The 72,089-nt window shown below is 38.0% G+C and overlaps 1 protein-coding gene across 1 annotated transcript; it reads left to right on the forward strand.

The window, feature by feature from the left end:
- Window positions 1-5,510: 5,510 nt before the first annotated feature.
- NDUFS4 (NADH:ubiquinone oxidoreductase subunit S4) lies at window positions 5,511-53,683 on the forward strand. Its single transcript, XM_074569952.1, has 5 exons — window positions 5,511-6,050; window positions 26,339-26,417; window positions 44,636-44,808; window positions 49,039-49,112; window positions 53,475-53,683. The coding sequence occupies exons 1-5, from the start codon at window positions 5,965-5,967 to the stop codon at window positions 53,576-53,578; spliced, it is 516 nt and encodes a 171-aa protein (XP_074426053.1). The 5' UTR covers window positions 5,511-5,964; the 3' UTR covers window positions 53,579-53,683.
- The last annotated feature ends 18,406 nt before the right edge of the window (window positions 53,684-72,089 follow it).

Here is a 72,089-nt window from a genome sequence, read left to right on the forward strand (position 1 = left end):
CTGTTTTCATGTTTGCTGTTTTTGTAAGGAATCAAAGTCCTTTAGATATAAATATTTGGAAAAAAAAGTCATTACTTTTCAGTAATATATCAAGAAATATTTCCTAGTTTTGAATGAAAGGGAAATAGAATTCAGAAAAATGGTACTTCTGCTGCACTACTTATTATTTAATGATACAGTGTGTTCAGCAGTATTATAGAATGATAATTTCATACATTTTTAAGTTTAAGGTTTTTTATCCTAAATCCTATGTATTATTTCACAAAGCTCCTAAATTCTCAACATGTGAATTTAGGGTTCAAAAACTATCCAAAATGTCAGATTCAAATTTCTAGAGAGGAGCCTTTTAATTTTTGCAGCATGAATTGGAAGACCAAGCACCGGCCAGAGACATACTCTGTCAAGGCTGGAGAGAAACATTTCCAGAAGTCTTATTTTTCCAGGACCTCTGGAAAAGCTAAGAATGAACAATGACTATCACTAGGATTATTGATCAAGGAGTGTCTGACCTGGACAGCTAAAAGGACTAGAATTTCTAAGAATTGCTCTCCTTTTATTATTCTAAGACTTTCCCACTAACAAATACTCAGGCACACCCAGGATCTTTCAAAAATCATATGAGAAAGCAGATGGCTATAAAAATTCAAAGACTAAAATCTGCTTTACCTCCAGTTTAAAAAAAAAAAAAAAAGAAGTAGAAATTACCCTACAGATGTTAATAATTGTCTGGGGTGGGAGTTGGGGAAGGGGGAGGCTGGCTTCTAAGTAAACAATGCAAAAAAAGACAAAGAGGTCCCTGCTGATGTAAAACAATAAAAGCAGTTTTCTCAGCAGTGTCAGCTTAGCAAGCCTGAGGGTCTGTATTTTAAACCCCAGTGGCCTGACGTCACTCACCCTGATGGTGTGTGTGAAGGAAGCTATCTCTCCACGATGACCGACCTGAAAAGTGTTTTCAAAGCCCAGTGGGCTAATGTCACTCACACCGACGGTGGATGGTGGGATCTCTCAGGGTGGCAGCCTGGGGGAAGTGAGCTGCAACACCAGCAGCCGACCATCACTCACTCTGATGGCAGGGGGTCAGCTGGGATTCTTTGGTGGCCTCCCGGGCAATAGTTAAAAAGAAGATTTTGGTTCACATGTCAATGTCTAGCTTGAAAGCACGGAGTATAAAAAGTGATTTTTTTTTTTTTTTAATTGTGGTTCACCAGTGGCAGCAGTGCAGCCAGGAAGGGGAGTTTCCATGTGAGGCTGTTTGACTGCATATGAAGCTTACAATGGGGCTGGCTCTGCCTGGTTTTAATTTTTTTCTCCCATATGAGCTGAGATGTTTTATTCCCCCATACCAAAGCAGGGGGGGGGAAGAAGAAGGGGGAGGGGGGCGGGGAAATTAAATCCAGACAGCTCCAACTGCACTTTAAATTTCATATGCAATCAAACAGACTTTGAGAATATTGTCAGCTTCCTTACCAACCTGCCTGCCATATAGAGAATGTAAATAAATACTAAAATCCCAAAACATCATGTTCTTATGCTAACTCATCTTTTAATGCAGAAAATGACATTTGGGACAAATTCTCCCACTAAATTTATCCTGACACCTAAAGCATGGTAAGGTTTGCAAAGGACTTTATAAGAGGAATAGTCTTTGTCCCACTGCAAATACTGAAAAAAACTGCAAGCATAACTGCAGCTGATATTTCATCACGCAAAAGAAATTATTTTGGACAGAACGGAGCCAAAGAGTCACCACTTAGAGAGTAAGCTCTTACAAAGACAAAATTTTCCAACTAAAAATGACTATTTTAAAAACTAAGTTCCAGTCCTATAAGTTAATTAATGTGAACTACTTAGTGCATGTTAAGCTGGCGTGCTTACGTGTCTGAAGGGTCAGAATCTGAGAGTTATCCAACACTGAAATCATAGCTTCTGCATGTAAATGCAATACAACCAACAAACAAAATGGAACTGGGAATACATGCAGCTATAGCCAGTATAATCAGTTTGCTTCTATGTTGTACCCCATTTCTACCAGTTCTTTGCTGCATTAGAGTGTCAAGATCTTTGAGACTGATGCTATTGTTTCCTACTTAGTTCCTCTGTGCCACCCACAAGAAAACAAACCAATTCAAAGCAACAATACGTTAAGGAATAGCTCTAGAAATCTGCTTGTCACTGCTAACTGTGGCTTATTTCAGACTATGAAATTATTTGTACCAGAAATTATTTGCTTGGGCATGGAGTAGAGCTGTGCAATCTCAGTCTCGCAGGAAAAAAGTAAAAGGTTAAATTTTCCTCTCCAATTCTCACAACGTGTGCAGCTCACATATGTGAAGAGAAAATGTGACTCTAACTCTGCATAGTTAAGCTAATAAGCTTTCTCATAGAGTGAGACAATAGGAACTGTGAGCATACTGTACAGCACAATAAGTGCTGGCACATGAACTGTTTCAGTCTTGAGGGACAGTGTTTCACAGTATATCAGTGACAGAAGACCAGCTTGCAGCCAGAATTATGAATGAAAAGTTTTAGTCGTCATGAAAGTATGGATTTAGAACGATTATTCTGCAGTCACCTCAAAAATTGATGCACTGAATTATTTTGGGGAATACAGCATTTAACACTTCATTTTCTAAGACTGTTCCACACACAAATTCATCAGTTTAACCTAAGGCATGATGATTTTAAAAGGTGTTGTATTATATGCGTGAATACATTTACACAAATCTAAGCCAATCAGATAAAACGGTATACATTCAACTTAAACCTGTGTGGGAGTATTTTACAGGTCTACTTTTAAACCTGGGGAAATGGTGGGGGACAGAAAAATTCATCTCTCTCCCTTTGTCAAGCACCAGACTGCAAGGGGCTGTTGGTGCATATTAATTTCACAGTAAACTGTGTACTTGGAATTGCCACACATGCTGTCTCTGGAGAGTTATGGTTATTTGTCTTGAAATAGTCTCTCATGTGTTTGTGACTACTATACAATAATACTTCAGCAACAAATGCTATGGTTACATTTATATTAGTAAATAAACAGTCCAAGGACCCTTTTGTACCCCTCATGCAGCTCAGCTTACGTGGCACAGCTCACATCCGTGGAGCTAAACTCTTTCCCCTCTCCTCCCCTGCTCCAAAAAAACAATCCAAAACCCAGAATGGCCTCATCCACACGGCCTATTAGGAACAGTCCCAGGCCCCCACTAGTTCCCAGGCTGTGCTCAGACATTGTTTGGGACGGTGCTAATTGGCCAGGACCAAAACGGTTCCAGGGACTGTGCTAGCAATTAGCAGCACGTTCACTTGTGCACATGCTTAAGCCCATCAGTTGCTGTGATCTAGCACAAGATGGTCCTGACACTGCAGCTGCCAAAGGCAGCTCCTGAATTTGGCAACCTCCTTTGACAGGTTCAGTTAATAAGGTGGCAGCTCCAAAGTCCAGCTGCCGTGCGCTACCAATGTCCTTTCTCCACCCAAAGAAGAGGTACCAGGGAGATCAGGAGTTCAAAGAACCAAGACAAGTTAAGCACAGGAGCTTTCACATGCTGCCTAAACCACTGGCTCCATCTCTGATGGTGAACGAAGACACCACAAAGATCCTCAAAGCTGGATCTACCCCAAAGGTCTTTGGCTGAGCTAAGATGATCTGCCAGCTGATACAAAGTAGAGAGACTCAAACAACCTGCCTCAGTTTACAACGGAGCCCTCAAGGGCAACTGGCCTCACCAAACCACTGGTGCCTCTGAACAGCTGTAAGATCTTCCTCTGCTTCCAGAAATGACAGGACGTTTCTTCTAGCTGAAGCACCACAAAAGGGACAAGCTTACATTAGCTGAAGTAAATCTGAGTTGGTGTGGATGCCTCCCCTACCCTACCATCGCTCATGCACTGGAAAATTATTTCGGAAGAGAGAGAGAAAAATTCATTAATTTCCTGAGATGCAGATTATTCTTACTGTGTCTATCTGCATGTGACTGAAAGCTCAGTGTGAGAGGTAACATGCATTATTAGGCTGAAAACTGATACCGTTGGGAAAAAAAAATCACAAAAATCTTTGGGGAACAGAGTTTTTCAAGTATTTCTCTCAAAATCCCTGAAGAAAAACTGCAAATTCAACAGTTTGGGGTATTTTCCCACCTGCATTTAACAAAAGATATCACGTCCCCATATTAGCAATTTCAATCATTGTTACAAAATTACTCCTGCTGTCTGTCTTACTGTATCTGACTTTGAACACACTTACTAATGATTTTAAGAAATTAATTTTAAATACTCCTATCTGTAAAACCACCAAATTTGTAAATCACTGTCCTTACTCTTTATGATGCTGCCCAGAAAGATTTTTCACTTTTCTTCTTCAGTGTTGTTGTTTTGAAAGGGAAAAACAGTATACATTTTAATTTCCTCACAATTTGGAAATATTTGATGGGAAGAAAGCATATTTGAGAGTGGAAAGTTCTAATAGGATGATTTACAATAGAAAGCATTTTGCAATCTTTGCCTAATAAACAGACTATGAAATAATGCCTCTAGGTCTGACATTTAATTAGGACTATTTAATACAAGGGTGTTGCTTGCCTGTTCTCATTGAAAATTAATGCTCTGTTGATTTGATAACTGCAGAAAACATTCAATGAAAGTTTGTTTAACTTTTCATTAGAATTATTCCCCTTATTCTTCCATCTTCCATTTGGGGCAGGAAAATGCTGAATTTACTTGCTTGCAAAAAATTTTTGTATCTGACCCTGTCAAACTGTGCTGTCAATATCGAGAACAAGGCCAATTTCTCCTGGAGGAAAGCAGACACACTTAGTCAATCCCAACTTCTCCTCCCATAGGAATTTCATCACTTTTTTGTTAAACAATTTCTAAATTATTTTTTTTTTAGTAAAATTGAAGCCGAAACTTTAGGTTTTTTTTTCAAAATGTCAACAGATTTTTAATATAAAAATAATTAGAATACTTTTAAGAATACTGCTCTTCCCTCTCCCTCCAAAGTAAAAGTTTTCAGTCTTTCACAGTATCACAGATCGTACGGTAACACAGTGCTTCTGCACCACACATTTTTGGAAACTTTGTGTCGTTTGAGATTTTGGCACTGAACATGACTGTGTTTGATTCTTGATTTATAGCCATCTTTAACCACAAACGCAACACCACAATGCTTCCAGGGCATAAATACTGTTATTTACTTCCCTTTTACAGTTAATGTATTGAAAATACGTCTCTGTTTTCAGAGAACAGTGGTCTTACCAGTCTTCCTTGCTTGAATATAGGAAATAAGGCTGCAATCGGTTTAAAAACAGAACTCCTGAAAGTACCATGGTATGTTAAAGACAAGCTAGTCTTACTGAACCAAGAATATGGATCCATTTTAGGTAGCAAAACTAAGAAATACGTTAAAAAAAAGGTGCAACATGTATCGAAGTGTTGATGTCTTTGCACCGTTTTGTCTGCAAAGCGTAATGGGAAAAGAAGGAGGCCAAAACCACCCGTTCCCCAGCTCCTGTACTGGAGCAGGAGGGACGCAAGCGCTCGGGACACGGGAGCCCGGAAGCCGCCCTGCCCGCCCTGCCTCGCTGGCCCGCCCGGGAGACACACACAGGGCCCGGAGGCCTGCACCATCCCTGCCGGGGGCTCGTTCCCCGCCATCGAGAAGATGGCGACAGACCCAAGCTGCTAGACGACGTTTCTGGGCCGAACACGTAACTGGGGGCAAGGGACGCCAGCGCCCCAAACGCGGACAAGGTTCCTCCACGGGGAATCAGGCCTGGCGACCGGGTGCCGGCAGCCCCCACCCCGTCCCTTCTCCCCTTCCCCAGCCCTCCCTCCATCACACCCCGTCCGCCTCCCTGCCCGCCCCGCCCGCTCCCTCTTTCCGCTCTCGCCTTCGCGTTTCCTGTCTGGGCGGAGGAGGTTTGGCCCTGCGACGCCGCCGTCTCCCAGCGAGCTGTAGCGAGCGTCATGGCGGCGGCTCTCTCAATGTCAGCGGCTCTGAGGCACCTTGTCGCCAGGAGCGGCGCCGCCGCGGCCCGCCTGTCTTCGGCCAGGTAACGGGCACCGCGGGGCGCTCCGTCGGCCGGCACTGCCGCAGCCCGGGGCCCGCCGCTGGCGGTGGCCCGCAGGGGCGGACGCGCTGCCGAGTCTGACCCGGGCCTAGCGCTTCGCCGCGGCCGCCTCGGGCGCTAGGCCGGGAGGGGCCGCGCAGGACCCCGCCGCGAGTGGGGGGCGGCCGGGCTGGCAGCGGGAGCCTGGCCGGGGCCTTTCTCCGGGTCAGAGGGTGTATGTACGTGTCCGCCCTTGCTGTCTTCCTCGCTGTGACCGCCGGCTCGGTGTCCTTGAGGCGCCCGGAGGTCGGGAGCTGGTCGGAACGACAGAGGAGCCCCGCCGTGGGGAGGGCGATGGCTCCTTCCCCCGCCAGCACGGTGTTCCCAGAGGTTTGCACTCCTTTGCCCTATTCTGTAGCCTGCAGCTTATCCTCTCTCTCCCCTCCCCAAGATATGTTACATTTTTCAGGGGTTGTGTAGCTGCTCTTTCACTCATTCCTCGAAATAATGCTGGAAATGGCTTTATAATTTTTGGTGGCACTTTGCTATTTGTTTCTTTAATGTAGAGACCTGTATTGAAAGTCCAGTTGAACCTCTGTGTTGAACCTCTAGTTGAAGATGCGTGCATGTGTTTACCTTTGTGCATGTCACGGGACTTAGGTTTTTGTAAGACTCTTTTCTAGTCAGGAGAAAAAAAATACTGTTCAGTGTCATTAACTATGATTTGAAGTGTTTCCTTTTCCATGCTACTTAAATCTTCACATATAAACATATATACAAGATAGTTTCAGTAATTTTTAAAAATCTGTGGGGTCTTAATACATATACATATATATATATATATTTATAAATACATACAGAAAGCTATATATATACACATACAGAGAGAAGGAAGGACTGCAGCCATATTACTTTTTTCCACTTTTTGCGCTCTGACTGTCACATTGGTTACTGCTGCTTCCTCTCTCTTAAAATGGTATCTGTTTTACAGAGCTGAAGAGTAGGCTTAGGAATCTGTGAATATGAATTTAGGAATTCCTCTATGGTAATGCAGAAACTGACTGTTTGTTTGGCAGCTGATTTCTGCTCTTCTTTTAGTCCTCTGTGGTTGACAGAACTGTTTGTTATCTGCGCCATGTGGTAAATTGGATCAGTCAACTGATCCAGGTTAAAAATAATGTTGGTTGTTTGTTTTAAAGTTTTAACAATCTACCTTTTAAGCAGTTATTCCAGAACAAATAGCAGGATGTGGCGGGATGGGAATGAACAGCATGGAAACATGAGGTAGGGACTCTTAAGTTGGCATTTTTTCAAGGTAATTTCTTCTTGAAATAGTGCCTTAAGTTCCTTCCCTGCCACAGAGGGAGACTGAAAAATTAGCGTCCCTTAATATTCTCAGTAAGAGAGAGGTTGAAGATATTTGCCTGAGGGCGACTGGAACTTAGGCTTCACATTCTGTAGGAGAGTGGCCTGATCATAAGTCTGCAAGTTTCTTGGAGAAGAGGCAGGGAAGAACACTATGAGTCTCACTTATGTAAAGTTCTCCTTATCTTTGCAATTATTGTATATTGGAAGAGTGAGAATAAAATTTTCGTTGGAACAAGGAAAAGATGTTTCAGAATAAGATAGCTTTGGCAGTATGAAGGGACAGTTAAGGCTGTTATTCATTGCATAGTTTTTGTAAAGTAATTAATGATTTCCTTGATGTAGTAGGCACTGAAACTTACATCCTTCCTCTTCTCAGTTACTGTTTTATATGAAAAATATTGTTAAGCAGCCTCTGCAGTGTCCGTGCTTGGAAGGGAGAATCAAGGTACATTATTATGGGAAAGGATTCAGGATTCTAAATTTTAAATTCAAGGTGTCTTCCTGCAGCTCATAGTGAGATAATAAAATTAGATAGAGGGAGATGGGAGAAGGTGTATCTTTTGCTTCTGCACTTTCTGTTGCTTCTTGAAAGCAGCTGTTTGGTTTGTTTTCTTTTGTGGATGCCTTTCTTTATATGTAATCCTTTGTATTTTGCCAGAAATCTAGATGACTCCAATATCATAAATTTCAGTAGACGGGTAGATGCCTCAAAGCTTGGCAGTATACAAGTGCCGTTTCTAGCTTCAGTATATCACATCTCATTTTGTAAAAACAGGATAAAGGAACTTTCTTATGTCATAGAATTGTGAATGGTCTTATCATGCAAACCCCTTAAGCTTATTTTCCAGTTATATTAATCAGCAACTATCCATAAACCTACTTTTTGAGAAGCGGTATCTTGCAGCATATCTTGTAATTGGATATATAGATCCTGCAGTACTGGTTTCCTTTCAGAAAAGTATTTTGACAGATACAGTTTGGTCCAAGTAGCTTATTTGTTACAACAAATTCAGAGTATATTTAAAGTCTTTGTCTATCTAAAATTATTTTTGGAGTAATCTGTGTATTTGTCAATCTGTAGAAAGAGTGTACTGTACCAATGTGCTAGATGGGTGTTTTAAAGTAAATATAGGTGTTAGATTACTAATAATAAAAGCTAACACTGTTCTTAGGAGATCACTGAAGAAGATGCTGGAATTGTCAACTGTGAGGGCATTTGAATGATTCTTCCATCACTTCAGCACAACACTTTTGTTTACTCAGAGTAAGGTGTGGTCAAGTTTGGTACAGCTTGGTTAAATTACAATTTCATGTTATTTACCTAAGTCAGGTTATGGGAGTAATACAGCTTATTATTTGAGCACTGTAGGATTAAAGCTAAAACCTTCAAGCAGCAGTTTTATTTGCAGTGTTTTTTGCAGATTTTTGCATATGAAACTTTTTATCGTTTTCCAGGTTTTAGAAGTTCAATTACAGAATAATAAAGCTGCCCTCTGATTTTGAAAACAATTCCCAAGATCACTTTCCCATAGTCACAGTAGAGATTCTATTCTGATTTCCATGAGTTGCATTTGGTTCTTACAAATATTATGACACCCTCTAACACAAAGGTTGAATTTATCAGTACGTGTTTAAGCCCTTCAAAATATGCATGCCCAAGCTGCTTGATGATTCTGAACTCTTTACTGGTAATGCAAGTAAGTAAGTGTTTGGTCTGAAGTTAAGAGAACATGCAGTAACATATATCATTATCTCATATCTTTATGAAGTTCTTCGTGCCTAGTTTAAATCACTGAAGCAGTGGTTACTGAGTCTATCATTATTCTGTCTGGTGATGAGCCTAATAGCCCATCAGCAGGTGGCTTGAGCTGATGTAGAAAGTGGAAGTGCCTCCTTTGCTTAGATCACAGTTTTGAAGCTTTCATGGTGTAAGATCTGTCAAGGTTTCAGGAGCCTGAAGTTACGTTGAACATGGTCTTCTGGGTTTGACCTCTTCAGGAGCAAACCTGTTTGTATGTCTTACCTAATTACTTCAAATATTACCTTTTGGTTATCTGCAGCCAAAATTTGAGTAAGGGGTATAATTTAAATAATACAGTTACATTTCTTTAAGTTTCATATGAATTGGAGGAGAGCAGAGGAGGGATTCTTAAATGTATTTGTCTTGGGAAAGACTGCAGTGTCTCCTTGCATTAGAAAATACGGGTAGGTGGAGCTGGAAAAGAAAACTTCAAACAAATTTCTACTGAACTGGAAATCAACTCTGTGTTCCAAAACCACTCGGTATTTCAGGGAGTCCCTTTATTTCACAAGGTATTGCAGTCAAGATACAAAGATACTAATTTCTGTTGCGGAAGCAGTGTATTTTGTGTGTGCAGGTGTAATACCTGGGCACACAGTCACTACGTTTCATGATAATGGATTGTTCTTGTCACTTTTCAGTGATAGGTTATGGTTCTTAAAAATGTATTATCTTCCTGTTGTAATTCTGTTGTAAAGACTGTGAGCATGATAGCAAATGTTTTTCTAGTTCAGCATAAATGGATACCTGAGGTTATGAAAGCAAAGTATTATGGACGTTTGTGTAGTAGAAAGCCTGTTACTCAATTCAGGCTATATGATCAAGAGAATGAGGAAATCTGGGATGCCATTTAAATCTTATTTTTCAGTTATTTTATATGTAGGCAAGATTCCCCCTCAACAAAAAGAGGGGCAAGCCATTTTTGTGGGAAATTCAAGGTACTTACAAAATATAGAAGAAACCTGTTTTATTTTGTCTTGCTCTTTAAAGATAACCAGATTACTATTTTGTGTTATTGTTTGTTTTGTTGGGTTTTTTTCCATTTTTCAAAATAATGTTGGCTTTTTTGTTGCATGTCCCTACTAAGCCGTATGTTAGAATAGGGTTTAGTAAACTTCCCAGATCTAGATCTGGGTAGACCAGAGCTACACAAAGATGTACAAAGCTCTGACTGCGTCTCATTAACAGAAGCACTATTTAGCCGATGTTAGTGCTAGCCAGGGTGACATTTTTGTCAAGTTTGGAATAAGTGCCATGATGAAGCAGTTGTATTACTTGTTATTTCATCCAGCTGTAATGCGTGTCTGCCACTTACTCTTGTATACTGCGTAGGATGATCTATGTGTGGTGGTGTCAGGTTCAGACACTTTAGAAGCTTTGGTCTTCACTAACAAAAAAGAATAGTTCTGCAGCATTTAACTTCATCAGAATGTATTCCAATGGCTAACTGCATCTGCAAACAGTACCTGGAATAAATTCTAAGATAACACTGTGAGAAAAGTTTTTTGAGGTCTTGCATTTGCCGTATCAGTGATGTTTATACATAGTTTAATTTTGGTTATTCATAGGGGAAAAAGACCTTTAAAAATGTATACATGACCTGAATTTTACAATTTTGTCTTGAATATCTATTTTCTTTTTAATGCATATCAGAGAAAGTACAGTGAATCAGACTATCTTACAACACAATAGTACAACTGTAAACTGAAACGCAGAGTAAAATGACAGGGAGTTTTTTTGGTCATAAGATTGTGGTGATGTGGAAGTTTGGAGCAGACTCAAGGTGATAGATGTGGAGAGACAAGTGGACGTAGCGAGGGGAGAAAAAGGTGAAAAACACTACAGTTTGTACGCTTAATGAGTGTAAGTTTAAAAACAAGACTCCAGGCAGCAGCAAGTGTTCGTCTGATCTTGCAGACAGCCTGAAGCAGTAGTTTGGGAGAAGTAGTTGTTCCATATATCTAAGTGTATAATTAATTTAAAACCGTTCCCTTTGACTCTGTCCACACTCTTCAAATAATGATTTTGTGGATAAGAGAGGGTCTAGGAGCCAAATCTTGCATATTAACTGTGACTGAAGGCATCATCAGTTGTTATTATTTATAGTCACACGTCCTTTGATGATGATCTGCTGTCTGGCTCTTGTGAAGGAAAGCCCTTGTTCCCCATCAGTTTTGCATGCTTTGGGGAGAGAGGAGATTTCTGACAACTAGAATGAGTTTACTCTTTTTGTAGTACTTCACGTAGGATCTCAAAGTTGCTAATCCATTGCTACTTGCTTCTGTTCTGTAAGAGTTGACAGGACAGCAACATACCATCTGACTCAAGACTGGTGTTTTATCTGTGGATACGTTCCTTTACTACGAGGTCAGAGAAGCTCTGGTGAACCAGAACAGTGTTTTAGATTTCCTGCTTTTGCCTTCTCTGTTTGGCATCATGGTAAGCAGGGTGTAGGAGTGCTCCCTGTTTCCTTTAAAATGGAGCGAGGAAGCTTTGGAAAGCCCTCATGGAGGAACGAAGATGTTGGATGTAATGAAACATTAGAGCAGTAGGACGTTACTGTCAAAGTGAACACTTCTGTCGCAGATTAGAGAAATGAAAAAGTGAAAAACACCATGCATCGTGTAGTTTAGCCTTATTCTAAAGCACAGCTTGTCTCCTAGTAAGCTAAGATCAAGATCATTCTTGTTCTTAAAGTTGTATGTTGTTCCCATAACGTTCAAGTACTTTCAGTATTGGTCTAGCTAAGGAAGAGGATGGGTAGAAAGACATGAAAGTAAGAGGGAGAGAAGGAGAAAAGAGATTGGGAGAGCCAAAGTTTGAGAATGGGAGAGATGCGTTGTTCTGGAAATGGCTGTTTTTCTAACTGAATTATGGAGAAGTAAGTAGCATATGTTATGACAGCAAAATGTTCCTGATGAGGCTTCTTAAATTGCTGTTCATTATTGGGCGTATAACTTGGAGTCACTTAGAATCATAGAATAGTTTGTGTTGGAAGGGACCTTTTAAAGTCATCTAGTCCAACCCCTCTACAATGAGGAGTTGGACTAGATGATCTGGTAGATCTTAAACTAGATCAGGCTGTTTAGAGCCCCATCCAGCCTGACCTTGAATGTTTCCAGGGATGGGGCATCTGCCACCTCTCCCGGTGACCCGGGCGCGTGTTTCACCACCCTGATTGTAAAAAATTTCTTCCTTATGTCTAGTCTGATTCTACCCTTATTTTAGTTACATTTCATTCCTTCACTTTTGGAACTAGGAACCCAAAGAGGGAGGAATGACAGCTTTCTGAGCAAGAAAAAGATTAATAGAGACAAGCAGACATTCATTTAAAGTATGTTCGTGTTGAAAGATCACTAATAAATTAGCAGTGTACTTGCTTCTGCACTAGAACAGCTAAAAGCTTTTCTTACTAGCTCTGTGGCAACTAGTTATTGTGGGCTCAGAACTGCAGCTCTGGCGGATCTTTAAAAAAAGCATTATTACATGCTAGAATAACTTCTTCCCTAAATCTACAGATCTGAGAACATAATAATTTTCTCTCTACTTTGAGGGTTTGAAGAGGAGTGGAGATATGAATAAAAACCCCAAACCCAAAGCTTTGGAGAGTAGAGGTGAAGTTTGTTGGCACTAGTGTTATAAAACAGAAGGATGTAATACTTTCCTCCAGGGACTAAATAATTTTAAATAGGTTCTGACACTGCATTTGAAAATGACACTTAACTTTGTTTTCAAAATATAACCCCAAACTTTTTTTTTTTTACGGAAAAGGCTTTCCTGTTGTTATTTCTTTATATCAGTGTATTTGTGGAACTTGTTACAATTACTTCAAGCATGTTTTTTTATCAAATAAATGAAGAAATTGATAGAAAGATTATTAAATGTCATATGGATATATGAAGAAGGGGAATTCAAATGCCAGCTGTCAATAAATAGAATTTCAAATCTATGTTAACAAAATAATAAAACTTGCTTTAGTTCCAGTGGTTTAATATATACTGTTCATCAGGTTTAACTCATACTGGAAGAATACTACTTTTGGGATTACAGAAATGGTCTTGATGTTGCCTTAATGTAGGTTTGAGCATTATGACTCAATTAACCTTGTTATTCCATTAGACATCTCAACTTGATGCAATATTTATATATGATTGGAAAAACCCAGGAGACAGGTGCGTTGGGTTGTATTTCTGACTGATAGGAACTGTCACTTTCAAAGCTGTTCTTTACTAAAGCAGCCACTATCAAAATGCACCAGTGAGATTCAGAAGTTAAGTTCCAGAACGCCAAGTAACTTGAGAATTTGATATCAATGACATGCTGCTTTCGCCTTTCACTCACAACTAGATACAAGCAAAATCAATATCTGATCCTTTTTTTTGGGGGGGTGGAAGGAAATAAATGCAAATCAGATCAACAGTAGGAAATATCAGACCAATGTATAGCCCTCAGTGTATTAGACCAATGTAATTGGTCTTCCCTGTGGCACTGTGGGAAATTTCACCTATTGTTAAAACATGTTGATCAACAGTGAGGATGGAAACACTAATTACAGTTAATATGGTTGATATTTTTAACTTTTATCTGCGTTCTCAATTTTGAATGTTGCTTTTACGGACATCTTTGTATAACTTATTCTGTGGGCAATCATAATACTTAGTATGGTCAATATACTTAGGAAGGAAGCTTGAATCTACTCACATAGTTTAAAAGAACCCCAAGTTTAGAAAAAAATCTTCTTTTATACTAATAGTTTCAATAAATTTGTATAATCCTTAAAAGCTTATTGTTTAATATGTTTTATGCTTGTACATATGTACGTGTTTTAGTTCGCATGACAATACAGTGGATTTTGATAAGCTTTTTAAATTATTTTGTAAGAATTTGATTCTGAGTGTGTTACAGAGTATACCTCCAAACTGTTTTAAGATCACATCCTTTATTGTTTCTAATAAAAGACATTGTTAAACTAGCAGAAGGCAAGCTGAACAGTTAACGTTACCTTTTTTATAATGTGTATTTCCCTGTTTCCTAAGAAGTGAATGGCATATTTCTGTCTGAGTTTCAAAGTGCAGTTGTTCTCTCCTGGCAGCATAACGATATGTTTAGATACCATTTTGTTAACAAGCCACTTTCTAGCTGCAGTAATTTCTGTCTGTCTTAATCTTCCCTTGACCTGTGACTGATGTTGAGGAAGCAAATTAACTCAACTAGACAGACTGTAGGCAGCTCCAGAATGTGTGTGGGCAAACAATTCTTGCATCTGCTTATTCTTGGAGGGTTAGCACTCCACGAACACTGTTTCATAAACAGCTTCTATTCGTTATTTTTTTAAAAATCAGATTTGATGTATTTTATATAAAATGTTTGAAGACCTGCCTTTTATGAATGTATAGTCTATATGTAAATACTTTTTCTGATGTTATCATTTGCTATCAGTATAGGGAAGTAGTGTTGTGCTAAATGTCAGTGATGCCACTTGTATTAAAGTCCAAACCAAACTTATGTTGCAGAGGATAACTGTTTATTTTTTCGTCTTTTCTAAGTATTTCATTAGTTTTAAGTAAAGTATTTTATGGATATTGCATCTGATGTCACTAGCGTTCAGAAGTACCATCTTTCATTATAAAACCAGAGACATATTTTGTGTCTTACTACTTTCAGTAAAACCACTGTATTTTAAAGGAAGGCAAAAAATACAGAGCTCTTCACGGAGTAGCTTTGACTGTTCCATCATGTATTCACGGAGTATTTTTATATGCTGCGTAAGTTATCTGAAGGGAAATTCTGCAGTAGTGATGTTTTGTCATATGTCAGTGTTGATTGTGGCCACCAGAGACAAATATTCTGAATGTTGTTGTCTGAACTGGAATTCAAGAATAAGGTTTGCATTTGAAGCACTGGTTTTGCCTTAAGGGTTTATTCCACTTTAGAAAAGCGTGAGCAATAGCAAGGCTAGCATTCTCCTTTCAGAGAGCTAATAGCTGCTCAGATAGTCAGAATATGAAAAGAGACTAGCAAAGGGAAAGAGCAGTTCCAGTGGAGGAGTCCCTGTATGAGTACGAGAGAACACACAAATAGGGTAGCTGATGTGGTTATTTTTATTCTCAAAGGTGAGTTCTCTGAAAATGCTTGTAAGGTGTGTTTACACTAATAAATAGTGGCAAATGGAAAGAAAATGAAGTAGGATAATTATGGAACAACAGCGCACTGAAGCTTTCTTTTAAAGTGGACTTCATTTAAGTAGCTTGTCATTTTCCTTATATTCTCCTTGTAACACACAATACTTTATCCTTCATCAGTTGAAGAAATGTTGTCCTAAGACTGCAGATGCTGATACAGAACTCTCTAGAAGAAAGGACTTTTTTTTTTTTTTTCTAAACTAGTGCCATGTAACTGTTAGTTGCGCTTGCATGTAGAGTAGCAGTTAAAAGTTCTGATGTGATAATTTTTTTAAAACTTCTGCTGGAGACACTTGCAGGGGTTGCTTACATTGCAGCCAACCATTTGTTTTAAACTAAAGACAGATGTCTATTGTAGAAGCTAATTAATAGCATTGGTACCCACAACAAACAACCTATGTGGTTAGTATCTTTTCAAAAATAGATAAGTTTTAAAATTGGTCATTGTAGAGAGACTACATAAAAATTAAGTCCTGTGCTTTGGTTGCAAAGTAATGAGGCTGAATAACAAGTGCAAATATATTGCATACACTGGAAAAAAATGAATTTGGTAGGAATTACTGACTAGCAAAATGTCAGGGAGCAGCAAGAGCTGGCTGCTCCTGAAGGTAGGTCAAGCTGGAAGCTGAAGGTGATCCCAACAGTGATATTGCCCTCGCTGACCAGAGCACAGTCCCACAGCATCTGTACTTGAGGAGACCTGGGTGCTGGTAATAGGGTCCATTAACAGTCCCAGACATGGCGAAGTCATGAGCTAGTCCAAGGTCTGTCCAGGGCGTCCAATCAGAAGCAAAAGGAACCAGAGACAGGTTTGGAGATAAGCTGCAACGTGTGTCAGAAGTCCAGCCAGGCAACAGTGTCTGAACAGGACTGCAGTGATACTACCGCTTGGGCGAGGGGTCTAGCCAGGCACAGAGACAGGAGCCAGGCCCAGGGCTGGAGGTGGGTACGCTTAATGATGTCGCTCAGGCAAGGGCTGAAGACCCAGAGCTGATCTTAAATGGAGCTCCAGGGCCACTGGCAGGGGCAGTTGATGGAGACCCTAAGTGAGGCTGGTCACAGCCATTAAGACCTTTTAGTGCCCTTAGGGTCCTGATGTATGCTCTGAACAGAGGTTGTCTTCAGACTGTTAATATTAGAGGACAAGCTGACTTGAAAACTCAAATTATATTCTTGCACGTAAGGTAGAACCATTGGTGTACCTTCTCTGCAAGTAACTCAGTAGGCAAAGATACATTGAAATAACATGGGAGTTGTTCCATTCGGAGGTATGTGAAAAGGAAGTTGGAAATAACGTCAACAAGGGAACGATATGGACAGGCAGAAGAGGTGAAAAATAGGTTGTCCTTTGGTTAAGGTGTGTGATATAATGGAGAGTACTTAGGGTACCTGATAACTGTAGAATGGCAACAGTTCAAAGAGGACTTGAGGATAAAAGCTTGGTGTCAGGAAGGAAATTGATGAGTAAGGTGTCTGAGACAAGGCTAAATTGACAAAGCAAGGGTGAAATAAATTCATACACCATAGTACCAGCTAGGTTATCCCATTTTCATGTAGAATAAGAGCATAAAGTTCTGAAAAGTGACCTGCTTCTGTGTGTCACATTCCATTTGTTAGGCATTTGGTTGTCTGTGTCTTTTACGAAGTACTACAAAGATAAATAAATAGATAGCTCTTAAATACATTTTTTCATAGCTGCCCAACAGCTGAGGCTTACTAGCCAAGTCGCTTCACTGACTTTCATGAACCGTTATAAACCAAGATGTAGTTTTACAGTAACACTTCAAAGGATTCTTTTTTGTACTATAGCTTAGTTCAGTAGTTTACAGTTCAAATGTTTGAGGGCATTAAATAAGAAAGAAGTTGCCTTTATTTATATGCGATGTTTTACAGACCCTGCTGTTACCTTAGATTATTGGAGTAAGTGTTACTTAAGCCTCTAAGTGCACTCAAACAGAAAGGCAAAATCAAGAGGAAAGTATAGGGATGAAATACAGGACCGTACTATGCCATAAACCAGTTTGCAAAGACAGAGGAATCTTTACTCATTTTTTGTTTAATTTTACATGATTCAAAGGCTCTTGTTCAAACTGCGTAAACTTCCCTAAGACAGAGGTGGGTTGTGGAACGTTAGTTTCATTCCTCACAGTTTTGGAATTGAACCCTTTGACTTTTGTTGTTCTTACTATAAAGGGAGCACAGTTTTTAGTTATTGTCTAGTTGTATGAATGCCTGAATGTGTATGTGTGGGGAGAAGTTTGACATTTAGAAAGCACAAACAGAGCAAATATGTCACCTGTGTATTTTGTCTTTACTCCCTACATAACTTTTACCTTTTCCTTTTTGTTAGACTTTCTAACTAGATAACGTGAAATTCAGTTGATAGTTGATATGGGCTCTGCAGCTTTTCTAGTATTATTTGCCTTTTGGCGGACTTGCTTACAAGAGGTTTCCACTGGTCCATGGTGTACCTACTGTTCTCAGATTGTGATCTGAGGTTAATTTCTAAGATTAGGTCTTCAGGTTTGGAAAGTATTGTGTAATGGAACTGCTCATCAGCAACTGTACAGGTGGCAGTAGTTCAGAGCTTCTGTCACCTGACAGCAGTTGGATGTTTTATAAATTATGTATTCTATGGCTGTAAAAGCAGTATACCAGATCTCCTTTCATAACGAGTTTTATGATTTCTACTAAAAAAATACTTAAATAATTTTGGGTCACTTTATTCTTAATATGTTGGTCTATTTGCTGCAGTCCCGGAGAGGCCACTGGCATACTTTTGAACTACATGCATATGGGGGTCTAGAAGCACTAGCATGACTTTGTTTCTGAAGTTTAGCTGCAAATAATGACTGAGTTTATGTCCAAGAAGATCGGGAAACAGTCTGGTATCAGCCTGGGATTTGTAGAGAACTGTTTCAGGATGTGCAGCCCTCACTTGTCAGTGTGCTGACTTGAATGCAGGCTAGCTCTGGATTTTTGCCTGAGCTATTCCTCAGCTCAAGCTGTTTTCATTGTGTGTGTGCTTAAGTCATGCATGCACCCACCTAATTAATGCTCCTGTAAAGCATAGCAGTCAGAAGCATGGTGGAGACACCCGTGTACCTCTGCAGGAGAAAGTTGAGCATGCCAGTGCTTACTGTCTGGCTGTTTCGGAGCCTTCTGAAGGGTTGTGCTGATCTTTCTTATGTGCCTTACTTACTCACTACTTATGTGAGTAGTGTCAGCTCAATTATCTGGCTAGAGAATAGCTCAAATGGGCCTGTTTGAGTCAAGGACAGTGCAGGCTTGGCACTAGGTCAGAGCTAACCTTCCTCATTCCTTGTTGACCCTGAGAGCACTCTTTAAATGTGGGAAACTGATGATGGGCAACTCAAGCCATCTTTTAACAGAGCTGACTTTTGTCTTGAGGACTTAATGGGAGTGCCAGGAATGGCTATAGCACTCTGGTCCTGCAGCAGTTCTGGAAGGTCTACAGCTGTGTTTGCATAGCGCTCTGGTTCAGCTGGTATCTTGGTTGTCTGTAGATACATCAATTGCATTTCCCTATCTGTGGGATAATTAAAGTAGAACCTAAAAAAACCTAGAATTTGATTGTTTTCTACTTAACAAAGTATTTACTACTTGAAAATTTAACTCATTTAATATTTCTAAAGGGAGGTGAACTTAGTGTTTAGTTTTGAAGATGAACACTAAGTTACAAGCTACAAGTCAAATGCTTAAAGTTATTTCCCTGTTTATTCAGTATATTTATACGACCATAGCTTCTTTTCATAATGCAGATTTGCCTAACAGAAAAGCCCTGTTTTCCAAACACACACATGGAAAAAAAAAAATATATACATTTTGCATATGAACTTTTTAGCAAGTAGAAGCAATGTTTATGTATTTCATAGACTCATAGAATGGTTTAGATTGTAAGGGACCTTAAAGATCATTTAGTTCCAATGCCTGTGCCGTGGGCAGGGACACCTTCCATAGACCAGGTTGCTCAGATCCTCGTCCAGCCTGGTCTTGAACACTTCCAGGGATGGGGCATTCCCAGCTTTCCTGGGCAGCTTTCTCCAGTACTTCACCACCCTCAGAGTGAAAAATTTCTTCCTGATGTCTAATCCAAACCTACCCTCTTTCAGTTTGAAGCCATTACCTCTTGTCCTGTCACTACATGCCCTTGTAAAAGGTCCCTCTCCAGCTTTCTTGTAGGCCCCCCTTCAGATACTGGAAGGCTGCTATGAGGTCTCCCTGGAGCCTTCTCTTCTCCAGGCTGAACAACCCCAACTCTCTCAGCCTGTCCTCATAGCATAGGTTCTCCAGCCCTCTGATCATCTTTGTGGCCCTCCTGGAGACCCGTTCCAACCGTTCCATGTCCTTCTTATGTTGGGGGTTCCAGAGCCGGATGCAATACTCCAGGTGGGGTCTTGCGAGAGCAGAGCAGAGGGGCAGAATCACCTCCCTTGACCTGCTGGCCACGCTTCTTTTGATGCAGCCCAGAATGCGGTTGGCTTTCTGGGCTGCAAGCACACATTGCTGGCTCATGTTGAGCTTCTCATCCGTCAGCACCTCCAAGTCCTTCTCCTCAGGGCAGCTCTCAGTCCATTCTCCACTCAGCCTGTATTGTGCTTGGGATTGCCCTGACCTATGTGTAGCACCTTGCACTTGGCCTTGTTGAACTTCATGAGGTTCGCACATTTCTATTTCAGTTTTGATCGTCATTGCCACTTATTACAGAAATTCCAGTAGTTTAGATTAAATAAATTGGTATTCCTTTCATCCATTCAGAAACATAATTTACTGTGTTTATAAGTTAATAACATTTTGTAAGCAAAGGAAAAATTATGATGTGCCAATATTGTCTGAGAATGTAACTATTTATAAATAGGGAACTTGCTTTTCCTCCAAACCCCAAAGTTACTCATGCAGTTCATACTACAAAATAAAACTACATGGTCTCCACAGGCAGTGTTTGGCATTATATTCCATATTTTGTTTATGTTGTGATGTAATAAGAATAGTAAATTCTATCCTGGTAAAATAAAATACCATTGACTCTGTTAAGTCTTTATCGCTTTAATGACAATAATGAGTCTAATACCAAGGAAGTATTATCCCACTCTATTTAAGTTCATCTCTCACAAGTACAGCTTCACAATCTGTCTTTATAAAAATGGATTATATTGAAGCTGAATACTGTGATCTGTACAGTATTTGACATCGTGTAACAGGCAATCATTACCGTCTATTTTATATGAGAGAACATTATACTAATTTGGTTTTAGTCTACTTAATTGTAGTGTGTGACTAGGTTGAATGCTGTGCAAGTTCTGAGCTGGCAGTGTTTCCATGTTCTTTTTGTTCAGAATTTAATGTCTTTCTGGTGGCTGTATGCTGTGAAGCTTATATTATTCCTGATAAATGCCATAACATTAAAATGGTTGTTTTTCTAAGAATTAGGTATCTGTTCAATGTATTGAATGGTTCTTCACGGCTTTGGCTTCTGCATATATGTATATTCACACCTACTGGTGCCCTGGCATTCAGTATCAGAGTACTTAAAATACCATTTAGACTTACTTCTTAATGATTGCCTTTATTTTTCAAGAGGCACATGAGTTTTTCTTCAAGACTTCATTCCATCTTTATCTGTTTTGATGTGATTACCTGTGCTGCGATATCTGGCTTTCTTTAACATATCTCCCAACAGTTGACCAAAAGGGGGTGCTAATGGATCAAACAGTTAGATGTGTTGTGTACAGAGGTTAAGGAGCTTTTTTTTGTGCAATGAGTTAAGTCTCAGCTACTGAATTAGGTCAGGTAAATGCAAGTTTTCGCATCAGGGTGCTGTGTAACATGCCGGTCACAGCATTGCTCTTCATGGAAGGCAAATTCGTGCCTTGTAAATATGGCTGCTCCTCTCCTTCCACTAGGCTTCTGGGGGATTCTTCGGGACATTTCCAGAGGCACTGTGGCAAGCATTGTCTTCTGTAAGGCTTCCATTTATCTTTCCATTTATACAGTTAAAAAAACAGAAGCATAGGTTATTTAACAGCTATTCAAGAAGTTCGGATTTGTTGAATTTTAGAGATTGAATACAGATATCCAAAACTACCAAGATAAATGTTCGAGTCAGATGCCTTAGAATCCATCATCCTGATATCACAAAAGACTTTTGCTGTCCATTTTTTTTTTTTTTACTATTTAGTTTCTCTGGTTCAACAGAACTTGTTAAGGACATCAACAGAGCTAGGGCCTCTAGTGTAAAAAGGGAAGAGGAGACAGAAGTATGGCCCCTGAAACAAGGAACTCTGCTACATCCTTATCCAACAGTGGGATAAGATGGTCGAGAGACCTGATACTGGTGTGAATATAGTAATGAAGACTGGAGAACTTCCAGTGGCTTCTTAATGGACTCCTCCATTTGTGTAGCAGAGATCTGGAACCTGTTTGTGCTTTACGGGAACAGCAGATGACAGTGGAAGGGGAGTACATGCTTCTGCTGGAAGGCATGTTGTTAGATGACCACAGCATTTGTTTTTCCAGGATATGCGATACCTTTAGAAATTTTTGCACTTTACAAATTCACGTTTTCACTAGTAGCCATTATTAATTCATTCTGTGTTACTGAGCTAATGTAAGAGTATTTTTACAAGTAATTAATAAGAAGACAAGTAATTAATTTACATTAAAATAATTTACAAGTAATTATTAATAAGTGTAGTCTTTGCCAAATTTCTACTCTTGTTTCTTTACACAATATAAAAGACTGAGACTCTAAAATAAAATTGTAGCCATAATCTAGTCTAGATACAATGTTTAGATCTATAATTCTTTTCTGAAGAACTGTGCACTATGGAAGAAAAAGTGACCTTAACATCTTTTTAAATTCCTAACACTAAAACGCAGAAATATCATTAAAGTATATTGTTTTATAGCAGATATTAAAGCAGAAGTCATGCTGAAGCTGGACCATGATCAGATTGATGGTAAAGACAGAATTGTATTATACAAAGCTACATTTTAAGTGAATTGTAGAAATGAGTATAATGAAATTATAATAAAGGATAGAAAATATTAAATGATAATAGCGTAAAATGAGGATACGGGATCATAGATCAAGTTTAAGGAATTTAAATGCCCAAGACAATGACATGGGGAGGGGGAGGGAGATATCACTTTCATAATTGCAAGCCAAATGACAATCTGAGTGGTGGTCTCTGTAGCCAAAGGAGTTGCTGTATGTTGATGCCAAGTTCTCCATGTTTGTGGAAACACAAACACCCCTCTGTATTTGTGTGACAGACTAACATGTAGAGAACAAAGAATCTTCCATTAAGAGGAGATTTAAGAGAGGGAATATACTTGGGGAACAGGATGCCAGATGCATCTGAAGGAAGAGGCCCAGAAAGACAAACTTCAGCAAGAGGAGAATTTTGCTATCTGAGTCCCTGTGGACTAAGTGTGGCATCTTCACTAGCCGTACAGCCAGGCCTTGATGAAAGAAAAACTTTTTAGGGACTAGAAGACCTTGTGAAGGGTTGGTTGTAATCCAAAAAGCTGCAGATTGGATTAGCCACAAACATTATATGTGGGATACTATGGGAAGGTATCTGCAAGATCATAAAGGACATGGGTGACTTATTAATAAACCTTAATTTTACTTCATGTAATTTTGAAAGGTTTTTTTTTTAAAGGCTAACTGTTCTAATAAACTTGGGCTTTTACATTTAAAACCTTATGTGTTCATCACTAGGGAGCTCACTATAAGAAAAATTTTCAGGCAGGACAAATGTTCAAGTGGAGCTGTGGCCAGCCTGGAGTCTCATCACACTTTAATTAGATAGCAACTGTGAAGGATGTTTGCCTGATCTGTGTTTTGAATGGGACATTAATGAGCCTAGAAGATAGCAGGGTTTATTGTTGCTAGCTATTATGTGTAAAACTTTCTGTATAGCTTCTGAACTTTAGAGTTATATTACTGGTCTATTTATTATTAAAGTATTCTGTGTACAATAATTTTAAATCGGAGTTCGGTTGTCTTAGAACAAGGTAAGAAATGGAACTTCCTGCTCTTAAGGCCTAATCCCAAGATGTTTCACAGGGAAAAAAATGCATAAGCAGTCAAAATAAGGCAAAACAGGATAATGTGGACCAATATTGCTTACAAAGAGAAAGGCAGACAGCAGATTACCTTTCTGGAGGTCAGTAGTAGAAGAAAGGAGGAGAACCTTGTGAGAATGGAACTTGAAAAAGTATGTTTTATACTTCTGCAAGTTTATCCATCACAAAAGCTACCTAAAGTTCAAGATGGGTGTGGGCAGAGGCAAGTCTTAATTGGGAATTTTGTGAGAATTACTTTACTGTTGAGGGCAGAATAAAAGATTTAAATTTCCAAAATGAGCAATCTTCTGAGTAAAAATGATGTCAAATGACATAATGCTGAGTGGAAATCATTTTGGAAGGGAATGGCATTTATACTCTTCAAAGCTGGTTAATGCTTTTCCAAATTTAAAAAAACAAACCAAAACACACAAGAAACCCCCAACCAAATCAAATTTGTTCCAAATTGCATTTATATTACAAGAAAAAGTGGGATTCTAATCAGCCTTATTACTTATATCCTGGCATACTCAAATCTTTATACATTCATCAGACCTCTCCACAAATCAAGGTTAAGAGAACTTCTTGATTAATAGTTTAGAAAGGTCCAGAAAGGACCAATTTGACTGCATAATCCCATGGTTTTTCTTTGGCCATATATAAGGTAGTGTAGTGAACAGTGTACCACATGAAGTTCTAGAACACCTGCAGAATACTACTTTGACACTAAAATTCCTGGAGAGAGGGAGAAACTAACTTTCCTATTACAATGCTTTTGCCTTGTTTAAGGCTGGAAATTGTTTGGTTCAGTGACTTGCCACTGGAACTAAAGTGTAATGCTGCTGTTCTGAAGACCTTTAGGATAGCTTCTCTCTTGGTTTGGTTTTGAATAAGGACCATCTAAGAGCCATTTCTTGTAGCATGCTGCAGTATCTGTCTATTCTGTTTTTATGACATATTGTTTAACATGTACAAATTAAAAAATGACAGTAAAACTTCATCTTGTTCTTCAAAGTACCCTTCCAGACAGATTTTGTCATTTTAAATAGGAATACGTATGTCTGTCCATGTCACAGAGTTGGGTGATTCTATAAACGTTGTGCTTTGAGTTTGTTTTTCATGATGTGGAGCTTTTTTGAAGTTGTTATTGGCAAATGGAAGGTAGTTTAGTAGAGTGTAATTTGTGTTAGAAGTATAGACTTGTGGAACTGAACTTTGTTCCAGTTGCTTAGTTTTATAAGATTCTTGTGGCTTTCTTTATAGTCACTAATTTCAAATTCCTTTCTGGTGTAGATTTTACCTTCTAAAAACTTTACCATGCTAATATTTTCTGAAAATTGAATGCTTTCTTAGTTAATGTGTTAAATCCAGTGCAGCTATATTAATTAAATGATCAAGTTCATATCTTCAAATGCATTCACACCAGAATTGACAAAAATCAGGGAGGGGTTTAAAATTAGACGACATAATAGACGCATGTGTTTAGGAGGCTATAGCCCCAGTTAAGTCTACCGTGTTTCCATTGCCTAGTTGAATGTGGAAGAAAATACGCTCTTTTAATTCTACAGGTTTTGAATGATTGTGTGTGAGTTATCTGGTCCTGAGACACCTTTCATGTTATTGACTATTTAACAGTTGTAACTTATGTAGGGAGAGTTTAGTTTGGATAGTATCGTAGATTTTCCGAAAGTCTTGGAATTTGCTTTAAAAGCTGTGGTGTTTTAAAGGCACTAATGGATGGTTTCCTCAAAAATTAAGTAAACATTACCAATAGTGTTAAATTACTAGAAGTACGGTTTTAAGTATCCCATAGGCAAAATCTCAAAGTTCATTTGCATCTGCAAGTATGTCTGGCTTCCCAAATTAGGTAATGTTCTGAAGAACAGTTGAAAGTGGCTTAGTCCCTCTTACTGTTCAGTTGTCTATACTCTTGCATTTTTGTGCCTCACTTGTTTAAAATGACCTTAATTAAGTGTGAAACACACTATTAGCTCAGAGAAATGGGCTTTTTGGCTTGTTTCACTTGCTGTTGTATTATTTTGCCAAAAGATGATTTGTACTCAGAGGGCCCAATCCTGACATTAATGACATAATGCAAATTAAGGACAAATTTTACTTCTTAACTCAGTGATGTGGAATTGGGTTCTGTGTTTCCATCTGTACCTTACAGGTTTAGTAACTATGCAAGAGGATTAATCATATTTCTTGGAAATGCATAAGCTGACCCATACTGATTTAGAAATGAAACAAAGTAGTTGTGAGCTTTGCCCAGTCAAAATCAGAAAATTTTGTTTGAATTATCAGCTGAGGGTTTGTTTTGTTGGTTTTTGGGTTTTGGTTGGGTTTTGGTTGGGTTTAGTTTAGGTTTTTGTTTTTTCATTTTTTTGTTTTTTAAATTTGTTAATAGTCTGTTGTTAAAAGTGCAGAGCTGGAGCTTTACCATTACAAATAGACTTAGGATTTTTTTCCTCTGATGCCATCGTTTTCAGGATCAGAGTTCCAGAATGCTTGCAGCAGCCTTGTATTTTTCTGTCTGTTCGTGACAAACCAGCTACTGTACATTCATATAGAGCAGTACAGTCCTTGCCACTGGCAGTCTCTCTGTGACAGAGAGCCTGTAGGCTGACATAAAGTGCAGCCTGTTGTGAACTGCTAAGTGGGAGTCTGCCAAAAACTCAGCAGACAGAACTAATTGGGGAGAAAAAGGATTTTTGTGCCCTCATCTCTCCCTCTTCAATTTTTTTTACAAGACGGATATTGTTAAAGTAACTTGTTTATGTAAGATTTGTCTGCCTCTATTTTCTCATTGCATGAATCATTTTTTAACTTCAAGTCTTGCACCGCAGGTCACTGAGCACTTCCACATGGCGGCTGGCACAGGACCAAACTCGAGACACGCAACTCATCACAGTTGATGAAAAATTGGTAAGGGTTTTCTACTGCATACTGCTATGATACAGCCTTCAGGGTTATTTCTGCACAATAGGCATTCAGTATGGTATTCTACGTTCTTCTAGGAAAGCTGTATAAATGTGAACTACAAAGCAACAGTCCTTCATACATTTTTAAAAGGGGAACATTGGTAAAACATAAGTATGTGAAGGAAATACGGCATTCAAAGTGTTAAGCAATATCAAATGATGCGTACCTTGTTTATTATTATTGTATTATGGCCAAGGACAAGTATCATCTGTAATTTGTAACAAGTTTGTTCTTTTTGAAATCTGGGTGTATCTTCTGTGTAGTGAAACTATACAGAATTTGCCAGCTTCCTGAAATTAAATTATCTTCGTTAGGACCCATATTACTAAAGAAACTGTGTAAAGAAGCATCATGCAAAATTATTGTTACTATGCACATATACTCTAGCTTTTGAATATGCATGAAGGTTAGATTACAACTAGGAACAAATGCATAACATTCTTCTGCTAATCAGTAGCAGATCAGAAATTTGGCAATCTTTTCTTGTAAGTTCTTCCATAATGTGTGGTCTGTTACTCTAGATGCAACCTGACACTTATGTTTACATTATTCGATAGTATAATTTTTGTAAGACTTCTGGGGGTAAATGCGTCACAGCAGAAGCATGCTTTTCATTGGTTTTCATATCGCTTTTGAATCTTCACGGAAAAAAATTCCCATCATATGTACTAGATAGTTCATATTATATCTGTTTTCTTGTATCCCTGAAGCTATATTAACTACTTAAGAAATATTTGGAATTTGTATTTATAAATTGAACATTGTAATGATAACTGCAAGTTGAAGCAGCAGAAGTTTAGCAGGCTATTGGAAAAAAACCACACCTACCTTAACAACTCTAGGGCTTTTTTTCCCCTCGTGCTCTGTAATATAGATGCAGCAATAAGAATCTACTCACAGATAAAAAAAGTTCTTTTAAAAATGATTTTCTGAATTCAAGAAGTAATATAATTTTAGGTTTAAAAATCAGGGAAAAAATGAATACTGTACTTTAGCAAACATGATTATCTTGCTAATCTAGTTGCGTAACTTTGGATTCAGGAAATTTCATTTAATGTACAAGAATTCATGAGTCACTATGTAAATAAGATTTACCAAGTCAATACACCTACATTTCCCTAAATGAATTATGTATTGTGTTTGATTATTCTAGCACTGTTCTTTAATTTATTTTTTTTTTTAAAATCCTAACAGAGTTTTTATAATGCCTGAATTTATAGTATCACGTTTCTCTATTGTGACTTCAGGTGATGGGTACATAGATCTGAAAGAAACTACAGCGTGAAGACAAACCCACAAAATATACACTGTTCTATCTTCCATTTTGTATTTAAATGTACATCCTCCTAAGCTAGGGTTGTACATTACCCTGTCTAGCTATGAGAGTTTATACTTCCAGTTGAGTTAAAGTGATACTAATTTGAAATACAAGTCTTCTGTTCCCTTAGTGTAAATTAATTGTAAGTGAAGTGGTTATTTCTAATGTCATTATATGTTCTCATCAAGTTGAAGATGCCCATGTCATAGTTGCTGGGGTTTTTTTTTGAGATCTCATAGTAGCAGCCATTGAATAATTTTGTTCCATTTTGGTATGTTTAATGTATCTAAACTACTATTTTATACTCAGTTCTTTCAAGTATTAGGTTAAATGTCAGACTGAATAGTATTTTCCTGCAATATCGTGTATGTAGGTGCATATTCTAGAGGTACAAATCTTTTTTTTTTTTTTTTCCAGATTATTGTAGGGCCTGGAAAAAAAATAGAAAATTAGAATATTATTTTAAAATTTTCATTTGTAGATTTAGTTTTTGGAGAAGTTTCCATAATGCCGTAAAATATCCAATAATTGGTGTTCTATCAATGGGCAAAAATTTATATCCTGCTAGCAAGGAAAATCTTCAGAAAGAGTTTTGATGTGGTTTTCAACTCTTTCAGGATTAGAAGTTCTCTAGACAGCAGTTAAACCTCATGGAAAAGTAGAGCACTGTATTCACTTATTTTAGGTTGCTGCTGTATATTTCCTAACTTTAAGTACGATTAATTACAACCCAGTAAAACTAATTTAACACATTGTAAGAATTTTCTGGTTCTTAAATAATGTTGCTAAGCATAGTAAAACCTTTATTTCCATGAAAGTTGTAACTAAACTGTATTTCAGAAGTTGATACTTAGCTTTTAATTACAAAAGACCCCTCCTCTTGTGTTACTGCCGGATATATGCATCTTATTGTTACAAGTCATTAAATTATATTTTGATGGATTTGTTGGCTTTATCATACTTTTTTCTTTTTTTTTTTTTTTTTAAAGCCAGGCGTCACCTTATGGGTGGTTTTTATGTGGATATCAGAAAGAAGAGTAAGAACAGTCAGAAAATGGGATACGATTATCCTTGTTTGGCTTACTCCTCTTGTAATTTAGTTTGAAACCGAACTCTTCAGTGAGATGATGGTTACAAGGCTAGCAGAGTAACACTGTGGTTATTGAAAACTTTTAACTGCATGTTGTATTTGAATTAATCTGTCTATTTCTGGTCTTTGTAGACGTAGTATTCCTGTGTGTGCATGCATATGTTAGAAATCGATCAACAGGGATTCCTTTGAATAATCTAGAGTCCCATTTGGTTCTGGAAGTACTAAAATACTCCTTGTCTTGGGAAACACAAATGAAATAGAAGGGGAAAGAGCATCCTGACATTGAATTATTAAGCAGTAGTTGGTCACCTCCTTACTGCACCCTAGCATGTGTTGAATACAATAGAAAAATGAGTTCTAATGAAATAGTAGAAAATACAGTAGTTTAGACCACATTCATTTTTCATATTAGAAAAAAGTGTGACTCATAAACATAAAAGGAGTTAAATGCTCAGCTTCTATAGAACACATCCAAGAACTGGTATCTTTGTCTGAGTTACTAGCTGTTTTCAGTGAATATTGAATAAAGTAACTTTTAACGAACAGTTAAATCTGAAGAAAATAACGTACAAAATGAACAAATCTAAACAGAAATATACTTCTTGCATCACATTTTGAATCTCTGGCCACCGATTAGGTCATATTCCAAGAGTCTGGACAAATAGCTGTGTGAAAAGTAGTCTCTCAAGACCTTGATTGCATTAGGAAATTTGGGCTATGGAGGACAAAGGCTGTCGGCAGCAAATCTCCCTCAGGTAATGTTCCAAACGATTTAACTGTTTGTGCGTATGGAATAACATAGCTTCTATCATCATTATAGAAAGCTTCAGTGTTTTTGCCTAAAATGGGGGTTTGAATTGTTTTAAATTACTGTGATTTGTTTCAGTCATTCTAAGTAGGGTGCATCAATACTGTTTGTTCTAGCTAAAAGTTGTCCCATTCAGCATGTGTGCTTTAAGCAGGCTTCTCAGTCAGCGCTGGTAACGCTGCATTGTGCATGTCTAGCCTGGACTTTCTACAGGCTAGGCACTTTTGTGAAAGTTATTGTCTGCAATTGAAAGGTACCCCAAATTTTTGTCAATAAATGGTCTTTTTTAGTGTTTAAATGATACTGATGTTACAAAAAAGTTTCAAAGTTAGAACAACTGCCAGAAAATATCCTTTGCATCTCTAAAGCAGAATATTCCACTGGTAATGTATATGCCGTAGCTCAAACCAAAAATTATTCCAAGAGCAGTTGTAGGGTTTGGTCACTGGGGAGATGCTAGATGCATTGTGGAACTGTGTTTAAGGATCAACTATTAATTGTAGCCATCTCACAGATGTTTTTATTCTGTCAGACCAAGATAAAACAGGATGAGTTGCTACACACTTCAGCATTCAAGAGCAGTGCTATCAAGTGCAATTGAAATGCTACTGAAGTTGTTTTTGCAGCGTTGTGAGAACATGTAGGGACAGACTTTACTACAAGCATGACAGGCTAACTGCAGTGATGCCATTGACATTTCATCTCCTGTCCTGAAATTGTTTTGTTTTGTCTATACTGTTAATTAACCTTTTTTCAGTAATGGTTCAGAAGTCTCAGTATTGAACCTCAGCAGAAGGCCTGCTTCCATCTGGTTGTAGACAAACTCTACATGACTCAATAAAGATAACTTGCACACACCAAGTTGGGCGCAGAAAATCTGAACCTCTTTTGGAGGATGAGCAGTTCATACTTTTCAGATGATGCTCAAGATGAGCAGTAAAAGCTGCATGCTGCAGCAGCCTAGGCCAAAGCAGATTAATAAATGGTCTTAGTGGATGAAGGAAAGGCTGTGGATTTTATCTGCCTGGACTTTAGTAAAGCCTTTGACATGGTTTCCCACAGCATTCTCCTGGAGAAACTGGCTGCTCATGTCTTGGATGGGCATGCTTTCCGGTGGGTAAAAAACTGTCTGGATGGCCAGGCCCAAAGAGTTATGGTGAATATAGTTAAATCCAGCAGGTGACTGCTTATAAGTCATGTTCCCCAGGGCTCAGTGTGAGGGACAGTTCTGTTTAATATCTTTGTCAATGAACTGGATGAGGAGATTGAGCGCACCCCCAGTAAGTTTGCAAATGACGCCGAGTTGTGTGAGAGTGTTGATCTGCTTGAGGGTAGGAAGGCTCTGCAGAGGGATCTGGACAGGCTGGATCGATAGGCCAAGGCCAATGGTATGAGGTTCAACAAGGCCAAGCGCCGGGTCCTGCACTTGGGTCACAACAACCCCATGCAGTGCTACAGGCCTGGGGAAGAGTGGCTGGAGAGCTGCCCAGTGGAAAAGGACCTGGGGGTGTTGGTGGACAGCCGGCTGAATATGAGCCAGCAGTGTGCCCAGGTGGCCAAGAAGGCCAACAGCATCCTGGCTTGTATCAGAAATAGCAGGGCTAGGGAAGTTATTGTCCTGCCTGAAGCGGTGTATTAATTGTATTCTCAGAACATGAACCTGAACCTCTTTAGCAAAAAATATGTGGAAACACTCCAGTTCATTTTTTCTATAAGACTGAATTATAAACAAACATCACACGGTGTTTGCAGGATTGAGTCATGGTTTGTTCACCTTCATCCAAGTCCCAATTTTGGCTAGGCTTAGAAATTAGTGAAATTTTATAATCTTTGTTTGATTAGAGAAGCATAGACTTTACTATAATAAACAGTGATAATACTGCAGCTCAAAATAAAACATACAAACAAGTGAAAAATAGCCTGGAATAATGAAGTTCCTTCAAATCTCAATCTGATAGTCTACAGTGCTGTGAAACAAAGGACATAGCAAATCAAGCTTTAACATGCTTTTTAAAGTGTATTCATTGCTAGCAGCCTTTCCCAAGAATGAAGAGTATATAATATAATTTACTCTGAAAACCAAAGTAGTAATGTGTCATAAAATTACGTGCGAGACAGTGTGACATTGCATTTGAAGACTGTGTATAGGAGCTGTTTTTGCAGCTTTGGTGAAGAGAAACACTTGGCAAAGTATGCATTTATTAGAGACAGGCTTACTAGATTTCCTTTTCTTGAAACTACTATTCAGCCAAGAATTCTCCAAGCATTACCACTGTGTTAGATAATAAGGATATAGTGCATGTTCTGTGTTTTGGTTTTTCAAAATGCTGTTAACCCCTTGTGGGTTATTCCTTGAGGGTGAGTTCAAGCTGTTCCCAAAGTAACTTAATGGGATAAAAGAATTTAGAATAATCTTTTCTTCATTTAATCCACTCTAGCTGCAGTATTTATTCAACTGGTTACCATAAAGTATTCATTTCTGTTCAGATGAGGAATGTAACTTAGGAATTTTTATGTGCCTTATATGTATGGCTCTGTGATAAGGAGTTGTCATATTCGAAGGGTTCAAGGTTCCAGGATGGAAATCTGGGGGGGCTGTTCAAAGTTACCCGTTCCCTCCACCTAGCCCCAAATGTCTCTTTTGTAGGTTGTATTCCTTGTGTTTATTTTTTTCTCAATTAGTTCAGAAGCTTGCATTTTGCTTAAGAATAATGAAAAACAAAACCAAAAAAGAATAAACCTGTTATGTAAAATAAGGTTAATAGAAGTGTTTTTTCCACCCTTTACTTTGCAGATATGTTTTGAGAAACTGTTTCTAGCTTTGGCCAAAATGGCCTTGTATAGGGAGCCTGTGATTTGGAGAAGTACTTTCTTCCATCAACAGTTGTGTCAAGTAAGCAGATGACCAGCTTATTTGAATTGAACTGTGTTGTACTTAGGACTCAAGAAAAAAGTTGTTTGCTTGGAGTTTATAAAATATTTAAGACATTGTGTGTTGTCACTTCAGATGCAATACTTAGTGTTTGGTTTGCATTTGGTCATCTGCAGTTGTGTTTAGTGCTTGAATGATACTAGTTTCCAGTGCAGGAGGTGTTTAAGGTATAAAACCACGTTCTAGAATTATTTCAAAATTAAGTGCATTCTTTCAATAAAAGTGAAATATTCAAATGAGAAGACCGTTTGCAGTAAAAATATGTCTACTTTAATAAAAGTGTCTGATTTAAAAATGGACTTACATAGAGTTAAATACTTAAAGGTCTTTATTTTTTGTGGTCACTGATGGTTTATTTGTGAATCTGCATTTTTGCTGCAAAACATAATTATTAAAAAGGTCCTTTTGCTGTTTCTTTTTTTTTCTTTCTTTTTTTTTTTTTACACAATGAAGGCTCAGAAATACTACTCTGGGAAGAAGAAAGCTGTCTTGGATAACTGCGTCAAGCAGCTAATGTGAAATGTAATATTTAAAGGTTTTAGTGATTTGGAGGAGGGTGACAGTCTTTCTCACTTCATGTACAACATGCTGTTCCGCCTGAGCATATATTTATTTATAAACAGTGATTATTTAAATAATTTGGCAGTTTCTTCTTTATAGTTCTGGCTGTAGCTGCATTTGGTCTTAAACACAGTACAAGCTCAGGTGTTCGTGTGAGTGTAGTTACCCAATTTCCTAGCTGCGTACACATTTTCAGTACTGCAAATTCACTGTATTTTGCTGATTGGCAGTTAAGTCTCTCTTCAGTTGGAATACCCTAGCTCAGTTCAGCCTGTACTGTTTGCTACGACTTGTTTTTGTAGGCAATTGTAGTTTGATGAAGCTTGTGGTGGTTTAGAAAACCCAGTTGGCTGGATACTGATAAAGAGCTTTCTGTAAGAATGTCTGCGGACAACAAGTTACTCCCCATGATAAAGAAGCTTTCTGTAACTGTGACAGCCCAAGTAAAGATACTGCCATCACCTTTAGTTGTCTTTTAAGAGCAATGAATATTGCTATATTACTGAATTTCAGATTGAGATAATTTTTGTTTTTCAGTTTAGAAAACTACGTATTTTTGCAGGTAGGCCAGAACTTCGTATAAAGGGATACATAGTTGTATCAATGAGAGCAATTGCACACTCATCCCTATGTGGGTTTATTTTTGTTTCAGGATAGGGTAAAGGATTTGGATTTCTTTGTCTGCGAGCCTTTTTTTTTGGTGCATGGTAGTGCTATCTCTGCTGGGTATTGTAAGGAGGAGTGTCTTGAGATTGAGATTACACAACCTTCTAACATCTCGAGTGTCTGTTTTGTCTGGGCTTCCTTCATGCAGCATTCTTGTGCAAAAATTTCAAGTCTAGTCTGGAGCACTAGGTCAAAGTATATGTCTCCTTGAAGGGTATGCAGGCAATTTTTTTTGTTTCATTACATTGTATTTCATTTTCTATCAAAGAATACTGGTTTTTAAGAGCTTGCTATGGTGGCTGCTCAGACAAATTAAAGGAGTATCATTGTGCCATGTTTAGTTTGTCTGGCTTCCAAAGGGTTATTCAACATGCAAATACTTGTTTGGTTTTGTAAGTCTAAATATGTGAGCAGTGTTTCTAATCTGCTAGAAAGAATGAAAGTAAGCCACTGATAGAATCTAGTAATGAACAGGACTAAGAAGTAGGTTCATTTTTGGAGCACTTTTGTTTAGTAGTTTTGCTTTTTAAAGACTAGATAGTATTTTCATGTTCTCGTAGAACAATACCATTATCTGAACCTTTTCTAGAACACCTAAGTTCATTTTCCCTGTTATGAAATATTTCTGTAGATGACATGAGTTCTTCTTGTCCTGTCAGGAACAGTGAGTAAACAATTCCTTGTAGAGTGCTTGCTTTTCTGTTCAATCAAATGCAAATCTTTCTGCATTTTTGTAGTATATCTAAGTTGTAGATTTAAAACACAAATCCTAGCATTGCTAATAAAGTTCTATGTAGAGACTTGAAAGCTGTTTCTAGTCATGAAGTTCTGGCTGAATCATTTTATCAAGTCAGAAAGGAAAAGCTTTCCTTTTCTGGAAAACCCAGTAGTCCTGTGGGAATCCTTGAATGCCTTGGTCATGCTGCAAGAGAGTTTGGTGCCTCTTCAGTAGTACCTCTTTCTACTCAGAAGGTCGATGATGAAATGGAACCAGATGCCTTCAACTTCTTGATGGCTTGTTTCTGAGGTATCTTTGAACTACTTTTGTGTCTGCTTTCTCAAATTAGTAGTGTTAACCTGTGTTAGGTGGGGATATGGACCATGAAGAGAGCATCTGATGTTCAGATCCTGAGTTTTAATATGCAATTTAGTTCTTGTGTTGTAAAGCACGCACTGTAGGGAAATTGCTCAATCTTTTATGTATCTTTTTGGCATGCTCAGTTCTGCTCACTCCATGAAGCCCATTGGCTTATGTTCAGTGCAAAATGAAATCTTTCCTTGGTGGGGAAATAACTTTTATCCTATTATTTGTTAGCTTGAAAACTGGGTTAACAATTGAGAAGTTGATCTATAAGGAATTTCTACAAAATGCTGATAAGACATAGCAAATACAGTATTTTTTTTTAAAGGTATTCTAATTATGTTGCAGATCTTTTTAAAAATTAAGGCTGTGGTGAGTAATCCTGGTTACAAACAACTGAAGAAGTGGATAGTTTTTCCATCCAGATTAATTTTATAGATGTGCACATACATTCATCTATAAAAATAAAAAATGGTATTTTTCTATATAGGCCAACATCATCATCATAAATCATCTATTTTGAAGTTTTCACTAAGTCAACCAGGCAGAAGATTTTTTAAGATTAAGGTTGTAGTCTGCGCTAGTATTTTATTTTTTTTATTCTTCTGTTTTGTATTTTTTCCGAGGATCACATTTTTGTTGTCAAATCTGCTCTATTTGAAAGCATTTTGGGGTCAGATAATTCTGGTTCTCTGATAAGTCAGAAGTTGAATATCTTCTGTAATGTGTGTTTCCAATACAGATTCTTACTTTTATATCACTGTTTAGTAAACACAATTGTACATTGTACTCTCCTTTGATTTTTTTCCCCCCACAGTAATAGAGAACTGAAAGGAAAGATGTAGTGTATCAAGTTGAATTACTGAATTTAATTGGTGACAGATTTCTCTTTCTTGTATCAGGAGTTTCTGTCCTATAAATATGATTTCTGTCCTATAAATAACCTTAAAGGCCAAGCACATAAAGGCCAAAGCACAAACTACAGGGACAGACTTCTAGACAGAACAAGCTAAAAACAGTTTATGAAGTAACACTAATACGTTCTAGTTATGATTCAGATATTTAGAGAGAGATTGTAGAAAGCTTCCATTTTAACTAACCATGTAGATAAAGAAACTAGTTTTGGCCAGTGGTATTAACCTTCGTATTTTATTGATGGTGTTGAAACAGTTGAACCCCCATCAACCCTTCCCATCCCCACCAGGGAATAATGACTGTGTAACTGTTGGAAAAGAACCTTCTAAAATACATTTGAGGCTTAAAAGCTCTATGCACTAATTAACAAAATACAGTGGACATTTAAGCTGTTAACAGCCGCAACATCCCTGGTGCATAGACCTTCGGTACGCTAACACTGCATAACAGTTCTCTATTGTGCATCTCTTTAACAGGGTAACTGTGTCAGTTCTTTTCTTGCTTCACTACCTGCTGTGTATGGAAATTATGTACACTATTTAGCACTTGCTTTCAACTTTTAAAGTCCATGCATATTACACAGAAGCATTACATCTTGCATTAGGGTAAGGGACAGCTTTTAACAGGTCTGGCTTCCTTGTAATTTCTTAAATGCAACTTTTCTTCTAAAAAGCATGCACCAACAGGGATTTTGCTCTAAATTTGCATTTCTTGATTGGGGATTTGCTTCAGTTTTTCACCCCTCAACCACTTGTTGCTATGTGGCAAAGATCTGTTACAGAAATCACTTTCTTTATAAAGGAGATGTAGAGAATAGAGAACATGCATCACAATGAAGGCAGGCATTGGTTTACATGAACTCAGGATTTCTCAATATTGTTCTTAGTAGCAGGCCATGCACTAGTGTGACAGTATTGTCAAGTTAAACTTTAAAACGCTGCTTTTTCCTTTTTTTTTCACCCCCACCTTTGAGTAATGTCTTTTTTTAATAAACAAAAGCTTAAATAGTTGGTGAAATTTTAACCCTTAATGGTGTTAAGGGTAAAATGTTGTTCCACAGCTACCATTACATAGGGAATTAATAGGTAGTTGGGAGGTGAAAGGAAAAGAACATCAGAATGCATGATAATGGAATTAAAAAAAAATAAAATAGTATTCTTCGCTCCATCTGCCAGCCCAGGGATATTGATAGCTAGTTAAAACTGAATGCACAAGGGATATTTCATGTATCGTAGTGGTAGTATTTCTTACGACTTCATCATAGAAAATTTTACTAGAGTTGTTGAGTCTTAAGACTTTGCTGTACATCCAAATTTGAACTCAACAGCTCAGACTTTAGGATATTTGCTGTCCAGATTAGAGTGTGAATTGGCCAAGGTGTTCCTGCTTTACAGCAGCAATCACACTGAGGATGTCTAAGTAGTTTCTCGGTTCACTGCTAGGCTCTGAATGTCTTTTCCCAAGGGAAAAGACCCTTGGGCTTTTGCAGCGCCAACTAGTAAGGGAGCTTTCCACAAAACTGAGAAAAGGCACCCCAGCCACGCATCTAACACAGATTAGACCTCTTTCCCTCTAAAAGGCTGAAGATGATGAAACAAGTTGTGCCCATGTGTGGGAAGTCTACCTGGGTCTTATTTGGAAAATTTCTTAATGGGTACTTTAAAGGGAGCTTTGTAAGGTTTTCAAATGGGCATAAAGCAGGTCAGAATTGTTAATTTTCTTGTTCCTGACAGAATTCCTGAAAAGCAGTAATGTTATAAAATTCTTTTTAGTCATATCCTTATGATTTATTTTGTAAATACATGTTAATTTTAATGAATGTTAAAAATAAGGACTTTACTAAAATGGTATCAGAAAAGCAGAAAAATATACAGAAATTTTTCCCAATGTGTAAGAGTAGCCTGAATTTTGGCTCTCACTTAAGGTATGTAAGACTCCACCCTCAGCTGCTGGTTGGGACTTTGGGTGTCCATGATCAAAACTACATTTTATAAGTTGTAAGCGCAAGAGTCATCTTTAGTGAAAAATTCACAAAGATACTCTTGAAATATTGTGTGTAGCTTTGCAAGACAGTCTGCTGTGACTTATGCTAGGAGTATTGCATAAATAATCAGAACTGCAAACTGAATACATTTTGTTTGAAAGAATATACCATCACTGAACTACAAGTGAACTACAATATGCTTTTTATTTAATCATATATATAAAAATGAACTTATCAGGGCAATCAGTACAAAGCTTTCTATTCTAGGTGGAGTCAGCTGCTAGTACTTCTGTCTTCTTTCTTTTAAAGCTTCTTCCTGCTTCTTTTTTTTTTCCAGAGAGAAACAGTATCAGTAAGAACAATTACTTATGGTAGTAAAGTAGTGGGGTGTTGCTATAACTGTAAATTATTGTAACAGTAATTAGATTATTTCAGTTGTTTAGTTTTCCTCTTTCTAAATGCAAGTAAACTAAGACTGGCTCTCCTTTTATTTGAAAGTTTACGGCCTAAAAACTTTGCTGTAGTTTTTCTTAACTAATTAATTTTTTCTACGTTTTTTAATCTGAGAATTGTGCAGTTCTTGTAGAATACTTGTAAGTTGTGCACTATATAAGAATCTGTATTTTTAAATGCCTCACAGGGAATAAAAAGAACCCATCCATTTGTGTTTGTGAAAGCACAATATTTGCTTACACATGCTTTGAATGAGTTCTAGAAAGTATGTTCTCTCTAAATTTTGCTGTATTACAAGAAAAAGTAGTTTACAAGATCCGCTCTAAGTAATTCAGACTTTATTCCCCACCTTGCTTGAGGTAAGCGTGCTATTTGAAATTTCCTCAATTTGAAGAATGTCATGACCATACTGAAGTCTCTGATGGCTACTGGTAGCAACGTCAGCCTATTTTTATGAAATGTTTTCTTCTCCCCTGACCGCCCCATTTAATATGATAAATAAATATCCTCCCTTTAATAATGAATTTCTTAATTTCAGTCATATGGAGGAACTGTAAAGTGTAATCCCAGGTATTTGATTCCTCATCTCTTTAATTTCATGCTATTTACCCAGACAGCATTTACAAAACTAAGACATACTGTTACAGGAAAAAAAATACATTATTAATAATTAAATAATCACTTTGTCTTGCTCTTTGATTCTTTCTTGGCAGAAAAACTATACTAAGTATGAAATAGCCGTCTGTGCTGAAAGGGGGACTTAAAGTGTTTCAAATGTTTCACTTTTCAATTTCTAAAGTGTTGTTCACCTGTCCGTCAAGAAGGCAGGCTGAATCATAGTTATTTTTTGCATATTTATCAAAAAAATGCCTCTCTGTTTTGAGGCTTGTCAGGGCACTGAGACATGCAAAATCTGAGATTTTTGGGTTTATTTTTAGTATTATGGTTTAAACCAACAAAAACACAAGTCAGCAGTGAGCCTTTGTGCAGTGGGATGACAGGGAAGTTCTCAAGGACATTTTGCGACAGCAGCAAATCGGTAGCCATTGTGGCTGTTAGAGTAGCATCTCCTCAGCTGTGAAATACAAACTGATGAACAGAGTTTGCTGAAGCTAACAGCACTTGCAAATGCTGGACTGTTTTGGATGTTGATGCCTCCTTTGCATAATGGCACTCAGTAGTCTAAAAACTATTGTAATGGACTTACGTTGATTACAGTAAAGTGGCAATTTCTGCTTCTGTTAGACATGCTTTTCAGCATGTCCTTTCCTCCATATCCAGTTTCTCTTTAGTGTTTTCTGCAAAACTGCCTATGGAAAGAAATTTTCTTTAAATAGAAGCTTTCATGCAATCATTATTATTGAATCCTGCTTCCTGTTTGCAATGTTCAGTTTTCTTTTTAAAAGTACACTTCTTTCACTGCTTTTCTCAAATTCTTTATTAATCATTCTGCAGGATGTTTGGATGGGAGAACATGTTACGGATAGCACCGTGTTGTTCACAGATTACTGTGATAATGCAAAATGATGGGGAAGCCTGAAAGAAAACTGTATTCTGTGTGAATACAGTTTCCTAAGGGCAAATATGCTTTTTTCTCCTTGTTATGTCTGTAGCTGTTAGATAAATGTCGTCTGACCACACTTACTTTATTCTGCTCCATTTTCCCACTTTTGATTTGCATAGTAGGTTCTGTTCTCTTACATTTGTTTCAAAAATACCGTATCGAAGTGTAGAAGCATAAATGTTCTCATCCTGACATGCAGCCTAAGCAGCTGAGCACACTAAATAAAAAGCTCCTTTCACAGCAGCTATCTCGTGATATTACGCAAGATGTTCTGTGCTTTGATATAACAGCTCCTAAAGAAAATGTATTGCAACTTGAATTTATAGCAAAATTTTATGTACTTAGTCTGGTAAAACGCATTGGGGGTGGGGAAGAGAGCAAGCTGTTGTAAACTCCTATAAAGTAAAGAAAACTTCTACTTTCCCTCCTTTCTAACAAGTGTAAACTATTGAGGTTAAGTAGGTGGGGCAACCGGAAGTAATTACTAAGGCCAGTGGCATTTTTGCGGTTTAATAAAGGCAGAAGCTAATTATTCAGTTTTTATTTAAGTGAAATGATGCCAAAAAGGAGGTTCCTGCAGAGCAGCTGCACTCCTTCAGTGTTACCCTAATTTACCACAGACACAACTGTCACAAACAGAACTTTTAAACTTGATATATAGCCACGAAAGTAAGGAGCCCTTTGTCTGGAGTGCATGCAGAAGAACTCCTTTATACAAATCAACGGGCAGATGACGGACAATGATGAAAATTTGATTCTTTGAAGTCATAATGGTCATTGAAATGTGTGAAATTCTGGTATTGAAAAGAGAGCGGCTAGCAAGACTCTAAATCCTGGGTGGCTGCTGGAAGCTTGCTGGGAGGTTTTTCTGTGTTTTGACATCAACTTCCCATTGCTTGTTCCTTGTTTCCTTTATTGAAGAAAAAAAAAAAGGGGGGGGGTGCTAAACACTAGATAGTTGATAGTGGTTATGTACAGTTTTTATCGATGTGTGGAGGGAAATGTCATAGGAGAAACACAACACCTTTATGCACACCTGAGCCATCTATTAAAAAACACTTGTTTTCAGAGATACTTTCAACCATTTTGTCTCTTCCCCTTGAATTACAGAGTTCCGTTTCTTGTCCCCTTTGGAATTTGTGCTATTACTGGAGTACTTAAAAGAAGGAAAATCTGATATCCTTTAAAAGTCATCTTCATGCCGAATACTACTTTCGTTGACACTGCCTCTGTGAACCAGTTTTTCTCCCTGCTGTATGGCACATTTGTCATTTCTTATTACTTTTTCCAGAACAGCTTTAACAGGCTTTCCACCATGACAAGTGTTCTTAAATAGTGTAAGTTATAATAAAGACAAAACCTCCTCTTCACAATTTGATGTGATTTCTGCTGTTTAAAAAAGTGTTTTGTCTCTCTCAGCTTACTCCAAGAAGAGACAAAATGCCTCAAAATGAGGATTTTAATATTTCTGAATTACAAATAATTCAGACATTGTTATTAAAAAAACACACCTTTATATATATCAAGAAAAACAATGTCAGAATACACCTTTTAGATAATAGGCTGTGTTAAAAATTTGAAGCAGGGTTGTTAATTTTTAATAAAGCAAACCTATATAGTTCAAATCTCAAGTCTTTTATATTGTCACCTTATTATTTAGAATTTCGAATGCTGAACACCTCACTAGTATTTTAATATGCTAATATAGGAAAATTCAGTAAGGAACACTTAAAAAAAAAAAAAAGAGATAGTAATGTGAAACCAGCTGTCAAAAACATCTTTGTTTTGGAAAGTTGGTTCACAGGTAGTTTCAATGAGAACTTGAACTCAGAACAAAGCACTGAAGACACAGTAAAGGGTTCAACCCAGTGCAGCATACTTCTTTTCAAGTATTATATTGTTTTAATGGCATCTTGGAGCGGGAGCTTTAGCCCATTGAAATGTCGCTTAAAGGACAGGTTCTTCTGTCACTAGCTGGAGCTGTGTGGATGAAATGATCACAATAGAGTGTTGTAATGCATTTTAAAAGTGTGAGAAATCAGTTTGTCTAGACTAAGAGTGCGCCTACAGGGAATAGGAATTTTAGAGCTTCTGTGCTCTTTAGGTGTCAAGTATGTGATAGATGCCAAGCCTTTTTATTCCATATCTTTGGCAACAGCTCAGCTATGCTACAGTACCTTACATGTCTACAGCAAGCAAAAACAGTGATTTTATGTCAGGACAACTTGGGCTTCAGAAACCAGAAACTCATTGTCCTAACAACTGTCTGTTCAATTGCCAGCTTTAAAATGGGGAAGATATCAATAAACAATCGCTGGATTCCCAGAAGGCATGGAAACTTTAGCTATAGTGAATCAAAGTATGAAGAGCTAGCAACACCATGTAGATATTTTAGTTTCAGAAAGTAGACAGGTTTTAGTTTTCACCTTGAAAAGATTTTTATGGGATGAATCCTATATTATTAGTGAAATAACTTTGATTTGGAGCCAACTGAGTGCCCGAAAAAACATGGCTTGAAGGGACTTAAGGTTTGTCTGGCGTTTTGGTTTTATTTTCATCCAGATGAACAAGTCTAGGCATTTCTTTACTACGCTTACCTCATAGCATTTTCTGGTTTTAATACCCTTTTTAGATTGTGTTCTATATGCACTAATGTGTACGTTTTTTATGATTCTCTGGTGTGGGGACTCCAAAAGAGCAAATTGCATATTTCCATAATGTTATTTAACATAGTATCTTATTTTAATAATTCCAGATTATTCTGAAACAATTCAAACCCCTCTAAGTCTGAAGCATAAAATTAATAATTGACATATCAATTGCTGAGAATAATGGTAGTAAAAAAATTTCATAATTTTGAGCTACTTTGAAGCTTGTTTATTTGGAGGTATTTGATGATAACAAACACAGCATTTTTGTGTTTAGCAGACTATTTCAGAGTGGAAAAAGAATTTTTTTTGTGACTATTCTTACATTTTCTCAATAGATATGTTTGCTAAATGCAGAAATAAAGGCTAATATAGTAGCCTGTTTCTGTAAACAGGCAAGCTGAAACATTGAAGCCCCACCAAACTTTATTGCAGGTAAAAATCCTTTTTGTTAAACAAAGCACTTTGCCAATTCAAATAAGAAAACTTTAAGCTATTTTCTTCTAAAACTGTGGTTTAAGCTTTAGCAGTCAGAAATGCCAGTCTGTCAGGAGGTGTTTAACGTATGTGTTGCAACATTCCAGTGACTGGTAGTGTTTCTTTTGCATATCACTGCTAGACTCATATTAAAAATAAACATTACTTGGTCCTAATGAAAGCTTTTATAATGGAATTCTTAAGATATTTTGACAGTTTCTGTTGGTAGTCTGGGTAGAAATGTCAGAAGTTGGAAAATCAGTGTGCACGCTTGTTTGTTTCCCCTGCTGTTCTAATTGCAAATACAAGTCAAGTGCTTTAAACTTGCTGCCTTGTGTAGTTTGAGGGACTGATCTCCTAAAATTTATTTTCTGAAGTAAAACAAAAAATGAGACTTGCCTCCTTTCAAAGGATAATCTGGTGACAGCAGCAAGAGCTTTAAAGTTTGCCACAAAACAAAATCCCATAAAATTAGTAGCTACAGACATGTAAAGCCACAGTGTTTTATTTAAACTTGTTTGCCTTTTAATTCAAGTCATGCCAGTACTGGCAAGATGAGTTCAATATGCCCAATGTCTTGCTGCACTTTTTTGGACTTTTACCCATGTACCACTTGTTCCTGGAGAGAAGAGGGGAGGGGAGAGCAGGGAGGGAGACCAAGGAGCTCCCACTGGCCTTTTAAGTATGTAAGGAACAGGAGTAGTTTAGCATCCTTAGAGATGGATTTGATGTTTGATTTCACTCTTTAGTCTGCTAGGGTGAACTGACAGGTTAATTTTATGTAATTACTGTTTAGTTTTTAGCGAGAAAGTTCACTTTGATTATATCAGATGCTGCTGAGGGTAATTTTTCACAGCAATTCTTCAAGGCTTTTCCTTATTCTTTGTCAGTTAATATTTTTAGGCTGGTTTTGTGCTCCTTCGGTTTTTATCTTTGTTAGGCTCATTTGTTGAGGGCTCACAAGCCAAGCATTAGTAGAGGAGGGCATCCAGCTACTGACTGTATACGACATTATCAAACTTCAGTTTTCTTTGAAGGTTGTAATCTCCTGAATCCTTTTGTCCTTCCCAAAACTACTGAAGAGTATTACCAGTATCAAATGTTCCTGTCTTGATCTTGAACATCAACAGAATAATTGACTGTCAAAAGCTGATATTCATAGCTTTAAATATGATGAGGGGGTCCATTTTATGTAATAGCTAAAGGTTAGAGAAGAGAGCTGAATTCTAGTACCTGCTCTGCAGTCTCAGTGTAGTCTCCCTCTTTAGGGGAGAAAGAAGAGTTTATACACTCCCGCATTTTCTTTAGCTGGTGCTACTTGGAGCGTCCTGACTTTGCAGCTGTGGTCAGAGGATGGAAGGGAATGTCTTGTCCCTCCTTTGGCACTAGCAGTTGTGTAGCTGGGAGGTGAGCAGGTTCAGCTAATTGATCCATGCGAAATCTAATTCAGCCAGGGAGAGCAGGATGATAGCAGCCCCAACATGTATCAGCTTCATTTTTATACACGGACTCATAGCATACTTTTCTGCAATATTTTTTCTTTTTTTGTAACTTAAAAAATGGAAATGAAGCGCGAAATTATGTGAAAAGCATAAGCAGTATTATTTTATAAGCGTTTTATGTGAACCCTTTTTTAACAAGTTCCATTGTGTTTTTCACAGGATATCACTGCTTTAACTGGTGTTCCAGATGAGCACATCAAAACCAGAAAAGTTCACATCTTTGTTCCAGCACGTAATGCAATGCAGGCAGGAGTTAACAATACAAAGAAATGGAAGATGGAATTTGATAACAGGGAGCGCTGGGAGAACCCTTTAATGGGCTGGGCATCTACGTGAGTAGTTACTGAATTTATTTGGCTCTTACTGATCATGTAAATTTTAAGTTTGAAATGTCCTTTCTACCTGTAAGTCTGCTTGTGTTTTAACAGTTCTTACAGTAAGTGGTTGGGTTTGTTAGTCATATGAATAATAATCTGTTATGTTTAAAAGTAGATTTTAGCTCACAACATTATCTGGAAGAGTTTGAAAAAGGTGTTAACAACCAGAAATTTCAATGATTACATTTGCGGTGATACTAGTATATGGCAGCATCAGGGAAAGAAAGTTATTAGTTACCTGAAGCAGGAAATCATTCTCAGCTTTCAGTTACGTCTTTTAAATTTGGTTAAACATAAAATAGCAATACTTAGCTTCTGTATTTTTTTTACAAAGTTTTATAAATATCCTGAAGGTCTGAAATGAGGAGCCGTAACTAATTTAAAAAAAAAAAACCAAAAACAACAACAAACAACAGACCTATTTAAAATATTACGCTGTTTGTCTCAATGTTGCTAATATTAGTAGTAAAAACTCTTAAATATGCCAAAATCCAGAAAAGGACTAATCTTAGCTAAATATGCCATAATTTGGAGATGTAATTGTAACTTGGATGCAGTTAATGTTTAATTATTTTTTCCCTATATAAATATGCTACCTTCATTTTACAGTGTGATTGGAATTCCTGTAAACTGTGAGGACTATGCCAGCAATTCTCCTGACAATACTGTAATTTTGATTTGAAACTGTCTTGTTTGAGGCATATTGAGAAAAGTTAATTATTCTATATAAAAAAAATCAGCCACTATTTTTCAAACTTCAAGAAGGAAAATTTCTGGCTGCAATCATATTAGCACTTACGATGACAGAACACAAAATTCTATGAAAAAAAAACTTAAAAACTTAAATATGAAATAATTAGAGGGTGCATTTTTTGAGATTTATGAACATTCTAAGTCTGGTCACAGAATGATTTTTTTTGTTCTTTTTTTACTTATTTATAAAAATAAGTGTATCCAGAAATATTAGTTCAAGATACCTCTTAAATCAAGTCTTCCTGTTATGTTGGTCTCCCGTAAAAAGTTGAGGAGGCTCACCTGTAACATCTCGGTTGTACTGGTTTTACAAAGCTTTAGGGAAGCCAAGCTCAACTATCATTAGATGAGAAAAAATACTGAGTATGAATTAAAATATTAATTGTATTTAAACAGTCTGTTAAAATACCTGTTTTAAAACTTTAAGCCTGTATGTAGCAGTGACATCATCTTAGGCATGTCCTGGGGTTTTACACCATTTCTTCCTAAGCTTATTTAAATCGCTGCTTCAGAGGGTAAGATTTCAGTGATTTAATACATGTATGCCTTGGGTCACTCAACTACTGCAAGTAGCTGCTACATGTAGCTAGAAATGACCAGGTTGTTTCCTGGGGCCTAAACCGATTAAGTGACAGACTGTTGACCAGCAATACACCTTTCCCTCATGTGTGTCCCCTAGTGTCTAGCCACTACAGTAGGGTCTATTTATACCACTGCACATATTAAAAGACTGTAACAGGTGCCATTAACAACTGCTTTAGTTCAGGTTGAATTTAACTTTTCTTCTAATCCCTCTTTCCTTTTCTGCTGACTTTAGCTTCCCCAGACAAATTATTTTCTGGGTGGGATTTTGCATGGTTTTAGCCAAAACAATGGCTTTTAACCTTTCTAACAGTGATAACCATTTGTGCTAAATAAACCACCTAGAAAAATGAGCCATGGTATTAAGGGCTTACCTGTACGTGAAATTGTCCTGCACTGAGTTTATTGTGGGAATTTAATAAGCAACGGCTGTTTTGAATTAATCCATCTCTGCATGCATTTTTATTTTGGGGTACAGAAAGGAATATTTCCTGTGCAAGCAAGCTCCAGGGAGGCCAAAAGCAAGTGCTGTGTTGAGAATTGATAGGTTAAGGCGTTTGTAAACTAGTTCGTACCTGTTCATTTTTTAAGGAATTCTCAAAAAAACTATTAGCAGACAGTCTGGCAATTTCAAGTTACCATTCAACACCTGGAAACACCTAAGACTTTATTCTCTTCAGATTTAATTTCTGCAAAGAACAGTTCTTAGAAGTTTTCCCATTTACTTTTGAATAATGTAATGGGATTAGTGGATTAGAGCCTTTTAGGGTCTAGGGATTAGAGCCTTTTTCCTCTCAACTCGATATACTTATTTACCTGTAGGTCTTTGCTATATTTCTGTCATTTTACAGTCTTGTTTGCTTTTTTTTTTTGTTGCATTTGTTATTTCTTTGATATTGGGGTTTTTTTCAGTGAAAATTATCCAGATGTAGATTGAAATAAAATGGACCCGTGGCATTCTTTTTTTTTTTTAAATTGGGAGGTTTCATTATAGGAAGGCCTATGGATAGTTCTTGAGTACATCTTTTAGTATAAAGCTGTAAACAAAGAAAAATGGGAAATGCATGGTTTCCATTGTACAAGATCTCATAAGAGAATAAAATGTGGAATCCCAGTTTGCAGTGACTGGTAAGACAGCTTGGGGCAGGTATAGGGAATCCTGCAGCACTGATGTTGCTGACACTATCAGGACATGATGCTGGCCGCGCTGAACTCCAGTTTGCTACAACTTATCACAAACTTAAACACTTGGATAGCTCATTTATGGAAAGGAACCAGAAAGCTGTATTTAGATTGGATGAAAGATGACCCCACATGAAGACAGAACAAATCATTTCTGCACATTTCTCATTTCCAAACTGCCTCTGTCCTGGAAGGTTTTCACTGCACTTGCAGTTCTGAACAGGCAGCAGTCCCTCACTACACTTCAGGCTTAAACTTCTTTGTTCCCGCTTAGTAGTGTTGAGAAGATTTTTCACCAATCATGGAAGACAAGAAAAATAAGCAAAAGTTGTCACAATATTGTCATATATTTGGGTCGCTTGATTTTCCACTGATCACATCATGGACTAATTCTTGGTTTGTAATTCTCCTTGCTCCCTTTGTAAGAGAAATCTTCAAATGTCTTTAAGAAGCCCTTCTTAGTGGCTTGTGAAAGTGTAATTTCTGCCTTTATCCTGTTTTCCTCTTTTTTATTGGGGAATATATTGGATATATGGTGAACTCCATTTTTTCCATTTGTACATGAGATAAAATGTTGTCTTTGCTGGAAGCTAGATTCCCCCCTTCCCCCTCTCCCTCCGCCAGTCACAGGCTTTGTCCTTTATTGTAGAGAGTTCAATGTATCATCGGTTGCTTTTTCTCTTCATTTACCCTTCTGGCTTCAAAGAGAGAACAGTTGAGAGGCAGCTCCTTCAATAGTTTGTTGCTATTTGGTCCTGTCGTCCTAGTTGTCTCCTAGGCTTGTGCGCAGTGTTGTCTTAGGGAAGCATTATCTAATCATTGTGTTACTACAGTTGGTACCTTATTTCTCCGAAAGTTTTGTAGATTGATTTTGAGAACTTTATTTCTTTTTCATCCTTTGTCATTGTTCTTAAATTGAGCTTTTATAGCAACAACTAAGGCAGGTTTGTTTTTTTTTTTCTAAATGGGGTTTTAATTTGTTGCAGAAAGCTTTTTGCTGTTTGCTTCCTTTCAGAAATGCAGTTGGGGAATAGCTGATAATCTAAAACTAACGACTGTGTATTTAGTTAGCTACCAGTTCGCATTTCTGAGCTTTGTTTTCAGTGGTGGCCTGAGATCTGCTTGCTGTACTGGATAATTCCTGGAGGTCACCTCAGCCAAAGCTGAACTCTTGAGGTTTTTTCCATACTTTTCAGTTTCTGATTAATGCCTTCTCTACTTATGTTGATATTCTGCTGTTTTCTGTATAAGATTATTCTTCCCCAGCTGCTCTACAGACTCCTGGTCTCCTTGAAATGTTCAAAATTACCTTAATCCTCCAGATCGTCCAAAAAGGGAGGGACTAGGCAGCTTTAAAAATCAAAAAGATAGTTGCAGAGCACGTATTATAACCTTGGCAGGTGGTTAGACATGTTTGTCTAATAAACTTAAAAAATTAATGTCTGCAAGGAGTTGTGAGGGAAGTTTAACAGACTGAAATAATGAAACAATACTCTGCAGAAAGTGTTAATCCTGGAAATAATTAAAAATAAAGGGATTTTTAATGGCTTGTGGGGTGGTATACTAAAAAAAGTTGTGCAATACAGCACTTGACTAGCATTTGAGATACAGATATAATTATTTTTATATTTCAAATGTGCTTAAAATTTGTCATCTGATTTCTTACAGAGCTGATCCTTTATCCAACATGGTTCTTACTTTCTCTACTAAAGAAGATGCCATTGCCTTTGCTGAAAAAAATGGTATGTATTGTACTGGGTATGAGGCATTCAGCTTTCTGTAGGCAATCTTGATCTCGAGGTATTAACAACAGGAGAAAATGCGGGATAAAGTACCTTCCCTCTATTCCACAAAATTGGTAGACCATTAGTGCTCTACTTGAGGAGAACGGGGGAAATATTTCCAAGGGTGCTGAAGACATTGAATCTAGGCCTTTGGCTTTCTGCAAAAGTGTTCTAGCCTCTTGGAATTACTATTGCAATGCTTTTGTAAGTATCTGTGTTTTGAATGAGAACTGAGCCTTGCTCAGCACTTGGAGGAAAATTAATATTAATGCTTTAAGAGTATTAAAGTACCCCAGTCTGGGGCTCCCAGCTACATGGAAGTGGGATTTTTGCCTGAAGGCTTGATGTGACCATCTGAATTGTACTTACGGAAAGACTATCAGAACCCTTGTGAATATTTGATAATCAGAAAAACTAAAATTAAGTGACTACCAAGTAAGCATGTTGGACTTAAATTTTGGCCATGTTGCAGAACGCATTTATCGTAGAGTCGCAGAATATCTCAAGTTGAAAGGGATCCATAAGGATCATCAAGTACAACTCCCTGCTCCACAGTACTGCCTCAGACTAAGCCACATGACTAAGAGCATTGTCCAGATGCTTCTTAAACTCTGACAAGCTTGATGCCTTGACCACTTCGCTGATGAGCCTGTTTCAAGGTCCGACCACCCTCTAGGTGAAGAACTTTTTCCCAGTGTCCAATCTGAACTTTCCCTGATCGGCTTAATTCCATTTCCTCGTGTGCTGTCACTGGTGGCTGGAGAGAGGAGGTTAGCACCTCCTGCTCCGCTACCCACCTTGAGGAGGTTGTACCTAACTCTTCCAAGTATCATACTAAAGTCTAAACGCATAACTTGATGATTGATCATATTTGAGAAAAAGATAGTAGAAACCCCAGTATCATTACTTAATATTTTAATGCTAATGATGTATCAGAAGGACTGTATCTGCAAACTTATTTGGGTATTTAGGCTTGTATTTTCTCACAGAATTACAGTACTGCAAGCAGTATCCATAATCTCAGCCTTTTGAATATTCAGCTGTCCTTTTATGTGTTGTTCTGAATTTTTAGCCTCATTTTTTTGTGGTGGTTTTTTTTTAGATCAGTTTCATTTTCCCTAGAGAGGTAGGCTTAATGCTTGTAGCTCATGGCTGTGAGGAAGATTAGTTGCACTGAGTTAAAGCCAGGAATAATGCGCATGGAGTATAAGCTTCTTCAGAAGTCTTCCCTGTGGTCTGCAGCTTTCAACTGTATTTAGGCTGGGGTAAATTGATCATAAAGTTTCTTGGTCAGACCAAATTGTGTAAAGTTGTTAGATGGCTTATGTCGTACACACCAAGACCAGTATAAGTTCATTAACTTATACAATTAATAAGCTAAGCCATTTAATGCGCAATTTATTTGCACTTTTTAATAGTAAAGGCTAGTATTTAATTCCTCTATTCCTCTTCTAATTGATCTTTTTTTAACTTAATAGTCTTAGTTTTATTGAAAAATAAATTGTATTCACTAAGAAAGTAATGGGATCATCATATTTGCATTGGATATACCAGTTACTGTGCAATTTTAATAGTATTTTTTAATGTTTTGTGAACAAGTATGAAATTTGGGAGAAACAGATATTGCTTTACTTATGCTTCTGTATTGTTCATGCTATTCCTATTTCTTAGGAAATTCAGCCTTTAAGAGAAAAAAAAAGAATTCTGGCCAATATATCACTATATTAATGAGCTACTTATGTCATCTCTTTGGAAATATTATCTTCTGTCTTTTCAAAATGCGTATTCAAGTAAAGTACTGCATTTGTTCAGTGTAGAAAGTTTATGCCTTCACTGAATTAGTAATGCATCTCCATTGTGTGGGAAAACTACAAGGAAATTCTACCAACTAAACTAAGTCTGTGACTTAGTATTAGTATTACTAGTTCAATATTCATTTAGCTTGCACCCTTAATTTTACGATAATTGAGATGTACCAGACTTTTCTGCAGATGATAGCTTGCCTATATTATTATTCCATTTTTATTTAAGGTGGCTTAATTTTATGCGTATCAGATGGAGCTGATAAAATATAAATTTTACAATATTTAGTTCAGCTTTTAGGAAGAAATTTGAAACTTAGACACACATTTACAATGGAACTTTGCTTCTAAACTTACGTGTTAATGAAACATGACAAAGTCGAGGAACACAAATATTTACCTCTCTGTCCTTCCTGTATGAACCACCCAACTTTTCCATTACAAAATTCCTTAAGAACCTCAAGTTTAATTTCTACAAATCCTAGATATTGCAGGTATTTTGGTATGATTGGGAAACCTAAGAGTTCCTTCTCGCTTAAGGACTTAGCACGCAGAACTTAGGCAAGCTCTCCTTCTGCCTGTCCCATCTGATGTGTTTTTGAATATAGGAGTAAGAGTACTAAATACAGTGTCAGGAGAGATTTCTGTCCAAAATATGACAGCTGAGGATGGTCTGCAGTCAAGGCAAGGAGGAAACACTTCTAACTGGACAAAACTAAAATTTCAGCCTGTGGACCTAAATTCTTTTTTGTCCTGTCCGACATCACCAAGGCAGTTGTTTAAAAACATACAGCTTTAGTAACAAGGATGGAGAGTGTTTCTACTCCACAATAACCTTTAGCCGGGTGATGTGGGTATTCTTCCACAGACGATGAAATCTGCTTTCTGTCCACTTGGCTTGTATGGCAGGGTTCTGGGCAAGAATACCCTCCCCCGACACTGTGGTATTTTTGTAAAAGTGACCTCTGCTCTCTGCATGAGCGACTGAAGGTGCCTAACTCAAGGAGAGTGTTCTAGAGTGTGAAAACCTATCACATATGGTGGCCTCTCGCAATCCAAAGTTAGATGTCACTAACTTTGTGGATTTTGGATAGCTATGGCAGCCCAAGTCATTGTGCTGGCAGTTGTGAATCTCTGTTGGAGACGTTCGGCTCCTCTCTTTCTAGTGTATAAAAAGATGAAGCAATAACATGGGGCTGTAGATTCCATTCCAGCAGCCAAGTGCCTCACAGTTAGGTGTTTTAGTGCTGAATGTTGCAATACCAAAGTCTGTCTCTGGATCTAGTTCTGGCTGTTTACTCAAGCTTATATTTTTAATTAGAACAGGAGGCAAAAGCCAGTGCTCTCGCAAATGGAAAGAATATATTTTTAAAACCTCTATTCCAGTATATCTTACGGAGAATAGTTAACTTGGAAATTAACATTGGTTCAGCCATGAAGAAAATGTTTGTGTGTCATTTGTGAATACACAAAATTGAGGCACAGTGATGTGACTACTGGTGTATCTTACAAAACATGTTTTGATGTGTAGGTGTATCTTCTTCAGTGTTTTATGTGACCATCTTAAATGTTGTAAAAATTCAGATATATGTTAAATCTTTTGAAACTTAACGAGTTTTTGGTTTAAAACTAAGGAAGAAAAGTATGATCTTATCAGTATCAGTTAAAACTGCATACTTAACCACTTCTACCTTCAACTCGAGTATCTCAACTTTGAGTGAAATGTTGCAGCTAAAGACACCAAACTTTGGAATACTGAGTGCTGCCCTGGCAACTTTCCAGGCACCTGGAGGCTGCAACCAATTTGCATTTTGATTTACATAAACACTAATGTCTCCACCTCCTCTTTTCTGACATTTTTTAGCATTTCTCTTGCTTAACTATCACATAATTTACTTGTCTTCTATCACTTCATTCCCTTTTCTTTTACTCCTAATTTTTTATGTTCTTATAAAAATGTTAAGTATTAAACTCCTTTCTAAGGCTGAAGTTTTTTTTCTTTGCTCTTCCTTTCTTTGGTCCTCCCACCCTTCTTTTTTCTCCAGCTTTCCAAGGTCTCCATCTCTCCCAACCTTTGGGATTGATCTTTTGTATACTATTTTTTTCCACATTTCATTTTCATTTTTCCACATTATCTTTATTTTCATTTCCTGTCCCAGCAAACACAGAGCCTTAGTGCTTCTGTGATGCTATGTAGTTGCGGACCAAGGAACTTGCTGGACAGTCAGTGTTCCCGGTTGGGCTTTTCACTGACTGTGAAGTATTTTGCAGGAGTAAAGAAAATGGAGGTATGTAGTACGGTGAAATCTGATGGAGAGAACGAGCATGTGTCACATCTGTGGCATTTCAGTATTCTCTGCTGCCAAATACAAAGGAATAAACTAGTGGATGCCTATGTGGAGAAAAAGATGCTAAAATTAAAAGGTTTAAGTCACATTTATTCTATACTGTATGTTGAGAATATTTAGAATTCTCTTTGTTTCTTGTTTCCCCCCACCATTTCCCCTGTAACCTCCAGGCTGGAGCTATGACGTTGAAGAAAAGAAGATTCCAAAACCTAAATCCAAGTCTTATGGTGCAAACTTTTCTTGGAACAAAAGAACAAGGGTGTCTACAAAATAGGTTGGCATTGGCTGTCTGACTGTGAATAAAGTCAGCTGTGCTATATTTATAGTCCATGTATAATACATCTCTTAATCTCCTAATAAATTTGACCTTTAAACTACAGATGCATCTTGTGATGTCTATTTAAAATGTTTTTGATGTCTCCAATTGAACCTGTTACAAACTTCCCTATAAATAGAGGAGATTTGGAGTGGTCATACTTCTAAAAAATTGCTGTACTAGGAATCTATCAAAAGGAATGTTTGAAATAAGCTGCAACTTTAAAGATTATGGTTTGTCTTTGATGGTAACTTTATATTCACTATCTGGTTTAAACTTATCAGCTTTGCATATACAAATTCTCTCAATAGAAGCTGTGTTTTTTTCTTTCTATACAAGAGAAGTTTGTCAATTGAAGAGCGAAGTATAGTATGTAAAACATAACATTTGACTATAACTTAGTCTGTTCTCTATAAATGTATATTATATAATCTCCTTTCTCCCAAATTAATATTGTCACTATTCTAGAAGCATTCATGACTGGTATAGATAGTGCTGGTATTTTTGTTGGATATGGGGGAGGTCTAGTCCAAAAGATTGAGGTTGCAATTGTTTCTCTGTGATGTTCTTCAAAAGTGAAGCTAAACCAGTTAAATATGCACAAATTAAGTCAGAAGAGTGTTGGGTGCCTCACACAGCATCAGCATATACTAATTATATAATTATAGTTCTCTTTTTTTTTTCTAGTTACATGTTTATCTACATTGAGGTTTCCTGTTGCCTAACAAGAGATGTGGTGATAGCATCTCAGCCTTCATATTGAATATACAGCCTCTCTTACATGACATTAAATTGTTAATTTTAATAATGCACAGTGTTACGTTTGGCATCCTTGTTTACGTATCTATGGCTTTTGATTTATTCACTTTAACTTTTACTTAACACATTGAGATATCAACACATGATCAGTGAAATCTATTACAAATTGGGGGAGGGTACACCTTTTTAATATGCAACTGAGAGTTTTATCCCAACTGTCACAAAAGAAACAGTTGAGACAGCTCTCTCCACATAGATCTAATGAATAGTGTAAGTATTATGCACTGGATTCCAGCTAAAAGAAGGCATAAAACTACCTTGTGTTGCCTGTGTTGCCCAGAGTATTCTTGTTTCAGTTTTAACCAGCTGCCCTATATGCTGGCTAACATTTGTTTAAAGCATTGTTTTTGACCCAGTTTCAAAGTAATCAACCAGTTGGCTGATGTTGCTATTTTCCTATTACAGACAAGAACTGTTATTCCAATTCATCTTCCTATTGAATTTTGAATACTGCATTGTGCGATCGAGCCTAATGTCCTTCAGAAACACCAAAGTGCACCAAACTGTAATCTTAACAGTCCAGAATCTACTGCATCTCTTTGTATTCCAGCTAAGATTAACATGCTGATCTTACTAAGGAGACAATAATAAGAAAAAACATTTGTTTGGGGTTTGGGTTTTTTTTTTTTGGTCTGTTTTTTACAAGTGAAGAGCAGCAAGATCTTAGTTTAATGGTCTTAAAGCTTTGTAAGATTGTTAACATTAAAATGTGCTTGGATATCTAATGCAGCAGATGCACAGTTTGGTTTTTGAAATTATGTAGTCCAGGGAAGTGACTGGTAAATGTTAGATTCCTAACATGATCTGTGAACACTTAATACATGAAATTGCTGTATGTTAATCTGTACTTCTTGTAACGAGAATCAGTTTCACATAGAGCACAGTTTCTTTTTTTTTTTTTTGTTTCTCCTGCTAAGATAATGGAAATATTTGAGGAATTTATGTCCCACTCCCTTCCTGAGGAAGAAAGCTTTTTTTTTCTTTTTGCCTTTTTTTAATGCATATATTTATTGTGATTCTTTACTGTGCACCTCACCTTGAAGTCTTTAAGTCGTGTTTTAGCCCAGACCTTCTTTTCCTACAATCACTTTCCTCTCCTATTGCATGGCTTCTTAAGAATGAGCATGCTGACAATGGAAGAGAGTTCATTATCATCACTATAGTCTTCAAACCCGGGAAGTGAAATTGAGTGCAAGAGTTTGCAGAGGACCAGTGCCAACAGGAATGTATTTTAGAGATCAGAAAATCTGCTAGATACCAAACTTCATTACCCTTTCATTAACTTATGACAATACTACAGCGCTAGGCTGGAACTGAAATGGTACAAGATGATCTGACCGTCTTTAGTTAAGTACCTTCAGCAGTGCGTGTTCCATTAGTGAACTCCAGCTTCTGTCTACTCTGTAATGTGTTGTGACAGGTAACATTGCATCTAGAGTATGTGAAAACAGAAGGCACAACAGCTAAACTACCATAATTAGTTGTTGTAAGTGCCCTCAACCATTGATCTGAAAATGGAAATCTAAAGAGATTTCGAGGAGACGGTTGAGACAATGAGATTTGGATTATTCCTGCCAAATCTGTATGAAAGTTCCTTCTTTTAAGAAAGAACCAACATCATTATCTTTTTTTTCCTCCCATATGCTACTACTTTTACTACCATCAGCTCTACAAGGTATGTGGCACATACCTTTTTTATTTTTTTTTAAGTTTCTTGGACACGTGAAAATTTTCATACATGAGTTTTGAAAGGTTCAGCGCTCCAGTACTGTAATTTCTGTTTAAAACCAGGAACGTTTTGGTGAAATTTTAACTTAACTAACAAACCTCACCCCCCCCCCCCCTTTTTTTTTTTATTCCACATTTACGTTTTCCCCTTCCTGCCACTTTTTCTCCAAGTTCCTTGCAGTGAATTCTGGTCTGTTAAATGTATGCCTGTTTACATCAATTCAGTGATGAGACACAGAAAAACAAAACCCAAGCCAACCCTGTTTATCTGTCTTCTGAATGCTCAGAGTGGTCTTAGTCTTTATGTTTAATGCCATTTCTTTTACCTAAGCCAAATCAAAATGCTGGAAGTAATGCTCCCTGTTCTGTTGCTGACTACAGATGGCAATATCTGCTTCACGGTATAGGACTCCCTACAAAATATGGGTGCATACCTGCAAATACTTTGATATATTTTGCATAGTTTTTGTTGTTATAAAATGACATTTGCAGGATACCAAGTTATTTTGAAGATTGGCAGCATTCGTAATTCAAATGAGCAATTTTTTTTATTATAACAAAGGCCCTGCAACTCTCAAAATCATGATGTAATGGAACCTAAAGACTGTCAGAAAACTAAAAGCACAGTTTCAGATTGCTAGCAGTGTATTCCTTAAATACGCAGTTTGATGGATAATTTGAAACAAATCAGACTATTAAGTGATACTATGAAATGGAAAATTTAATTACCCTTATCTGCAGAGTTTTGTCATGTGGTAGAAAGGAGAAGCTAATTTGGACTAATTTTAGCTTTTGCCTGTAATTTCATACCAGGAGCTTGTGTAATTTGGTTTTGCCAGAGATACAGTTATCTGGACTTATGTTTGCTTACTGGGCATGCCAACGTATGTTGTTACTCTAAAAAGAAAAAAAAGTGCAAATAAAGAAACCTGAAATAACCTAAAAAAAATAATTTTAGATAGTGGTATAGTAAGTTATGGTATGTATGGTAAGGCAGCTTGCTTTGATAAGTCCTTGTTCTTATTCCTGCATTCTGAGGGGGACTTATTTGTAATTGGTACTCGATTAATACTGGAGTATATCACCAACATCACAAGATTGCCGAAATAAATGTGCCTGCAGCGACTTAATAGGGGAAAAAAAGGGCAAATTATTTTGAAATGGTATTAAAATGTGGATTTCAGTTGGATTTAAAATCCTGGTTCTTCACATCCACGTTCATCATGTGGGAAGGTAGAAAAGTCCCTGTCTTGAAGCCTGAAAATGTCAGTGAAAACCTTCTTGGAGAAGTTGATTAGAATAAATACAAAGGTCAGATAGTAGTCCTGTAAGAGTCTTGAAGGAATTCAAATATGAAACTGTGTAACTAATATCTGTGGCTTGAACATTTTGCTTAAAATTCTCTCTACCTGAATAAAAGGTAGCAGGTTTTGGTGTACTGGGTTTTTGGGGGTTTTTTTTGTCCAACAAAAAAGTTCTCTCTAAATAGTGCTGTGAACAGATATGACATAAAATGATGCATCAGTTCAGCTCTTTCAGTCATAATTCACTTTCATGTTCTTCAGAGTAGTCGGTGAATATGGGGACAAGGTGATTCGAGTAGTCAATTTGGACTTAGGGCTTTCAAAAGGGTCTCAAGTTAGAGAGGCAACAGCATACTTAAAGGCATAATATCTTTTGTCTGAGGAACAAATCTGTAGGGTGGAATTGGTTATTCTACCTATAGGAGAGACAACTGAGGGTGGGTATGGTAGTGGCTTCTAAAATCACAAGTGGTGCAGAGAATGGTGTATAATTATTTACTGTTTCGCATACAAAGGCAGATCAACAAACTCATGAGGATGCAGCTTCAAAATAAATGAGTATATTTTCACATAGCGGATTTTGAAATTCATTGGCAACTTCTTGACTACCAAAGCTAACTTTACACTAGCTCAAATTCAAGACAAGAAATGCATGCAATACAAGTTTATATTAAAAATAAAATAGTATCCTGTTTAGAAAAATCCCTGAGCTAAAGGCTGGGACAGCTGGGAAAGGGTATCCTTGGGTAGCACTGTTCTTATGTTCGTTCTTTGGCAGTCACTGTTAGCCGCTGCCAGAGCTGGGTTTGTTCAGGTGGGTATCCTGATCTGGCACAGAATGGCTGTTCTTAGTAGTATTTGCCAGAAGGGCATTCAAACATTTCACGCTATTGTGTTTGACAGTGTTTTGTGATTAATTAAATACATTCTTCAGAGTGAAGAAATGACTGCAAACAACTTCCACTTTGAAGCTGATAGAGATTTACTACTGACTATCATGATCTTCAGTAATCATCAGATATTTTAGAACAGGTTATCATACCCAGATATCTACGTGTAGCTAAGTTCCACAGATTCAAAACTGTTGTCTAAGATAGTAGAAATTTTTAAATTAAGTATTTTCATATTATATGTATAGTTCACCCTCCTAAAACATCCTAGGAAAACAATGGCTTGACTTGATAAATAAGTACAATTATTCTTAAAAAGGTATCGCTAAGTCAGAAGAAGTGAAGAAAACTTTTTATTTTGGTATTGTGCCTATAAATACTGGGAGATATTTTAATTTTGTTGTATTAGGCAGAGAAAATGAGAAAATTATTAGCATGTCTATCAAGTAAAGCAGTTGTCTTCTAGCATGCCTTGGTTGTCTGTTACAGGAATATGTATGCAAAGTTGTAGTCAGTCCATTGAGATGATTTTTCTAATTGAATGCAAGCTTGTCATTGATACCTTCTGCCTTAACCAGCTAAGGGAAACAAAATACCAAACTGAGAAATACTGTAAATTTGAAACCAGAATTTGAAACCATTACAGCACCTTTTCTGATCAGTTCTTGGATGTTTCAGTATTTTGGTTTACATATGATCTGACATTGATGCCAAATAGATGTTTTGTAAAAATTACAAAGAAATGAAATTCATTTTTGCTTTCTTCCCTTTTCCCCCACCGGACCACTTATATTGCTTCACTTGGGCTGTCCGCACAGAAAATATTTTTGAGTGATACACGTGGCTGGGGAAATGCTGCAGTTAGATTGCAGACTGTCCTATTCATTAATGTATTGCATGGGTCATTCAAGTTTTAGCTTTCTGATGGTGCGTTTTTTCTCTCTCTGTGGCAAGACAGATTTCCAGTATATTATTGGGGTACAGATAGCAAAATTCCTTTACCAGTCAGCATCCTAAAGTATAGCCTTCAAATATATAAAATACGCAATAACTAGAACAGACATAAAATCTCAATTATAACAAACGAAGCTTACCCGAGACACTGTAGAAGAAACTACTAAATATTTTACCACTTCAACTAAATAAATTTGCTTTAATTTCCAGTTTCATGATCCTTAGTTTGCAACTGCTCTTTGCAGCTATATATAAAACAGAACTCGGGAGCAAAAGGTATGTTTGCCTCAACAGGGAGTACTGAACCACACCACTGAGAAGGTGCAGTAACTAGATTCCATGAGCTGCACTTGTGCATGTGTAATAACTGTGTAAGTAAAAAGATTTAAACAAAATTACTTTAAATAACTAGGCTATAAAAAAAGCAAAACCTGCTGCTGTGAATACAGTCCAGATTTTAAAAATAACAGTAAATTGGAAACAACTTTACTGTAGTCCATCACTGTAACTTGGTGTAAAACTGCAAATGCCAGCATCTTGCAGTATCTGCTTTAAAGTGAGATGATGTGAGAACTACCCACCTGCCCACACTGTGGATATCCTCACTTAAACTGTATTCCTTTAATACCTGGTGGATTTTGATTCATTTAGCTAGTGTAGAAATCTGAAGATGAGGGATGCACTGAACTCTAGAACTACTTTTTTGTCTGTTGCCATGGGTGGGATATTCATGGGCTAAAGGTTCATCTCAAGAGAGACTAAACAAGTTATCGGGGAAAAAAATATCATAAAGGGTTATTAAACACATGGAGGCTACCTCCAGCACAGAAGTCCCTAAAGTCCAAATGGCTGGAGGCTGTGAGAATACTGAAAGGCAGACGATGCAGCAGGCATCCCTACAGAGCTAGTGGCTGTCTGCAGTCGGTCCCCATCAGAAACAGGACCTGGGCTAGACGGAACCACTATAACCGCCTTTATGTCCTTATAACCACCTATATCACTATAAACAGAGACTAGTTAAGCTACTGCCATCTCCACTGTAAACACCTGAAGGTCAATCACCAATACACTCTTTATGTTTGGGAGATAATTAATTTCTGATCAGTAAAATATCATCTTACTGAGGGATGCTGAAACTGTTGAATTTGTATCTCCATATCTGAGTCTCCTTGGATTGCACAGTTTAAGATTGAATTACATTCATATTTTTATTTTGTCCTATTATTTCAAGTTCCCTCAGGGCTTTTTTCTGCCTCCTTTAAAAATGATGGCTGAAGCATCCACCTCTCCTACAAAGGATGTCTAAGAAATGCCTTTTTCACTTTTTTTTTTTTTTCCCCTCCAGACTAGTAGTTTGATTCAGTATCGAAGTCCTGCCTACGTCTCAAGATTCCATATGCTTTCTTAAGGAGGCATAGGTGCTAGCAGTGAGTGCAATAGATGAGTGGAGAGAGTTAGGTATACTCACTTCTCTTGGTGTGACCTCAAAAATAGCATCCTCACTTCCCATCAGTGTCTACCTTCAGATTTCAGACTGATTAAGAAGCACAGGAGAGAGAAATTGCAGAGCCCGTATTTGAACTTAAGCCTTTATCTTCCTGAAGAGAGCCAGGAGAAGACCATGGAAGACAATATAGGAATCCCATTTCAGGAAGGGCAGATGACTTACTACCTGAAATACTTCGAAAGGGCGAGATCATTTTGAGTTCCTCCCCTGCCTGCTTTCTTTCCACTGGAAGGCGGGCTATGAGGAGAAGCAGGTAACAAATGCAATTAGCACTTCTGCTGACTTTTACATGTTAGAACAGGGTAGAAAATAATCAGCACCTGGCTCCCCCACTCACCAATCACAGAGTGCACCTTAGGAAATTGTCTCAATACCAGGTTTCGCTTCTTGCCTCCCTTTTCCCACACTACGTGATGGCTTATCTTCAAAGCATTCCCATTTCACTATCTTCAGACAATTCTGTTTTGCAGGTGGAAGGCAGCTTTTTGTTTTTCCTGAACTTTGATCGTTACCATATGGTCTTTCATACGTGCTCAGGGTCTTTTTCCAGGATCATGATTCATTTTTCTCTTCCCTGACAATTTTTCTGACCAGGTCTCTATACAAAAAAACAACTTAAACACAAAGTGATGTGGTTCTTGGGAGTATTTTGGATTCCAGACAGAAATAGTTGTATGGTGCCAGGGACATAGATCCGTGGCCTGGCCTGGGGATGAATGTTATCAGGTATGAGGTCTTATCTCAGAGGAATGTTAACCTAAGACGCAAATATTCAAAATAGAAAACAAATGGTGTCACAGCAACAAAAATCCAGTTCTTACTGGCGCCTGTTGGGCCTTTTATTCTTTTCCATAGGCATTGCCTTAAAGATTCACAGTCAGTCTTTGAGTGATGTGGTTATGTGTGCTCCATCCTGGTGCTCCGTTTTCTGGAGTTTTGAATTTCTTTTTTGGCCAGTAGGCTCGGCATCCCACATCTGTGCACTTAAATGACCTTCACTGTCTCCTGAGGGCATGAAATGGCAGAGTGTAGCCAACTGTCTCTGTGATTAGAATTGCTAGTTGTGTCTAGTGCTTAACTCTTTTTATCTGTGGCATATCATTAATCTAGTGCTAGGCTACCTCAGAAAGGTTTTATTTTTAGGCTTCGTTTTGATTTTTTTTTTCTACCTATTACAGTCCTGCTATTTGAGTTGTTAGCAACATAAAAAGTTCTCTGAATCTTGGCAGCTTGGAAATATTCTGTGAAAAATTAAGTAACATTGTGCAATGTTGAGCTGTTGAAATCCGTGTGATTTTGGGAAAATTCTGGCTTAAGTAAACATTAGTTTTGAAATATTTTGCAGCCAGGTATAACTCCAGATCAAAAAACACTGAACTTGCATGAGAGTAGGCAATAGCAGAAAGTACAATGTCTGGGAAGGCAAAGTCAAGGGACTGGCACCTGCTGCTGCTACATCCCAGGTGAATTCCCTGACTCTTAGGCTAAGGAATTCCTCTCCTTTTTGCTGACCCACCTAATACACAGTTATCTGCACACCATGGGACTGTTCCAAAGAAGTGTCTGAAGCAAGGACTCCAGATACTGTTAGGGTACTCATCTCATATGCAAATGACCCGGGTCCTAATGTTTGATTTGGAGCCAGAACTTCAGTCTGGATCTTATGTCTCCTAGGTAGCGCTGTGACTGTTATTTGCTGTAGTTTATTTCTCTGTTGCTCTTTTCTGTTTTTCTTTGCAAGAAACTTCAAAAGCTCCAGGTTTTATTTCCATGCAAGATCCTCAGGGATAATATTTCTCCACCCACTTCTAGTTAATTTAGAGTATCTTCTTTGCCAGATCACAGACAGAATATGCTGCGTCTCAAATCTCTGCCAAATTCTGGCTTAAAATGAAAAAGAAATAGAATTTCTAATGCCATCTTGCAGAATAGAATTTGCAAACTTTGGATTTCAGAGCATCAACAGGAATCAGTAAAACTCACTTCAATTTTAGAGAAATCCCAGGGCAGTAATAAGCCTGAATCGGAGAATACTTAGTCATGTGCCATTGGGCTCTTCCATTTCTCTTGAAGCCAGGCTTTGCCTTTTGTTATATGGAAGAATTTCTGGCCTGGCATCCTGGTTCAGAGACTAAAACATTCTAGCATGTCTGGTGGAGGGATCCTGTTACACTATATATAAGGCTGTTCTCACAGCCTTCACCTGCAGTGGTGCTGATAAAAAAATTTGCAATCTTATGTTCATCCAAATAAGGTCTCCTGTTTCCCTGAGACCTGGGGAGTCTGATCAAGTATCAAAGTTTCTTTGTACTTAACTTAGCAGCAATCTATCCAGCTTGTTGCAGTCTCAAAAGAATTGCTGTGTGTTTACTCTGCAGTTACCGAGCCCTTCCTTTCTAGCATCATAGGTGAAATGAATGGGGACTGGTTTTTGACTCATTAATTTTGTTTCTTAAATTATCTTTGTGTGAATATAGGACCTTTTGTGAGCATTTTAATTCTTCTTCTTGGGAACCGATGGAAGTCCACCTTTCCTTAACCCCAAGCAAAATTTCTCCTTAAAATAATTGTAGTTTTATGTGTCAAACACTTAATTACTATTAAAAAGGATCCTCATACTGTATGTGTTAGGACACTTTTTGATAACTTGCATCTTACCAAAACACTCACAACCTGATGAAGTGACTGGCTTTATTGAAAGAGTAAAAGGACAAGCCATTTTGCGATGAGTGCTGCAGATTTTCTCCCAGAATGAATCCATATGGATTGCTAACTCAAATACTCCACGTTAACAGATAGCTAAATGAGAACCTTCTCCCCAGTCAGATAAAGATTTACTCCATAAAAGCTTCTGCAACTTCTTTTGGAAATATTCCCATCTTTGGAGTATGCGCTATGCCACCTGTTTAGGCATTTATGAAACACTGCTCCCTGCGGGACAAGTCTGGGTTGTATGCTTATTTTGATAAAGTGGTACTTTAATCTTCAGTCAGACACTAAGCAATTACCTCCTGCCACTGAAGTCGTGTCCAAGAGTAAAATACATGATACCTTTTCTCGCTCTCCTTTGAATTATTTCCACAAATTAACTGTTCATTGTACTGTATACCTGTATTCAGTACTCTGATATTATAAAGCTTTTAATAGATTTATAAGTGAAGGAAATATCTGGGGCTCCACCGAAGACCATCTGACAGCTCAGGATTAAGTATTCTGACTGTGCATGTATGGCATATGTACAACAGGTAAAAAGATTCATTGCTCAAATAGGTTTTATAAAACAGTAACTGTAGGAGAAGCAACAGTTTGGTCTCCTTTATGTGTTTCACTGTTGGTACCTTGCAAATGCTAATCCAGTGATAGGAAGAGATGCTTAGCATCTAGCTAAATAAAGATTGAGGTGCTGCTTAATCAAATAAGCTTGTTTTCAGAAATTTCCCTAGGGGCATCCAACTGGTTTGATGTCTGCATACTGTTAACCAGCACTGGATATTCTCTCTACATCCCATCCCATTTTAACCACAGCTGAGCTGTAATTCCGAATAGACGCTACTCACTCAAAACCAAGTAAGGATAGGTAGATCCTTTTTTCTTTTAAGGAATCTTCGCGATTCTGCTCAGTGAATGGATATCCTATTAGCTCCAGCTCTGGTTTTCAAGGACTGATCCATTCTTGTATAACACATCTGTTCTGTTCAATCACTGTGTTGAACAGAGAATTCATAATACATTGGAAAAGTACTTTTAGTCCTATCTGGAATTTCTTATGTTCTAGAAGAACGGGGTTTCCTGTTGCTGTATGCATGGCAGCACCATCAAGGTGGAGATGAACACAGAATGAGCTGGGTTAGTAGGAATTACTGTTCTTCCTCCAAAAAATATCTCACTTATCATAAATCTACTTGTAGAACTAGAGGTTAACTTTTTACATCTGGAAGCAATAAACAAAGTGGCCTATAGTTTCCAAGTGCCAAGGCTGGGATAGGAGGTAGTGAGTGACATCTTAGAAAGCTAAGTGAGGTTCCTGCTGTAGGTTGTCCAATCTTTTAGGCTGCCTTCGGAATGGTACCAAAAATAATGGTAGGTAAGTTGCAGAGAGGTTTTCTACGCCATCTGGCATAGAAGCCTATGACTAACATCACATTCTTCAGCATCACTATCCGAAGACCAAATCCTGCTGTGTTGCCAAGCTGCCTACATGATGGAGTCAGAATGGAAACCTAGATCAAGTGATTATTCTATTCCTGCATCCCCAGAAGCTACAACTTACTCTTCCAGCTGATGAACTGGTGAAACAGAGCCTAGGAGGTTTTACTACGAGAGCATAGGAGTGCCTACATTTAAAAAAACAATAAGTCACGTCTCCACTGTAAACTGCATGTTCTAAGTATGTTCGGGTAAAGGACATATGGAGCAGTTCCCTGTGTTTAATGCTCTTCAGGGCATCAAACTATTTGGTGAACTTAAATACTGAGAAACGTAGGTCTTTGGAGGGACCTGGAATAAATCACAGCCAATTATGAATAAATGTTCCACAGCTATCTACAAAAATATCTGCTCTGACTGCCCTAAGTATGCAACCATGCGCTTACCCATGAAACTTCAAAACTGTATAAAAGTTTCTATCACTCTATAACTAACCCAAAACATTCAGTGTAAAGACAAAAAAAAATCATCATGGAAGATAACATGCAAGTGTAAAATAGGAAAAATTAAACACGTCACCGATGTCCCAACCATGGCCTTAGCAATAGCAGGGAATTTGTGACGAGAAAACGCCTCGGGGATCCTAGAAAGTAAGCACTGCACAACACCATGTAGAAAGGCAGAAAACAGAAAAGATTGTTAACAGGCTCTGTCAACACACTGAGTTTGGGGAGAAGAATCCACGTGACTCTCAACCTGACAATCAAGGTCTCCCTAAACAATTAAGCAGAGGCAAGAAAGTTTGTGGGTTTTTTTTTTTTTTCAATTTCACAAAAATACCAGTAAATTCTGCCCCAATATCCCATCACTTTCTGTGGCCATTGTCTGATGCTTCAAAAGAAAGCAACCCTGCCTACTTTCATTCCCCAAAAGCCAAATTATGCACTGAGGGCAAATGTAAATCTCTCTGGCCCCTGCAGGTAAACAGCTGGCAGGATTAAAGCATTTAAAATACTGTGCAAAAAAGATATATGGAAATGCAGTCTCCTTTCAAGCCTCTGTTACAGATACAAGAAGCTAACCACCCAAAGATACAAATCACAAGTTTTAATTTTCAACAGTAGGATCACTTCTATCTGTCATCAAATTCCACTTAAACACTTACGAGTTGCTAGTATGAAGTATTGTATTCCTCGTGGTCTTTATTGCATTTCAAAGACCAGTCCAGAACGGCTTATCTCTGAAATACTGATTTTTCTAATTTCCAGAGTAGTTTTATTTATAACCAATTCATACACCTTTCCACTTGATTAGCCAATATTCCCTCTCTGGTAAGTGCTTTCTGAATTAAAATACCTAATCAGATTCCTTTTTAGCCTGTGATTACTCAACTAAACACATCAAACTCTTTCTTTAATCTCTTCTAATGCCAATGGCTTGCCATTTCCCAAATCATTTTAGTAGCAATTGCTGTGTTAAATTGTTCTTTTTGTAAAATAAGTGGTAAGACCTTTGGATGCTGTTCACTTTCAGAGTACTAATAATCTTATAACAGAGTATAGTTATCTTCAATATTATGGAGACCAGCTAGTCTACTAGACAGCAAGACAAGCACCGCCAAGCTGAGCATACACAATTTTAGCCACTGGCACTTTTTTCTTTTGACAAGAGGTTTTTCTATAGCTTTGTCTCCAGGCAGTGTTAGAAGATAAATGTATCTATAAAACATTTTTTGTTTTGCAGGGCCATACATAAAGAATGAGCCTCTTCCTATACTCAAAGTACATTTCAGCATGAAGACAAAAGGGAAGGCTTACCTGGAGGTTTCTATTCAGCCAGTTTCCTTTCATCCATAAATCATGCACAATGCAAAGCCAAAACATTATTCAGAATGGGAATAGAAATTGGTTTGTTGTCATTAGAGCTTGTGATCATAGAATCATAGAATCACAGAATAGTTTGGGTTGGAAGGGACCTTTAAATGTCATCTAGAGCAACCTCCCCTGCAATGAGCAGGGACATCTTCAACTAGAGCAGGTTGCTCAGAGCCTCATCAAGCCTGGCCTTGAATGTTTCCAGGGATGGGGCATCTACCACCTCTCTGGGCAACCTGTGCCAGTGTTTCACCACCTTCATTGTAAAAAATTTCTTCCTTACATCTAGTCAGAATCTTCCCTCTTTAAATTTAAAACCATTACCCCTTGTCTTATCGTAACATGCCGTGCTAAAAAATTTGTCCTCATCGTTCCTGTAGGCTCCCTTTAAGTACTGAAAGCCTGCAATAACATCTCCCCAGAGCCTTCTCTTCTCCAGGTTGAAGAACCCCAACTCTCTCAGCCTGTCCTCATAGGAGAGGTGTTCTATCCCTATGGTCATTTTTGTGGCCCTCCTCTGCACCTGCTCCAACAGGTCCATGTCTTTCCTGTGCTGAGGGCTCCAGAGCTGGACACACTACTCCAGGTGGAGTCTCAGGAGAACGGAGAGCAACGGCAGAATTGCCTCCCTCAACATGCTGGCCATGCTTCTTTTGATGCAGGCCACGGTATGGTTGGCTTTCTGGACTACAAGCACACATTGCTGGCTCATGTGCAGCTTTTTATCCACTAGTATCTCCAAGTAGTTCTCAACAGGCTGCTCTTAATCCCTTCATCCTCCAGCCTTTATTGATACCAGGCGTTGCCCCGACCCATGTGCAGGACCTTGCACTTGGCCTGGTTGAACCTCACGATGTTCACATGGGCCCACTTCTTGAGTTTGTCCTGGTCCCTCTGGATGACATCCTGTCCCTCAGGTGTGTCAACTGCACCACTCAGCTTGGTATCATCTGCAAACTTGCTGAGGGTGCACTGGATTCCACTATGTCCTTGATGAAGATATTGAACAGTACTGGTCCTGATGTGGACCCCTGAGGGACACCACTAGTCACTGATCTCCATCTGGACATTGAGACATTAACCACTAACCTGTGGATGTGACCACTGGTTGTGGTCAAGCCACCTGTCCTGTCTGCTCCTCCTCACAGATGCGATCCCTCTACACTTTTCTGCTTCAGACCAATGGGGCAAATAACAAAATTAGCTGACCTTGGTTGTTATAGCAGTAAGTGTAAGCATTAGCCTACCTGCGTACCATTCCTTGGCATAAATTATAAACATAGGCCTTGTCACTCTGAGGACCAACAGTGTCTCCACAATATGCTGTTAATTTCAGAGAGTTTCAGAGAGTTCAGTTAGTTAGAAGAGGCTTAGCTGAAAAGTAAAATTACTGAACAAAAAAATGTACCTCAAACCAGGACCAATTCCTCATCCACACAACACTTTACCCATCCATTTCATACCTCTGCAATTTAGAGAGAAGGATGTTGTAGAGGACTGTGTCAAAGACCTTACAGAAGGCCACGGGGTTGATCAGACAGGACTTGCCCTTGGTGAAGCCATGCTGGCTGTCTCGAATCACCTCCCTGTCCTCCATCTCCCTCAGCGTGGCTTCTAGGAGGATCTGTTCCATGATCTTCCCAGGCACAGAGGTGAGGCTGACAGGTCGGTAGGTCCCAGGGTCCTCCTTTCTACCCTTTTTAAAAATGGGTGTGATGGTTGCCTTTTTCCAGTCACCAGGGACTTCATCTGATTGCCATGACTTTTCAAATATTATGGAGAGTGTCTTGGCAACTACATCAGCCAATTGCCTTGGGACTCTGTGATGCATCTTGTCAGGTTCCATAGACTTCCGTATGTTCATGTTCCTCAGGTGGTCACAAACCTGATCTTCTCTTACAGTGGGAGTAAGAGATCCCCCAGTCCCTGCCTTGTGGTCCATCCACTCAAGAGGTGTGGGAAGAGAGGTTGCCAGTGAACACCAAGGAAAAATTTTGTTGAGTACCTCAGCTTTCTTGTCTATTACCAGTTCACCAGTTTTGCTCATCAGGAGCTGTACGCTTTCTTTGACCTTCCTTTTCTGGCTGACGTACTTACAGAAGCCCTTCTTATTTTTCTTCGCATTCTTTGCCAAGTTCAGCTCCAACTGCACCTTGATCTTCCTGACCCCATCCCTACACAGCCAGGCAGCGTCCCTATACTCTTCCCAGGATACCTGTCCCTGCTTCCACTGCTTGTGCATCTCTTTCTTGCTCTTTAGTTTGACCTGCAGGTCTCGACTCAGCCATGCTGGTCTCTTGCCCTGCTTCCCTGACACCTGGGGATCGAGAGCTCTTGCACTCTATGGAAGGCATCCTTAAAGATCTGCCAGCTCTGTTCTGCTCCCTTGTCCCTGAGGGCAGTTTCCCAGGGGGTCCTACTGACTGACTCCTTGAAGAGCTGGAAGTTTGCTTTCCTAAAATTCAGGGTCCTGATCCATACCCCTCAGGACTGTGAACTCCACCAGTGTATGATCACTGCAGTCCAGGCTGCCTCCAATCTTCATGTCACCGATTAAGTCTTTGTGTTGATGACCAACGGGTCCAGTAACGCATCCACTCTGGTCGGACTGTGTGTTACCAGATATCCTCAATGCATTCCAGGAGTCTCCTGGATTGCCTACAGCTCACTGTGTTACTTTTCCAGCAGATGTTGGGGTGGTTGAAGTCCCCCAGCAGGATGAGACCCTGTGAGTGTGATGGCTTCTGTAGCTGGAATAAGAAGGCTTCAACAATAGGGTCCGCTTGATTTGGCCTGTAGTAGACACCAGCCACAAGGTTCCCTACGTTGCCTCAGTCTCTAATTCTCACCCATAAGCTTTCAACCTGCTCATGCCTATTCTGCAGAGACAGCTCTTCACACTCTATCCTTTTCTTGATGTAGACGGCAACACTTCCACCCCTCCTTCCTTGCCTGTGCCTTCTGAACAGCCTGTAGCCATCGATAGCTGCGCTCCAGCCATGGGATTCGTCCCACCAAGTTTCAGTAATGGCAATTAGGTTGTCTCTTTCTAGAAGCCTGGTGGCTTCCAGCTCCTCCTGGTTGTTGCCCATGCTGCATGCATTGGTGTAGAGGCACTTCAGCTGGGCTGTCAGCCGTGTCACCTTCAGAGGAACATCCCTTAATTCCTTCGGAGTATTTCACTGGTGTATCCCTCTTGGCTCCTGTTACCTCAGGAGCCCCTATCTCATCTCTGTAAGACTTGAAGTGTGTTGATGATGCTCTGGAGATGGAGGAAATGTGTTTCTGCCACACAGCGCTGTTAACCCAAACCACCGTTTGATAATGTAAATGTGAAACATCACAGCCTAAGAATTTTCTGAGAAGTAGAAAATGTCTGAAAGTTGGCAGTGACTTACAAATCAGATTCTGAACTTGGGTTGTAAGGAGTCTGGAATACCCATCTGGTCAACCCATCGAATGGAGACAATGACAATTTTCAGATAAGCACTGGGAAAAAGAAATTACTGTTCTGATTTTTGTTGTTGTTTTCAAGGAAATAACTTCTAATTCATTAACAAGTTGCAATCAAACATGGAATCTTTTAAGCCAGTATTTTTTAACTGCCTTCTGATGGCACTGAAATACTTTGCTTTTAGCAATTTCATTTCAATATGGGAGACATTTCCATGGATCTAGATTAGACCAGATAGAAAAATAAAGAATTTATCTTGAAGTATAGAGAAATTTAAAGCATTAAAAGTACTGAGGATAGATCTCCATTTTCACTTTCTTTGTTGATTGGTAGTTTTTTCAAAGAAAATTTTATCATCAGTTGGCCTAAAAATGTTATCACCTCTCTTTAAAATTTTCTTCTTATAAACTTCAACACAACAAGAAAAAAGTCAGCTGAATACAGTCAACAAATAACAAATGGGAGTTGTTTTCTTACTAGAACGACAGTGCCCATGGTGGTGATTGGACTATTAGTATTTATCTTCCATTTGCAACACAGCTTGCTAATCTGATGATTATTTGTGTATAGTCACGAAAAAGACAGATGAAGGAGAAAGGGAAGTTATTCATCAAGATTGCAGACTGCAATGTGGCAGTGGTCAGTGTATATCAGGATTGAAACTGTTGAAACAAATGCCGATTTGCTAAGCCTAAATTGTTTAGGAAAGACAATGTGTTAAGATATTCCTTTGATAGCTTTACTATTCTGTTCCTTATTTAAAGACTGAAGAAAGAAGTGTTTATTACAAAAAGTGTAAACTTTATTGAAAGCATATTCCCTTGATCGTGCAGCTAAATGAACTATAACAACCTTAGAGCTAAGAAGAAAACTGTAACTAAATTTGTAGGTTTATAGGATGAAAATAATATTAACAACTCCATTAAATCATCAAATTGCCCGTTTCCAGTGGATCGTGACTTTAGCTTCTTCCATAACAGTAACAACAACAGTTTCTTCTAAAAGAAACAAAGAATGTAAGCGAAGTCAATTTTAATCAAATTTTCATTCGAATCCAAACAAAGTTCACTTTTGTCAGGCTGCCAAACAGAATATGAGCTTTAACTTGAAATTCCAAAGTTCTGTGGCAAAATTTATCCTTTGAACTTGCTGTTTCTCAAGAACTGACAACAGTAATGTACTGAACAGGTTACTATGTAGCACAAAGGTATTTTAATTAGACAGTTGCTTTGCTAAAACAGCTTTCAGGAAGAAGTCCTTTAAATACATTGCAGTGTAGTGACTAGAGATAGTTTTTAAAGAGGGAGATGCCAGATGAGATATAAATATATATATTCTAGCTTGGATAAGGGGAGAGGCAAGTGTGTGAAGAGCTGAAACTTGGCTATAACCACAAGAAGTTACATTCTGTTCTGGCATTAAAATGGTTTTGGAAACTATCAATCAATCAGATGGTATTAGCAATACTTTTGTTTTGTGTGTCCACATTTGCTTACCACAGATGTAAGGTAATAAACTTTGTTTCATGATACTGACACGGAATACTTTGAAGAACAATGAAAAATAAATGCATGATGATGTATATATGCACACAAATTTGATATAATTTTTTTAAACTGAAATGCAGTGGCTATTTTCTGCCACAATATGCTGTTTCTTAGGGTGTTCTGGTGAAGAGGAAGCTACTGGCCCTTGAACAGGAAGAGCTGTTGGAGGGAGATTAATGTTCTGAGTTGTCATAAGTAACAACCCTAGTCTGTCATACAATATAATGGCACGCAAACAACAGAAAT

The sequence above is a fragment of the Larus michahellis genome, chromosome Z (assembly GCF_964199755.1).
Source record: "Larus michahellis chromosome Z, bLarMic1.1, whole genome shotgun sequence".
NCBI lineage: Eukaryota > Metazoa > Chordata > Aves > Charadriiformes > Laridae > Larus > Larus michahellis.

Coding starts and splice junctions, on each gene's coding strand:
- NDUFS4 (XM_074569952.1), top strand. CDS start 5,965: ATGGCGGCGGCTCTCTCAATGTCAGCGGCTCTGAGGCACCTTGTCGCC. Junction 6,051..26,338: donor GCCCGCCTGTCTTCGGCCAG/GTAACGGGCACC, acceptor CTTGCACCGCAG/GTCACTGAGCACTTCCACAT. Junction 26,418..44,635: donor TCACAGTTGATGAAAAATTG/GTAAGGGTTTTC, acceptor TGTTTTTCACAG/GATATCACTGCTTTAACTGG.